The following is a 72,089-nucleotide window of genomic DNA, read 5'->3' on the forward strand; positions in this document are numbered from 1 at the left end:
GTAAAAACTCAATGCTGCAAAAACTCAGCAGGTTAAAAACTGTAAAAACTTAATGCTGGAGAAACTCAGCAGGTCAAACAGCGTAAAACTTAATGCTGGCGAAACACCGCAGGTGAACAGTGTAAAAATCAATGCCGGACAAACTCAGCAGGTAAAACAGTGCAAAGACCCAATGCTGGGGAAACAGCAAGTGCAGTGTAAAATATCAAAGATGAGGAAACTTATCAGGTCAAACAGTTTAAAAACACAATGCTGGGGAAACTCAGCAGGTCAAAGTGTGTAAAAACTCAATTCTGGAGAAACTCAGTCGGTAAAAAAGTGTAAAATCTAAATGTTGTGGAAACAGCAAGTGAACAGTGTAAAAACTCAATGCTGGGGAAACACAGCAGGTCAAAGAGTGTAAAAACTCAAGGCTGGAGAAACTTAGCAGGTCAAACAGTGGAAAATCTCAATGCTGGAGACACTCAGCAGGTCAAAGTGTGTAAAATCTCAAGTCTGGAGAAACTCAGTCGGTAAAAAAGTGTAAAAACTAAATGATGTGGAAACAGCAAGTGAACAGTGTAAAAACTCAATGATGGGGAAACTCTGAAGGACAAACAGTGTAAAAACTCAATGATGGAGAAACTCAGCAGGTCAAAGTGTGTAAATCTCAATGCTGGAGAAACTTAGCAGGTTAAACAGTGCAAAACTAAATGATTGGAAAACCAAGCAGGTGAAACGGTTTAAAAATTAAATGCTGGAGAAACTTAGCAGGTCAAACAGTGCAAAGACCCAATGCTGGGGAAACAGCAAGTGAACAGTGAAAAAATTCAATGCTCGGGCATCAAATTAGGTCAAACGGTGTAAATCTCTGCTGGGGACCTCAACAGGTCAAACATGGTAAAATCTCAATGCTGGAGAAATTCAGCAGGTTCAAACAGTGTAAAATCTCAATTCTGGAGAAACTCAGTCGGTAAAAAAGTGTAAAAACTAAATGATGTGGAAACAGCAAGTGAACAGTGTAAAAACTCAATGATGGGGAAACTCTGAAGGACAAACAGTTTAAAAAGTCAATGCTGGAGAAACTCAGCAGGTCAAAGTGTGTAAATCTCAATGCTGGAGAAACTTAGCAGGTCGACAGTGTAAAAACTCAATGCTGGGGAAACACTGCAGGTCAAACAGTGTAAAAACTCAAGGCTGGAGAAACTTAGTAGGTCATACAGTGTAAAAACTCAATGCTTGGGAAACACAGCAGGTCAAACAGTGTAAAAACTCACTGCTGGAGAAACTTAGCAGGTCAAACAGTGTAAAAACTCAAGGCTGGAGAAACTTAGCAGGTCAAACAGTGTAAATCTCAATTCTGGAGAAACTCAGCAGGTAAAAATGTGTGAAAACTGAATGATGGGGAAACACAGCAGGAGAACAGTGTAAAAACTCAATGATGGGGAAACTTACCAGGTGAAAAAGTGTAAAGACTCAATGCTGCAGAAATTGAACAGGTCAAACATTGTAAAAACTCAATGCCGGAGAAACTCTGAAGGACAAACAGTTTAAAAACTCAATGCTGGAGAAACGTAGCAGGTCAAACAGTGTAAAAACTCAATGCTGGAGAAGCGTAGCAGGTCAAACAGTGTAAAAACTCAATGCTGGAGAAATTGAACAGGTAAAAAATTGTGAAAACTCAAGTCTGGGGAAATTCAGCAGGTCAAAGTGTGTAAAAACTCAATGCTGGAGAAACTTAGCAGGTCAACAGTGTAAAAACTCAATGCCGGACAAACTCAGCAGGTAAAACAGTGGAAAGACCCAATGCTGGGGAAACAGCAAGTGCATAGTGTAAAATCTCAAAGATAAGGAAACATATCACGTCAAACTGTTGAAAAACTCAATGCTGGAGAAACTCAGCAGGTCAAAGTGTGTAAAAACTCAATTCTGGAGAAACTCAGTAGGTAAAAAAGTGTGAAAACTGAATGATGGGGAAACACAGCAGGTGAACAGTTTAAAAACTCAATGCTGGAGAAACTCAGCAGGTCAAAGTGTGTAAAATCTCAATTCTGGAGAAACTCAGTCGGTAAAAATGTGTAAAAACTAAATAATGTGGAAACAGCAAGTGAACAGTGTAAAAACTCAATGATGGGGAAACTCTGAAGGACAAACAGTTTAAAAACTCAAGGCTGGAGAAACTTAGTAGGTCATACAGTGTAAAAACTCAATGCTTGGGAAACACAGCAGGTCAAACAGTGTAAAAACTCACTGCTGGAGAAACTTAGCAGGTGAAACAGTGTAAAAACTCAAGGCTGGAGAAACTTAGCAGGTCAAACAGTGGAAAATCTCAATGCTGGAGAAACTCAGCAGGTCAAAGTGTGTAAAAACTCAATTCTGGAGAAACTTAGAAGGTCAAACAATATAGAAACTCAATGCTGGGGAAACAGCAAGTGAACAGTGTAAAAATTCAATGGTGTGGAATCACAGCAGGTCAAACGGTGTAAAAACTTTGCTCGAAACCTCAGCAGGTCAAACATGGTAAAAACTCAATGCTGGAGAAACTCAGCAGGTAAAAGAGTGCAAAGACCCAATGCTGGTGAAACAGCAAGTGAACAGTGTAAAAATTCAATGCTGGGGCATCAAAGCAGGTAAAACGGTGTAAAAACTCTGCTGGAGACCTCAACAGGAAAAATATGGTAAAAACTCAATGCCGGAGAAACTTAGCAGGTCAAACAGTGGAAAAATCAATGCTGGAGAAACTCAGCAGGTTAAACAATGGAAAATATCAATGCTGGAGAAACTCAGCAGGTCAAAGTGTGTAAAAACTCAATTCTGGAGAAACTCAGTAGGTAAAAAAGTGTGAAAACTGAATGATGGGGAAACACAGCAGGAGAACAGTGTAAAAACTCAATGATGAGGAAACTTACCAGTTGAAAATGTGTAAAAACTCAATTCTAGAGAGATTGAACAGGTCAAACATTTTAAAAACTCAATGCTGGAGAAACTCTGAAGGTCAAACAGTTGAAAAAGTCATTGCTGGAGAAACGTAGCAGGTCAAACAGTGTAAAATCTCAATGTTGAAGAAACTTAGCAGGTCAAACGATGCATAAAATCAGTGCTGGAAAAACTCAGCATGTAAAACAGTGTAAAAACTCAATGCTGGAGTAACTTAGCAGGTCAAACAAGAAAGAAACTCAGTGCTGCAAAAACTCAGCAGGTCAAACAGTATAAAAACTCAATGCTGGGGAAACAGCTAGTGAACAGTGTAAAAATTCAATGCTAGTGTATCACAGCAGGTCAAACGGTGTAAAAACTTTGCTGGGGACCTCAGCTGCTCAAACATGTTAAAAATCCAATGCGGGAGAAACTCAGAAGGTCAAACAGTGTAAAAACTCAATGCTGGAGAAACTCAGAAGGTCAAACAATATATAAACTCAGTGCTGCAAAAACACCGCAGGTCAAACGGTTTAAAAACTGAAAGCTGGAGAAACTTAGCAGGTCAAACAGCGTCAAACTTAATGCTGGGGAAACACCACAGGTGAACAGTGTAAAAATCAATACCGGACAAACTCAGCAGGTAAAACAGTGCAAAGACCCAATGCTGGGAAACAGCAAGTGCACAGTGTAAAATCTCAAAGATGAGGAAACTTATCAGGTCAAATAGTTTAAAAACACAATGCTGGAGAAACTCAGCAGGTCAAAGTGTGTAAAACCTCAATGCTGGAGAAACTTAGCAGGTCAAAGAGTGTAAAAACTCAATGCTGGAGAAACGTAGCAGGTCAAACAGTGTAAAAACTCAATGCTGGAGAAACGTAGCAGGTCAAACAGTGTAAAAACTCAAGGCTGGACAAACTCAGCAGGTTAAAAATTGTAAAGACTTAATGCTGGAGAAACTCAGCAGGTCAAACAGCGTAAAACTTAATGCTGGAGAAACACCACAGGTGAACAGTGTAAAAATCAATGCCGGACAAACTCAGCAGGTAAAACAGTGCAAAGACCCAATGCTGGGGAAACAGCAAGTGCACAGTGTAAAATCTCAAAGATAAGGAAACTTATCAGGTCAAACAGTTTAAAAACTCAATGCTGGAGAAACTCAGCGGGTCAAAGTGTGTAAAAACTCAATTCTGGAGAAACTCAGACGGTAAAAAAGTGTAAAGAAACTAAATGATGTGGAAACAGCAAGTGAAAAGTGTAAAAATTCAATGCTGTGGACCTCAGCAGGTCAAACAGTGTAAAAACTCAATGCTGGAGAAACTCAGCAGGTCAAAGAGTGTAAAAACTCAATGCTGGGGAAACACAGCAGGTCAAAGAGTGTAAAAACTCAAGGCTGGAGAAACTTAGCAGGTCAAACAGTGGAAAATCTCAATGCTGGAGACACTCAGCAGGTCAAAGTGTGTAAAATCTCAATTCTGGAGAAACTCAGTCGGTAAAAAAGTGTAAAAACTAAATGATGTGGAAACAGCAAGTGAACAGTGTAAAAACTCAATGATGGGGATACTCTGAAGGACAAACAGTGTAAAAACTCAATGATGGAGAAACTCAGCAGGTCAAAGTGTGTAAATCTCAATGCTGGAGAAACTTAGCAGGTTAAACAGTGCAAAACTAAATGATTGGAAAACCAAGCAGGTGAAACGGTTTAAAAATTAAATGCTGGAGAAACTTAGCAGGTCAAACAGTGCAAAGACCCAATGCTGGGGAAACAGCAAGTGAACAGTGAAAAAATTCAATGCTGGCGCATCAAATTAGGTCAAACGGTGTAAATCTCTGCTGGGGACCTCAACAGGTCAAACATGGTAAAATCTCAATGCTGGAGAAATTCAGAAGGTTCAAACAGTGTAAAATCTCAATAATGGAGAAACTCAGTCGGTAAAAAAGTGTAAAAACTAAATGATGTGGAAACAGCAAGTGAACAGTGTAAAAACTCAATGATGGGGAAACTCTGAAGGACAAACAGTGTAAAAACTCAATGATGGAGAAACTCAGCAGGTCAAAGTGTGTAAATCTCAATGCTGGAGAAACTTAGCAGGTCAAACAGTAGAAAATCTCAATGCTGGAGAAACTCAGCAGGTCAAAGTGTGTAAAATCTCAATTCTGGAGAAACTCAGTCGGTAAAAAAGTGTAAAAACTAAATGATGTGGAAACACCAAGTGAACAGTGTAAAAACTCAATGATGGGGAAACTCTGAAGGACAAACAGTTTAAAAAGTCAATGCTGGAGACACTCAGCAGGTCAAAGTGTGTAAAATTTCAATTCTGGAGAAACTCAGTCGGTAAAAATGTGTAAAAACTAAATGATGTGGAAACAGCAAGTGAACAGTGTAAAAACTCAATGATGGGGAAACTCTGAAGGACAAACAGTTTAAAAAGTCAATGCTGGAGAAACTCAGCAGGTCAAAGTGTGTAAATCTCAATGCTGGAGAAACTTAGCAGGTCGACAGTGTAAAAACTCAATGCTGGGGAAACACTGCAGGTCAAACAGTGTAAAAACTCAAGGCTGGAGAAACTTAGTAGGTCATACAGTGTAAAAACTCAATGCTTGGGAAACACAGCAGGTCAAACAGTGTAAAAACTCACTGCTGGAGAAACTTAGCAGGTCAAACAGTGTAAAAACTCAAGGCTGGAGAAACTTAGCAGGTCAAACAGTGTAAAAACTCAATTCTGGAGAAACTCAGCAGGTAAAAATGTGTGAAAACTGAATGATGGGGAAACACAGCAGGAGAACAGTGTAAAAACTCAATGATGGGGAAACTTACCAGGTGAAAAAGTGTAAAGACTCAATGCTGCAGAAATTGAACAGGTCAAACATTGTAAAAACTCAATGCTGGAGAAACTCGGAAGGACAAACAGTTTAAAAAGTCAATGCTGGAGAAACTCAGCAGGTCAAAGTGTATAAATCTCAATGCTGGAGAAACTTAGCAGGTCAAACGAGGCATAAACTCAGTGCTGCAAAAACTCAGCAGGTTAAAAAGTGTAAAAACTCAATGCTGGAGTAACTTAGCAGGTCAAACAATCTAGAAACTCAATGCTGGGGAAACAGCAAGTGAACAGTGTAAAAATTCAATGGTGTGGAATCACAGCAGGTCAAACGGTGTAAAAACTTTGCTCGGAACCTCAGCAGGTCAAACATGGTAAAAACTCAATGCTGGAGAAACTCAGCAGGTAAAAGAGTGCAAAGACCCAATGCTGGTGAAACAGCAAGTGAACAGAGTAAAATCTCAAAGATGAGGAAACTCATCAGGTCAAACAGATTAAAAACTCAGTGCTGGAGAAACTTAGCAGGTCAAAGTGTGTAAAAATTCAATTCTGGAGAAACTCAGTAGGTAAAAAATGTGTAAAAACTGAATGATGGGCAAGCACAGAAGGTCAAACAGTGTAAAAACTCAATGATGGAGAAATTGAACAGGTAAAAAAATTGTGAAAACTCAAGTCTGGGGAAATTCAGCACGTCAAAGTGTGTAAAAACTCAATGCTGGAGAAACTTAGCAGGTCAAAGAGTGTAAAAACTCAATGCTGGAGAAACTTAGCAGGTCAAACAGCGTAAAACTTAATGCTGGAGAAACTCAGCAGGTCAAAGTGTGTAAAAACTCAATTCTGGAGAAACTTAGAAGGTCAAACAATATAGAAACTCAATGCTGGGGAAACAGCAAGTGAACAGTGTAAAAATTCAATGGTGTGGAATCACAGCAGGTCAAACGGTGTAAAAGCTTTGCTCGGAACCTCAGCAGGTCAAACATGGTAAAAACTCAATGCTGGAGAAACTCAGCAGGTAAAAGAGTGCAAAGACCCAATGCTGGTGAAACAGCAAGTGAACAGTGTAAAATCTCAAAGATGAGGAAACTCATCAGGTCAAACAGTTTAAAAACTCAGTGCTGGAGAAACTCAGCAGGTCAAAGTGTGTAAAAATTCAATTCTGGAGAAACTCAGTAGGTAAAAAATGTTTAAAAACTGAATGATGGGCAAGCACAGAAGGTCAAACGGTGTAAAAACTCAATGCTGCAAAAACTCAGCAGGTTAAAAACTGTAAAAACTTAATGCTGGAGAAACTCAGCAGGTCAAAGTGTGTAAAATTTCAATTCTGGAGAAACTCAGTCGGTAAAAATGTGTAAAAACTAAATGATGTGGAAACAGCAAGTGAACAGTGTAAAAACTCAATGATGGGGAAACTCTGAAGGACAAACAGTTTAAAAAGTCAATGCTGGAGAAACTCAGCAGGTCGACAGTGTAAAAACTCAATGCTGGGGAAACACTGCAGGTCAAACAGTGTAAAAACTCAAGGCTGGAGAAACTTAGTAGGTCATACAGTGTAAAAACTCAATGCTGGAGAAACTCGGAAGGACAAACAGTTTAAAAAGTCAATGCTGGAGAAACTCAGCAGGTCAAAGTGTATAAATCTCAATGCTGGAGAAACTTAGCAGGTCAAACGAGGCATAAACTCAGTGCTGCAAAAACTCAGCAGGTTAAAAAGTGTAAAAACTCAATGCTGGAGTAACTTAGCAGGTCAAACAATCTAGAAACTCAATGCTGGGGAAACAGCAAGTGAACAGTGTAAAAATTCAATGGTGTGGAATCACAGCAGGTCAAACGGTGTAAAAACTTTGCTCGGAACCTCAGCAGGTCAAACATGGTAAAAACTCAATGCTGGAGAAACTCAGCAGGTAAAAGAGTGCAAAGACCCAATGCTGGTGAAACAGCAAGTGAACAGAGTAAAATCTCAAAGATGAGGAAACTCATCAGGTCAAACAGATTAAAAACTCAGTGCTGGAGAAACTTAGCAGGTCAAAGTGTGTAAAAATTCAATTCTGGAGAAACTCAGTAGGTAAAAAATGTGTAAAAACTGAATGATGGGCAAGCACAGAAGGTCAAACAGTGTAAAAACTCAATGATGGAGAAATTGAACAGGTAAAAAAATTGTGAAAACTCAAGTCTGGGGAAATTCAGCACGTCAAAGTGTGTAAAAACTCAATGCTGGAGAAACTTAGCAGGTCAAAGAGTGTAAAAACTCAATGCTGGAGAAACTTAGCAGGTCAAACAGCGTAAAACTTAATGCTGGAGAAACTCAGCAGGTCAAAGTGTGTAAAAACTCAATTCTGGAGAAACTTAGAAGGTCAAACAATATAGAAACTCAATGCTGGGGAAACAGCAAGTGAACAGTGTAAAAATTCAATGGTGTGGAATCACAGCAGGTCAAACGGTGTAAAAGCTTTGCTCGGAACCTCAGCAGGTCAAACATGGTAAAAACTCAATGCTGGAGAAACTCAGCAGGTAAAAGAGTGCAAAGACCCAATGCTGGTGAAACAGCAAGTGAACAGTGTAAAATCTCAAAGATGAGGAAACTCATCAGGTCAAACAGTTTAAAAACTCAGTGCTGGAGAAACTCAGCAGGTCAAAGTGTGTAAAAATTCAATTCTGGAGAAACTCAGTAGGTACAAAATGTTTAAAAACTGAATGATGGGCAAGCACAGAAGGTCAAACGGTGTAAAAACTCAATGCTGCAAAAACTCAGCAGGTTAGAAACTGTAAAAACTTAATGCTGGAGAAACTCAGCAGGTCAAAGTGTGTAAAATTTCAATTCTGGAGAAACTCAGTCGGTAAAAATGTGTAAAAACTAAATGATGTGGAAACAGCAAGTGAACAGTTTAAAAACTCAATGCTGGAGAAACTCAGTAGGTAAAAAATGTTTAAAAACTGAATGATGGGCAAGCACAGAAGGTCAAACAGTGTAAAAACTCAATGATGGAGAAATTGAACAGGTAAAAAAATTGTGAAAACTCAAGTCTGGGGAAATTCAGCACGTCAAAGTGTGTAAAAACTCAATGCTGGAGAAACTTAGCAGGTCAAAGAGTGTAAAAACTCAATGCTGGAGAAACTTAGCAGGTCAAACAGCGTAAAACTTAATGCTGGAGAAACTCAGCAGGTCAAAGTGTGTAAAAACTCAATTCTGGAGAAACTTAGAAGGTCAAACAATATAGAAACTCAATGCTGGGGAAACAGCAAGTGAACAGTGTAAAAATTCAATGGTGTGGAATCACAGCAGGTCAAACGGTGTAAAAGCTTTGCTCGGAACCTCAGCAGGTCAAAAATGGTAAAAACTCAATGCTGGAGAAACTCAGCAGGTAAAAGAGTGCAAAGACCCAATGCTGGTGAAACAGCAAGTGAACAGTGTAAAATCTCAAAGATGAGGAAACTCATCAGGTCAAACAGTTTAAAAACTCAGTGCTGGAGAAACTCAGCAGGTCAAAGTGTGTAAAAATTCAATTCTGGAGAAACTCAGTAGGTACAAAATGTTTAAAAACTGAATGATGGGCAAGCACAGAAGGTCAAACGGTGTAAAAACTCAATGCTGCAAAAACTCAGCAGGTAAAAGAGTGCAAAGACCCAATGCTGGTGAAACAGCAAGTGAACAGTGTAAAAATTCAATGCTGGGGCATCAAAGCAGGTAAAACGGTGTAAAAACTCTGCTGGAGACCTCAACAGGAAAAATATGGTAAAAACTCAATGCCGGAGAAACTTAGCAGGTCAAACAGTGGAAAAATCAATGCTGGAGAAACTCAGCAGGTTAAACAATGGAAAATATCAATGCTGGAGAAACTCAGCAGGTCAAAGTGTGTAAAAACTCAATTCTGGAGAAACTCAGTAGGTAAAAAAGTGTGAAAACTGAATGATGGGGAAACACAGCAGGAGAACAGTGTAAAAACTCAATGATGAGGAAACTTACCAGTTGAAAATGTGTAAAAACTCAATTCTAGAGAGATTGAACAGGTCAAACATTTTAAAAACTCAATGCTGGAGAAACTCTGAAGGTCAAACAGTTGAAAAAGTCATTGCTGGAGAAACTTAGCAGGTCAAACAGTGTAAAATCTCAATGTTGAAGAAACTTAGCAGGTCAAACGATGCATAAAATCAGTGCTGGAAAAACTCAGCATGTAAAACAGTGTAAAAACTCAATGCTGGAGTAACTTAGCAGGTCAAACAAGAAAGAAACTCAGTGCTGCAAAAACTCAGCAGGTCAAACAGTATAAAAACTCAATGCTGGGGAAACAGCTAGTGAACAGTGTAAAAATTCAATGCTAGTGTATCACAGCAGGTCAAACGGTGTAAAAACTTTGCTGGGGACCTCAGCTGCTCAAACATGTTAAAAATCCAATGCGGGAGAAACTCAGAAGGTCAAACAGTGTAAAAACTCAATGCTGGAGAAACTCAGAAGGTCAAACAATATATAAACTCAGTGCTGCAAAAACACCGCAGGTCAAACGGTTTAAAAACTGAAAGCTGGAGAAACTTAGCAGGTCAAACAGCGTCAAACTTAATGCTGGGGAAACACCACAGGTGAACAGTGTAAAAATCAATACCGGACAAACTCAGCAGGTAAAACAGTGCAAAGACCCAATGCTGGGGAAACAGCAAGTGCACAGTGTAAAATCTCAAAGATGAGGAAACTTATCAGGTCAAATAGTTTAAAAACACAATGCTGGAGAAACTCAGCAGGTCAAAGAGTGTAAAAACTCAATTCTGGAGAAACTCAGACGGTAAAAAAGTGTAAAGAAACTAAATGATGTGGAAACAGCAAGTGAAAAGTGTAAAAATTCAATGCTGTGGACCTCAGCAGGTCAAACAGTGTAAAAACTCAATGCTGGAGAAACTCAGCAGGTCAAAGAGTGTAAAAACTCAATGCTGGGGAAACACAGCAGGTCAAAGAGTGTAAAAACTCAAGGCTGGAGAAACTTAGCAGGTCAAACAGTGGAAAATCTCAATGCTGGAGACACTCAGCAGGTCAAAGTGTGTAAAATCTCAATTCTGGAGAAACTCAGTCGGTAAAAAAGTGTAAAAACTAAATGATGTGGAAACAGCAAGTGAACAGTGTAAAAACTCAATGATGGGGAAACTCTGAAGGACAAACAGTGTAAAAACTCAATGATGGAGAAACTCAGCAGGTCAAAGTGTGTAAATCTCAATGCTGGAGAAACTTAGCAGGTTAAACAGTGCAAAACTAAATGATTGGAAAACCAAGCAGGTGAAACGGTTTAAAAATTAAATGCTGGAGAAACTTAGCAGGTCAAACAGTGCAAAGACCCAATGTTGGGGAAACAGCAAGTGAACAGTGAAAAAATTCAATGCTGGGGCATCAAATTAGGTCAAACGGTGTAAATCTCTGCTGGGGACCTCAACAGGTCAAACATGGTAAAATCTCAATGCTGGAGAAATTCAGCAGGTTCAAACAGTGTAAAATCTCAATTCTGGAGAAACTCAGTCGGTAAAAAAGTGTAAAAACTAAATGATGTGGAAACAGCAAGTGAACAGTGTAAAAACTCAATGATGGAGAAACTCAGCAGGTCAAAGTGTGTAAATCTCAATGCTGGAGAAACTTAGCAGGTCAAACAGTAGAAAATCTCAATGCTGGAGAAACTCAGCAGGTCAAAGTGTGTAAAATCTCAATTCTGGAGAAACTCAGTAGGTAAAAAAGTGTAAAAACTAAATGATGTGGAAACACCAAGTGAACAGTGTAAAAACTCAATGATGGGGAAACTCTGAAGGACAAACAGTTTAAAAAGTCAATGCTGGAGACACTCAGCAGGTCAAAGTGTGTAAAATTTCAATTCTGGAGAAACTCAGTCGGTAAAAATGTGTAAAAACTAAATGATGTGGAAACAGCAAGTGAACAGTGTAAAAACTCAATGATGGGGAAACTCTGAAGGACAAACAGTTTAAAAAGTCAATGCTGGAGAAACTCAGCAGGTCAAAGTGTGTAAATCTCAATGCTGGAGAAACTTAGCAGGTCGACAGTGTAAAAACTCAATGCTGGGGAAAAACTGCAGGTCAAACAGTGTAAAAACTCAAGGCTGGAGAAACTTAGTAGGTCATACAGTGTAAAAACTCAATGCTTGGGAAACACAGCAGGTCAAACAGTGTAAAAACTCACTGCTGGAGAAACTTAGCAGGTCAAACAGTGTAAAAACTCAAGGCTGGAGAAACTTAGCAGGTCAAACAGTGTAAAAACTCAATTCTGGAGAAACTCAGCAGGTAAAAATGTGTGAAAACTGAATGATGGGGAAACACAGCAGGAGAACAGTGTAAAAACTCAATGATGGGGAAACTTACCAGGTGAAAAAGTGTAAAGACTCAATGCTGCAGAAATTGAACAGGTCAAACATTGTAAAAACTCAATGCTGGAGAAACTCGGAAGGACAAACAGTTTAAAAAGTCAATGCTGGAGAAACTCAGCAGGTCAAAGTGTATAAATCTCAATGCTGGAGAAACTTAGCAGGTCAAACGAGGCATAAACTCAGTGCTGCAAAAACTCAGCAGGTTAAAAAGTGTAAAAACTCAATGCTGGAGTAACTTAGCAGGTCAAACAATCTAGAAACTCAATGCTGGGGAAACAGCAAGTGAACAGTGTAAAAATTCAATGGTGTGGAATCACAGCAGGTCAAACGGTGTAAAAACTTTGCTCGGAACCTCAGCAGGTCAAACATGGTAAAAACACAATGCTGGAGAAACTTAGCAGGTCAAACAGTGCAAAGACCCAATGCTGGGGAAACAGCAAGTGAACAGTGAAAAAATTCAATGCTGGGGCATCAAATTAGGTCAAACGGTGTAAATCTCTGCTGGGGACCTCAACAGGTCAAACATGGTAAAATCTCAATGCTGGAGAAATTCAGCAGGTTCAAACAGTGTAAAATCTCAATTCTGGAGAAACTCAGTCGGTAAAAAAGTGTAAAAACTAAATGATGTGGAAACAGCAAGTGAACAGTGTAAAAACTCAATGATGGGGAAACTCTGAAGGACAAACAGTGTAAAAACTCAATGATGGAGAAACTCAGCAGGTCAAAGTGTGTAAATCTCAATGCTGGAGAAACTTAGCAGGTCAAACAGTAGAAAATCTCAATGCTGGAGAAACTCAGCAGGTCAAAGTGTGTAAAATCTCAATTCTGGAGAAACTCAGTCGGTATAAAAGTGTAAAAACTAAATGATGTGGAAACAGCAAGTGAACAGTGTAAAAACTCAATGATGGGGAAACTCTGAAGGACAAACAGTTTAAAAAGTCAATGCTGGAGACACTCAGCAGGTCAAAGTGTGTAAAATTTCAATTCTGGAGAAACTCAGTCGGTAAAAATGTGTAAAAACTAAATGATGTGGAAACAGCAAGTGAACAGTGTAAAAACTCAATGATGGGGAAACTCTGAAGGACAAACAGTTTAAAAAGTCAATGCTGGAGAAACTCAGCAGGTCAAAGTGTGTAAATCTCAATGCTGGAGAAACTTAGCAGGTCGACAGTGTAAAAACTCAATGCTGGGGAAACACTGCAGGTCAAACAGTGTAAAAACTCAAGGCTGGAGAAACTTAGTAGGTCATACAGTGTAAAAACTCAATGCTTGGGAAACACAGCAGGTCAAACAGTGTAAAAACTCACTGCTGGAGAAACTTAGCAGGTCAAACAGTGTAAAAACTCAAGGCTGGAGAAACTTAGCAGGTCAAACAGTGTAAAAACTCAATTCTGGAGAAACTCAGCAGGTAAAAATGTGTGAAAACTGAATGATGGGGAAACACAGCAGGAGAACAGTGTAAAAACTCAATGATGGGGAAACTTACCAGGTGAAAAAGTGTAAAGACTCAATGCTGCAGAAATTGAACAGGTCAAACATTGTAAAAACTCAATGCTGGAGAAACTCGGAAGGACAAACAGTTTAAAAAGTCAATGCTGGAGAAACTCAGCAGGTCAAAGTGTATAAATCTCAATGCTGGAGAAACTTAGCAGGTCAAACGAGGCATAAACTCAGTGCTGCAAAAACTCAGCAGGTTAAAAAGTGTAAAAACTCAATGCTGGAGTAACTTAGCAGGTCAAACAATCTAGAAACTCAATGCTGGGGAAACAGCAAGTGAACAGTGTAAAAATTCAATGGTGTGGAATCACAGCAGGTCAAACGGTGTAAAAACTTTGCTTGGAACCTCAGCAGGTCAAACATGGTAAAAACTCAATGCTGGAGAAACTCAGCAGGTAAAAGAGTGCAAAGACCCAATGCTGGTGAAACAGCAAGTGAACAGAGTAAAATCTCAAAGATGAGGAAACTCATCAGGTCAAACAGATTAAAAACTCAGTGCTGGAGAAACTTAGCAGGTCAAAGTGTGTAAAAATTCAATTCTGGAGAAACTCAGTAGGTAAAAAATGTGTAAAAACTGAATGATGGGCAAGCACAGAAGGTCAAACAGTGTAAAAACTCAATGATGGAGAAATTGAACAGGTAAAAAAATTGTGAAAACTCAAGTCTGGGGAAATTCAGCACGTCAAAGTGTGTAAAAACTCAATGCTGGAGAAACTTAGCAGGTCAAAGAGTGCAAAGACCCAATGCTGGAGAAACTCAGCAGGTCAAACAGCGTAAAACTTAATGCTGGAGAAACAGCACAGGTGAACAGTGTAAAAATCAATGCCGGACAAACTCAGCAGGTAAAACAGTGGAAAGACCCAATGCTGGGGAAACAGCAAGTGCACAGTGTAAAATCTCAAAGATAAGGAAACTTATCAGGTCAAACAGTTTAAAAACTCAATGCTGGAGAAACTCAGCGGGTCAAAGTGTGTAAAAACTCAATTCTGGAGAAACTCAGTAGGTAAAAAAGTGTAAAGAAACTAAATGATGTGGAAACAGCAAGTGAAAAGTGTAAAAATTCAATTCTGTGGACTTCAGCAGGTAAAAAAGTGTGAAAATAGAGTGATGGGGAAACACAGCAGGTGAACAGTTTAAAAACTCAATGCTGGAGAAACTCAGCAGGTCAAAGTGTGTAAATCTCAATGCTGGAGAAACTCAGTAGGTAAAAAAGTGTGAAAATAGAGTGATGGGGAAACACAGCAGGTGAACAGTTTAAAAACTCAATGCTGGAGAAACTCAGCAGGTCAAAGTGTGTAAAATCTCAATTCTGGAGAAACTCAGTCGGTAAAAAAGTGTAAAAACTCAATGATGGTGAAACTCTGAAGGACAAACAGTGTAAAAACTCAATGATGGAGAAACTCAGCAGGTCAAAGTGTGTAAAATCTCAATTCTGGAGAAACTCAGTCGGTAAAAAAGTGTAAAAACTAAATGATGTGAAAACAGCAAGTGAACAGTGTAAAAACTCAATGATGGGGAAACTCTGAAGGACAAACAGTGTAAAAACTCAATGCTGGAGAAACTTAGCAGGTCAAACAGTGCAAAGACCCAATGCTGGGGAAACAGCAAGTGAACAGTGTAAAAATTCAATGCTGGGGCATCAAATTAGGTCAAACGGTGTAAATCTCTGCTGGGGACCTCAACAGGTCAAACATGGTAAAATCTCAATGCTGGAGAAATTCAGCAGGTTCAAACAGTGTAAAAACTCAAAGCTGGAGAAACTTAGCAGGTCAAACAGTGGAAAAATCAATGCTGGAGAAACTCAGCAGGTTAAACAGTGGAAAATATCAATGCTGGAGAAACTCAGCAGGTCAAAGTGTGTAAAAATTCAATTCTGGAGAAACTCAGTCGGTAAAAATGTGTAAAAACTCAATGCTGCAGTAATTGAACAGGACAAACATTGTAAAAACCCAATGCTGGGGAATCATAGCAGGTCAAACGGTGTAAAAACTTAATGCTGGAGAAACTCAGCAGGTCAAACAGCGTAAAACTTAATGCTGGTGAAACACCGCAGGTGAACAGTGTAAAAATCAATTCCGGACAAACTCAGCAGGTAAAACAGTGCAAAGACCCAATGCTGGGGAAACAGCAAGTGCACAGTGTAAAATCTCAAATATAAGGAAACTTATCAGGTCAAACAGTTTAAAAACTCAATGCCGGAGAAACTCAGCAGGTCAATTTGTGTAAAAACTCAATTCTGGGGAAACTCAGTCGGTAAAAAAGTGTAAAAACTAAATGATGTGGAAACAGCAAGTGAAAAGTGTAAAAATTCAATGCTGTGGACCTCAGCAGGTCAAACAGTGTAAAAACAGGTAAAAAATTCTAAAAACTCAATGTTGGAGAAACTTAGCAGGTCAAACAGTGTAAAAACTCAATGCTGGAGAAACGTAGCAGGTCAAATAGTGTAAAAACTCAATGCTGGAGAAACTTAGCAGGTCAAACAGTGTAAAACCTCAATGCTGGAGAAACTTAGCAGGTCAAACAGTGTAAAAACTCAATGCTGGAGAAACGTAGCAGGTCAAACAGTGTAAAAACTCAATGCTGGAGAAACGTAGCAGGTCAAACAGTGTAAAAACTCAAGGCTGGACAAACTCAGCAGGTAAAACAGTGCAAAGACCCAATGCTGGGGAAACAGCAAGTGCACAGTGTAAAATCTCAAAGATAAGGAAACTTATCAGGTCAAACAGTTTAAAAACTCAATGCTGGAGAAACTCAGCGGGTCAAAGTGTGTAAAAACTCAATTCTAGAGAAACTCAGTAGGTAAAAAAGTGTAAAGAAACTAAATGATGTGGAAACAGCAAGTGAAAAGTGTAAAAATTCAATGCTGTGGACTTCAGCAGGTAAAAAAGTGTGAAAATAGAGTGATGGGGAAACACAGCAGGTGAACAGTTTAAAAACTCAATGCTGGAGAAACTCAGCAGGTCAAAGTGTGTAAATCTCAATGCTGGAGAAACTCTGTAGGTAAAAAAGTGTGAAAATAGAGTGATGGGGAAACACAGCAGGTGAACAGTTTAAAAACTCAATGCTGGAGAAACTCAGCAGGTCAAAGTGTGTAAAATCTCAATTCTGGAGAAACTCAGTCGGTAAAAAAGTGTAAAAACTCAATGATGGTGAAACTCTGAAGGACAAACAGTGTAAAAACTCAATGCTGGAGAAACTTAGCAGGTCAAACAGTGCAAAGACCCAATGCTGGGGAAACAGCAAGTGAACAGTGTAAAAATTCAATGCTGGGGCATCAAATTAGGTCAAACGGTGTAAATCTCTGCTGGGGACCTCAACAGGTCAAACATGGTAAAATCTCAATGCTGGAGAAATTCAGCAGGTTCAAACAGTGTAAAAACTCAAAGCTGGAGAAACTTAGCAGGTCAAACAGTGGAAAAATCAATGCTGGAGAAACTCAGCAGGTTAAACAGTGGAAAATATCAATGCTGGAGAAACTCAGCAGGTCAAAGTGTGTAAAAATTCAATTCTGGAGAAACTCAGTCAGTAAAAATGTGTAAAAACTAAATGATGTGGAAACAGCAAGTGAACAAAGTAAAAACTCAATGATGGGGAAACTCTGAAGGACAAACAGTTTAAAAAGTCAATGCTGGAGAAACTCAGTAGGTCAAAGTGTGTAAATCTCAATGCTGGAGAAACTTAGCAGGTCATACAGTGTAAAAACTCAATGCTTGGGAAACACAGCAGGTCAAACAGTGTAAAAACTCACTGCTGGAGAAACTTAGCAGGTGAAACAGCGTAAAACTTAATGCTGGAGAAACTCAGCAGGTCAAAGTGTGTAAAAACTCAATTCTGGAGAAACTTAGAAGGTCAAACAATATAGAAACTCAATGCTGGGGAAACAGCAAGTGAACAGTGTAAAAATTCAATGGTGTGGAATCACAGCAGGTCAAACGGTGTAAAAGCTTTGCTCGGAACCTCAGCAGGTAAAACATGGTAAAAACTCAATGCTGGAGAAACTCAGCAGGTAAAAGAGTGCAAAGACCCAATGCTGGTGAAACAGCAAGTGAACAGTGTAAAATCTCAAAGATGAGGAAACTCATCAGGTCAAACAGTTTAAAAACTCAGTGCTGGAGAAACTCAGCAGGTCAAAGTGTGTAAAAATTCAATTCTGGAGAAACTCAGTAGGTAAAAAATGTTTAAAAACTGAATGATGGGCAAGCACAGAAGGTCAAACGGTGTAAAAACTCAATGCTGCAAAAACTCAGCAGGTTAAAAACTGAAAAAACTTAATGCTGGAGAAACTCAGCAGGTCAAAGTGTGTAAAATTTCAATTCTGGAGAAACTCAGTCGGTAAAAATGTGTAAAAACTAAATGATGTGGAAACAGCAAGTGAACAGTGTAAAAACTCAATGATGGGGAAACTCTGAAGGACAAACAGTTTAAAAAGTCAATGCTGGAGAAACTCAGCAGGTCAAAGTGTGTAAATCTCAATGCTGGAGAAACTTAGCAGGTCGACAGTGTAAAAACTCAATGCTGGGGAAACACTGCAGGTCAAACAGTGTAAAAACTCAAGGCTGGAGAAACTTAGTAGGTCATACAGTGTAAAAACTCAATGCTTGGGAAACACAGCAGGTCAAACAGTGTAAAAACTCACTGCTGGAGAAACTTAGCAGGTCAAACAGTGTAAAAACTCAAGGCTGGAGAAACTTAGCAGGTCAAACAGTGTAAAAACTCAATTCTGGAGAAACTCAGCAGGTAAAAATGTGTGAAAACTGAATGATGGGGAAACACAGCAGGAGAATAGTGTAAAAACTCAATGATGGGGAAACTTACCAGGTGAAAAAGTGTAAAGACTCAATGCTGCAGAAATTGAACAGGTCAAACATTGTAAAAACTCAATGCTGGAGAAACTCGGAAGGACAAACAGTTTAAAAAGTCAATGCTGGAGAAACTCAGCAGGTCAAAGTGTATAAATCTCAATGCTGGAGAAACTTAGCAGGTCAAACAATCTAGAAACTCAATGCTGGGGAAAGAGCAAGTGAACAGTGTAAAAATTCAATGGTGTGGAATCACAGCAGGTCAAACGGTGTAAAAACTTTGCTCGGAACCTCAGCAGGTCAAACATGGTAAAAACTCAATGCTGGAGAAACTCAGCAGGTAAAAGAGTGCAAAGACCCAATGCTGGTGAAACAGCAAGTGAACAGAGTAAAATCTCAAAGATGAGGAAACTCATCAGGTCAAACAGATTAAAAACTCAGTGCTGGAGAAACTTAGCAGGTCAAAGTGTGTAAAAATTCAATTCTGGAGAAACTCAGTAGGTAATAAATGTGTAAAAACTGAATGATGGGCAAGCACAGAAGGTCAAACAGTGTAAAAACTCAATGATGGAGAAATTGAACAGGTAAAGAAATTGTGAAAACTCAAGTCTGGGGAAATTCAGCACGTCAAAGTGTGTAAAAACTCAATGCTGGAGAAACTTAGCAGGTCAAAGAGTGTAAAAACTCAATGCTGGAGAAACTTAGCAGGTCAAACAGCGTAAAACTTAATGCTGGAGAAACTCAGCAGGTCAAAGTGTGTAAAAACTCAATTCTGGAGGAACTTAGAAGGTCAAACAATATAGAAACTCAATGCTGGGGAAACAGCAAGTGAACAGTGTAAAAATTCAATGGTGTGGAATCACAGCAGGTCAAACGGTGTAAAAGCTTTGCTCGGAACCTCAGCAGGTCAAACATGGTAAAAACTCAATGCTGGAGAAACTCAGCAGGTAAAAGAGTGCAAAGACCCAATGCTGGTGAAACAGCAAGTGAACAGTGTAAAATCTCAAAGATGAGGAAACTCATCAGGTCAAACAGTTTAAAAACTCAGTGCTGGAGAAACTCAGCAGGTCAAAGTGTGTAAAAATTCAATTCTGGAGAAACTCAGTAGGTAAAAAATGTTTAAAAACTGAATGATGGGCAAGCACAGAAGGTCAAACGGTGTAAAAACTCAATGCTGCAAAAACTCAGCAGGTTAAAAACTGTAAAAACTTAATGCTGGAGAAACTCAGCAGGTCAAACAGCGTAAAACTTAATGCTGGCGAAACACCGCAGGTGAACAGTATAAAAATCAATGCCGGACAAACTCAGCAGGTAAAACAGTGCAAAGACCCAATGCTGGGGAAACAGCAAGTGCAGTGTAAAATATCAAAGATGAGGAAACTTATCAGGTCAAACAGTTTAAAAACACAATGCTGGGGAAACTCAGCAGGTCAAAGTGTGTAAAAACTCAATTCTGGAGAAACTCAGTCGGTAAAAAAGTGTAAAATCTAAATGATGTGGAAACAGCAAGTGAACAGTGTAAAAACTCAATGATGGGGAAACTCTGAAGGACAAACAGTGTAAAAACTCAATGATGGAGAAACTCAGCAGGTCAAAGTGTGTAAATCTCAATGCTGGAGAAACTTAGCAGGTTAAACAGTGCAAAACTAAATGATTGGAAAACCAAGCAGGTGAAACGGTTTAAAAATTAAATGCTGGAGAAACTTAGCAGGTCAAACAGTGCAAAGACCCAATGCTGGGGAAACAGCAAGTGAACAGTGAAAAAATTCAATGCTGGGGCATCAAATTAGGTCAAACGGTGTAAATCTCTGCTGGGGACCTCAACAGGTCAAACATGGTAAAATCTCAATGCTGGAGAAATTCAGCAGGTTCAAACAGTGTAAAATCTCAATTCTGGAGAAACTCAGTCGGTAAAAAAGTGTAAAAACTAAATGATGTGGAAACAGCAAGTGAACAGTGTAAAAACTCAATGATGGGGAAACTCTGAAGGACAAACAGTTTAAAAAGTCAATGCTGGAGAAACTCAGCAGGTCAAAGTGTGTAAATCTCAATGCTGGAGAAACTTAGCAGGTCGACAGTGTAAAAACTCAATGCTGGGGAAACACTGCAGGTCAAACAGTGTAAAAACTCAAGGCTGGAGAAACTTAGTAGGTCGACAGTGTAAAAATTCAATGCTGGGGAAACACTGCAGGTCAAACAGTGTAAAAACTCAAGGCTGGAGAAACTTAGTAGGTCATACAGTGTAAAAACTCAATGCTTGGGAAACACAGCAGGTCAAACAGTGTAAAAACTCACTGCTGGAGAAACTTAGCAGGTCAAACAGTGTAAAAACTCAAGGCTGGAGAAACTTTGCAGTTCAAACAGTGTAAAAACTCAATTCTGGAGAAACTCAGCAGGTAAAAATGTGTGAAAACTGAATGATGGGGAAACACAGCAGGAGAACAGTGTAAAAACTCAATGATGGGGAAACTTACCAGGTGAAAAAGTGTAAAGACTCAATGCTGCAGAAATTGAACAGGTCAAACATTGTAAAAACTCAATGCTGGAGAAACTCTGAAGGACAAACAGTTTAAAAAGTCAATGCTGGAGAAACTCAGCAGGTCAAAGTGTGTAAATCTCAATGCTGGAGAAACTTAGCAGGTCAAACGAGGCATAAACTCAGTGCTGCAAAAACTCAGCAGGTTAAAAAGTGTAAAAACTCAATGCTGGAGTAACTTAGCAGGTCAAACAATCTAGAAACTCAATGCTGGGGAAACAGCAAGTGAACAGTGTAAAAATTCAATGGTGTGGAATCACAGCAGGTCAAATGGTGTAAAAACTTTGCTCGGAACCTCAGCAGGTCAAACATGGTAAAAACTCAATGCTGGAGAAACTCAGCAGGTAAAAGAGTGCAAAGACCCAATGCTGGTGAAACAGCAAGTGAACAGTGTAAAATCTCAAAGATGAGGAAACTCATCAGGTCAAACATTTTAAAGACACAGTGCTGGAGAAACTCAGCAGGTCAAAGTGTGTAAAAATTCAATTCTGGAGAAACTCAGTAGGTAAAAAATGTTTAAAAACTGAATGATGGGCAAGCACAGAAGGTCAAACAGGGTAAAAACTCGATTTTGTAGAAAGTGAACAAGTGAAATGGTGTAAAACCTCAATGCTGGGGAAACTTAGCAGGTCAAACAGTGTAAAAACTCAATGATGGAGAAACTCAGCAGGTCAAAGAGTGTAAAAACACAATGCTGGAGAAACTTAGCAGGTCAAACAGCGTAAAAACTCACTGCTGGAGAAACTTAGCAGGTCAAACAGTGGGAAATCTCAATGCTGGAGAAACTCAGCAGGTCAAAGTGTGTAAAAACTCAATTCTGGAGAAACTCAGCAGGTAAAAATGTGTGAAAACTGAATGATGGGGAAACACAGCAGGAGAACAGTGTAAAAACTCAATGATGGGGAAACTTACCAGGTGAAAAAGTGTAAAGACTCAATGCTGCAGAAATTGAACAGGTCAAACATTGTAAAAACTCAATGCTGGAGAAACTCTGAAGGACAAACAGTTTAAAAAGTCAATGCTGGAGAAACTCAGCAGGTCAAAGTGTGTAAATCTCAATGCTGGAGAAACTTAGCAGGTCAAAGAGTGTAAAAACTCAATGCTGGAGAAACTTAGCAGGTCAAACAGCGTAAAACTTAATGCTGGAGAAACTCAGCAGGTCAAAGTGTGTAAAAACTCAATTCTGGAGAAACTTAGAAGGTCAAACAATATAGAAACTCAATGCTGGGGAAACAGCAAGTGAACAGTGTAAAAATTCAATGGTGTGGAATCACAGCAGGTCAAACGGTGTAAAAACTTTGCTCGGAACCTCAGCAGGTCAAACATGGTAAAAACTCAATGCTGGAGAAACTCAGCAGGTAAAAGAGTGCAAAGACCCAATGCTGGTGAAACAGCAAGTGAACAGTGTAAAATCTCAAAGATGAGGAAACTCATCAGGTCAAACATTTTAAAGACACAGTGCTGGAGAAACTCAGCAGGTCAAAGTGTGTAAAAATTCAATTCTGGAGAAACTCAGTAGGTAAAAAATGTTTAAAAACTGAATGATGGGCAAGCACAGAAGGTCAAACGGTGTAAAAACTCAATGCTGCAAAAACTCAGCAGGTTAAAAACTGTAAAAACTTAATGCTGGAGAAACTCAGCAGGTCAAACAGCGTAAAACTTAAAGCTGGCGAAACACCGCAGGTGAACAGTGTAAAAATCAATGCCGGACAAACTCAGCAGGTAAAACAGTGCAAAGACCCAATGCTGGGGAAACAGCAAGTGCAGTGTAAAGTATCAAAGATGAGGAAACTTATCAGGTCAAACAGTTTAAAAACACAATGCTGGAGAAACTCAGCAGGTCAAAGTGTGTAAAAACTCAATTCTGGAGAAACTCAGTCGGTAAAAGAGTGTAAAATCTAAATGATGTGGAAACAGCAAGTGAACAGTGTAAAAACTCAATGCTGGAGAAACACAGCAGGTCAAACAGTTTAAAAACTCAATGCTGGAGAAACTTAGCAGGTCAAACAGTGTAAAAACTCCAGTCTGGAGAAACTTAGCAGGTCATATAGTGTAAAATCTCATTGCTGGGGAAACAAAGCATGTCAAACAGTGTAAAAACTCACTGCTGGAGAAACTTAGAAGGTCAAACAGTGTAAAAACTCAAGGCTGGAGAAACTTAGCAGGTCAAACAGTGGAAAATCTCAATGCTGGAGAAACTCAGCAGGTCAAAGTGTGTAAATCTCAATGCTGGAGAAACTTAGCAGGTCAAACAATCTAGAAACTCAATGCTGGGGAAACAGCAAGTGAACAGTGTAAAAATTCAATGGTGTGGAATCACAGCAGGTCAAACGGTGTAAAAACTTTGCTCGGAACCTCAGCAGGTCAAACATGGTAAAAACTCAATGCTGGAGAAACGTAGCAGGTCAAACAGTGTAAATCTCAATGCTGGAGAAACTCAGTAGGTAAAAAAGTGTGAAAATAGAGTGATGGGGAAACACAGCAGGTGAACAGTTTAAAAACTCAATGCTGGAGAAACTCAGCAGGTCAAAGTGTGTAAAATCTCAATTCTGGAGAAACTCAGTCGGTAAAAAAGTGTAAAAACTCAATGATGGTGAAACTCTGAAGGACAAACAGTGTAAAAACTCAATGATGGAGAAACTCAGCAGGTCAAAGTGCGTAAAATCTCAATTCTGGAGAAACTCAGTCGGTAAAAAAGTGTAAAAACTAAATGATGTGAAAACAGCAAGTGAACAGTGTAAAAACTCAATGATGGGGAAACTCTGAAGGACAAACAGTGTAAAAACTCAATGCTGGAGAAACTTAGCAGGTCAAACAGTGCAAAGACCCAATGCTGGGGAAACAGCAAGTGAACAGTGTAAAAATTCAATGCTGGGGCATCAAATTCGGTCAAACATGGTAAAATCTCAATGCTGGAGAAATTCAGCAGGTTCAAACAGTGTAAAAACTCAAAGCTGGAGAAACTTAGCAGGTCAAACAGTGGAAAAATCAATGCTGGAGAAACTCAGCAGGTTAAACAGTGGAAAATATCAATGCTGGAGAAACTCAGCAGGTCAAAGTGTGTAAAAACTCAATTCTGGAGAAACTCAGTAGGTAAAATAGTGTGAAAATAGAGTGATGGGGAAACACAGCAGGTGAACAGTTCAAAAACTCAATGCTGGAGAAACTCAGCAGGTCAAAGTGTGTAAAATCTCAATTCTGGAGAAACTCAGTCGGTAAAAAAGTGTAAAAACTAAATGATGTGAAAACAGCAAGTGAACAGTGTAAAAACTCAATGATGGGGAAACTCTGAAGGACAAACAGTGTAAAAACTCAATGCTGGAGAAACTTAGCAGGTCAAACAGTGCAAAGACCCAATGCTGGGAAACAGCAAGTGAACAGTGTAAAAATTCAATGCTGGGGCATCAAATTCGGTCAAACATGGTAAAATCTCAATGCTGGAGAAATTCAGCAGGTTCAAACAGTGTAAAAACTCAAAGCTGGAGAAACTTAGCAGGTCAAACAGTGGAAAAATCAATGCTGGAGAAACTCAGCAGGTTAAACAGTGGAAAATATCAATGCTGGAGAAACTCAGCAGGTCAAAGTGTGTAAAAGCTCAATTCTGGAGAAACTCAGTAGGTAAAATAGTGTGAAAATAGAGTGATGGGGAAACACAGCAGGTGAACAGTTCAAAAACTCAATGCTGGAGAAACTCAGCAGGTCAAAGTGTGTAAAATCTCAATTCTGGAGAAACTCAGTCGGTAAAAATTGTAAAAACTAAATGATGTGGAAACAGCAAGTGAACAGTGTAAAAACTCAATGATGGGGAAACTCTGAAGGACAAACAGTTTAAAAAGTCAATGCTGGAGAAACTCAGCAGGTCAAACAGTGGAAAATCTCAATGCTGGAGAAACTCAGCAGGTCAAAGTGTGTAAAATTTCAATTCTGGAGAAACTCAGTCGGTAAAAATGTGTAAAAACTAAATGATGTGGAAACAGCAAGTGAACAAAGTAAAAACTCAATGATGGGGAAACTCTGAAGGACAAACAGTTTAAAAAGTCAATGCTGGAGAAACTCAGTAGGTCAAAGTGTGTAAATCTCAATGCTGGAGAAACTTAGCAGGTCATACAGTGTAAAAACTCAATGCTTGGGAAACACAGCAGGTCAAACAGTGTAAAAACTCACTGCTGGAGAAACTTAGCAGGTCAAACAGTGTAAAAACTCAAGGCTGGAGAAACTTAGCAGGTCAAACAGTGGGAAATCTCAATGCTGGAGAAACTCAGCAGGTCAAAGTGTGTAAAAACTCAATTCTGGAGAAACTCAGCAGGTAAAAATGTGTGAAAACTGAATGATGGGGAAACACAGCAGGAGAACAGTGTAAAAACTCAATGATGGGGAAACTTACCAGGTGAAAAAGTGTAAAGACTCAATGCTGCAGAAATTGAACAGGTCAAACATTGTAAAAACTCAATGCTGGAGAAACTCTGAAGGACAAACAGTTTAAAAAGTCAATGCTGGAGAAACTCAGCAGGTCAAAGTGTGTAAATCTCAATGCTGGAGAAACTTAGCAGGTCAAACGAGGCATAAACTCAGTGTTGCAAAAACTCAGCAGGTTAAAAAGTGTAAAAACTCAATGCTGGAGTAACTTAGCAGGTCAAACAATCTAGAAACTCAATGCTGGGGAAACAGCAAGTGAACAGTGTAAAAATTCAATGGTGTGGAATCACAGCAGGTCAAACGGTGTAAAAACTTTGCTCGGAACCTCAGCAGGTCAAACATGGTAAAAACACAATGCTGGAGAAACTCAGCAGGTAAAAGAGTGCAAAGACCCAATGCTGGTGAAACAGCAAGTGAACAGTGTAAAATCTCAAAGATGAGGAAACTCATCAGGTCAAACAGTTTAAAAACTCAGTGCTGGAGAAACTCAGCAGGTCAAAGTGTGTAAAAATTCAATTCTGTAGAAACTCAGTAGGTAAAAAATGTGTAAAAACTGAATGATGGGCAAGCACAGAAGGTCAAACAGGGTAAAAACTCGATTTTGTAGAAAGTGAACAAGTGAAATGGTGTAAAACCTCAATGCTGGGGAAAGTCAGAAGGTCAAACAGTGTAAAAACAGGTAAAAAATTCTAAATAATCAAAGCTGGAGAAACTTAGCAGGTCAAACAGTGTAAAATCTCAATGCTGGAGAAACTTAGCAGGTCAAACAGTGTAAAAATTCAATGCTGTGGACCTCAACAGGTCAAACATTGTAAAATCTTAATGCTGGAGAAATTCAGCAGGTTCAAACAGTGTAAAAATTCAATTCTGGAGAAACTTAGCAGGTCAAAGTGTGTAAAAACTCAATTCTGAAGAAACTCAGTAGGTAAAAAAGTGTGAAAACAAAATGATGGGGGAACACAGCAGGAGAACAGTGTAAAAACTCAATGATGGGGTAACTTACCAGGTGAAAAAGTGTAAAACTCAAAGCTGGAGAAACACAGCAGGTCAAACAGTGTTAAAACAGGTAAAAAATTCTAAATAATCAATGCTGGAGAAACTTAGCAGGTCAAACAGTGTTAAAAAAGGTAAAAAATTCTAAATAATCAAAGCTGGAGAAACTTAGCAGGTCAAACAGTGTAAAATCTCAATTCTGGAGAAAATCAGTCGGTAAAAAAGTGTAAAAACTAAATGATGTGGAAACAGCAAGTGAACAGTGTAAAAACTCAATGATGGGGAAACTCTGAAGGACAAACAGTTTAAAAACTCAATGCTGGAGAAACTCAGTCGGTAAAAAAGTGTAAAAACTAAATGATGTGGAAACAGTAGTGAACAGTGTAAAAACTCAATGATGGGGAAACTCATCAGGTCAAACAGATTAAAAACTCAGTGCTGGAGAAACTCAGCAGGACAAAGTGTGTAAAAATTCAATTCTGGAGAAACTCAGTAGGTAAAAATGTGTAAAAACTGAATGATGGGCAAGCACAGAAGGTCAAACAGGGTAAAAACTCGATTCTGTAGAAAGTGAACAAGTGAAATGGTGTAAAACCTCAATGCTGGGGAAACTCAGAAGGTCAAACATGGTAAAATCTCAATGCTGGAGAAATTCAGCAGGTTCAAACAGTGTAAAAACTCAAGGCTGGAGAAACTTAGCAGGTCAAACAGTGGGAAATCTCAATTCTGGAGAAACTCAGTCGGTAAAAATGTGTAAAAACTAAATGATGTGGAAACAGCAAGTGAACAAAGTAAAAACTCAATGATGGGGAAACTCTGAAGGACAAACAGTTTAAAAAGTCAATGCTGGAGAAACTCAGTAGGTCAAAGTGTGTAAATCTCAATGCTGGAGAAGCTTAGCAGGTCATACAGTGTAAAAACTCAATGCTTGGGAAACACAGCAGGTCAAACAGTGTAAAAACTCACTGCTGGAGAAACTTAGCAGGTCAAACAGTGGGAAATCTCAATGCTGGAGAAACTCAGCAGGTCAAAGTGTGTAAAAACTCAATTCTGGAGAAACTCAGCAGGTAAAAATGTGTGAAAACTGAATGATGGGGAAACACAGCAGGAGAACAGTGTAAAAACTCAATGATGGGGAAACTTACCAGGTGAAAAAGTGTAAAGACTCAATGCTGCAGAAATTGAACAGGTCAAACATTGTAAAAACTCAATGCTGGAGAAACTCTGAAGGACAAACAGTTTAAAAAGTCAATGCTGGAGAAACTCAGCAGGTCAAAGTGTGTAAATCTCAATGCTGGAGAAACTTAGCAGGTCAAACGAGGCATAAACTCAGTGCTGCAAAAACTCAGCAGGTTAAAAAGTGTAAAAACTCAATGCTGGAGTAACTTAGCAGGTCAAACAATCTAGAAACTCAATGCTGGGGAAACAGCAAGTGAACAGTGTAAAAATTCAATGGTGTGGAATCACAGCAGGTCAAACGGTGTAAAAACTTTGCTCGGAACCTCAGCAGGTCAAACATGGTAAAAACTCAATGCTGGAGAAACTCAGCTGGTAAAAGAGTGCAAAGACCCAATGCTGGTGAAACAGCAAGTGAACAGTGTAAAATCTCAAAGATGAGGAAACTCATCAGGTCAAACAGATTAAAAACTCAGTGCTGGAATAACTCAGCAGGTCAAAGTGTGTAAAAATTCAATTCTGGAAAAACTCATTAGGTAAAAAATGTGTAAAAACTGAATGATGGGCAAGCACAGAAGGTCAAACAGGGTAAAAACTCGATTTTGTAGAAAGTGAACAAGTGAAATGGTGTAAAACCTCAATGCTGGGGAAACTTAGCAGGTCAAACAGTGTAAAAACTCAATGATGGAGAAATTGAACAGGTAAAAAATTGTGAAAACTCAAGTCTGGGGAAATTCAGCAGGTCAAAGTGTGTAAAAACTCAATGCTGGAGAAACTTAGCAGGTCAAAGAGTGTAAAAACTCAATGCTGGAGAAACGTAGCAGGTCAAACAGTGTAAAAACTCAATGCTGGAGAAACTTAGCAGGTCAAATGATGCATGAAATCAATGCCGGACAAACTCAGCAGGTAAAACAGTGGAAAGACCCAATGCTGGGGAAACAGCAAGTGCATAGTGTAAAATCTCAAAGATAAGGAAACTTATCAGGTCAAACTGTTGAAAAACTCAATGCTGGAGAAACTCAGCAGGTCAAAGAGAGTAAAAACTCAATGCTGGAGAAACGTAGCAGGTCAAACAGTGTAAAAACTCAATGCTGGAGAAACACAGCAGGTCAAATGATGCATGAAATCAATGCCGGACAAACTCAGCAGGTAAAATAGTGGAAAGATCCAATGCTGGGGAAACAGCAAGTGCATAGTGTAAAATCTCAAAGATAAGGAAACTTATCAGGTCAAACTGTTGAAAAACTCAATGCTGGAGAAACTCAGCAGGTCAAAGTGTGTAAAAACTCAATTCTGGAGAAACTCAGTAGGTAAAAATGTGTGAAAACTGAATGATGGGGAAACACAGCAGGTGAACAGTTTAAAAACTCAATGCTGGAGAAACTCAGCAGGTCAAAGTGTGTAAAATCTCAATTCTGGAGAAACTCAGTCGGTAAAAATGTGTAAAAACTAAATGATGTGGAAACAGCAAGTGAACAGTGTAAAAACTCAATGATGGGGAAACTCTGAAGGACAAACAGTTTAAAAACTCAAGGCTGGAGAAACTTAGTAGGTCATACAGTGTAAAAACTCAATGCTTGGGAAACACAGCAGGTCAAACAGTGTAAAAACTCACTGCTGGAGAAACTTAGCAGGTGAAACAGTGTAAAAACTCAAGGCTGGAGAAACTTAGCAGGTCAAACAGTGGAAAATCTCAATGCTGGAGAAACTCAGCAGGTCAAAGTGTGTAAAAACTCAATTCTGGAGAAACTTAGAAGGTCAAACAATATAGAAACTCAATGCTGGGGAAACAGCAAGTGAACAGTGTAAAAATTCAATGGTGTGGAATCACAGCAGGTCAAACGGTGTAAAAACTTTGCTCGAAACCTCAGCAGGTCAAACATGGTAAAAACTCAATGCTGGAGAAACTCAGCAGGTAAAAGAGTGCAAAGACCCAATGCTGGTGAAACAGCAAGTGAACAGTGTAAAAATTCAATGCTGGGGCATCAAAGCAGGTAAAACGGTGTAAAAACTCTGCTGGAGACCTCAACAGGAAAAATATGGTAAAAACTCAATGCCGGAGAAACTTAGCAGGTCAAACAGTGGAAAAATCAATGCTGGAGAAACTAAGCAGGTTAAACAATGGAAAATATCAATGCTGGAGAAACTCAGCAGGTCAAAGTGTGTAAAAACTCAATTCTGGAGAAACTCAGTAGGTAAAAAAGTGTGAAAACTGAATGATGGGGAAACACAGCAGGAGAACAGTGTAAAAACTCAATGATGAGGAAACTTACCAGTTGAAAATGTGTAAAAACTCAATTCTAGAGAGATTGAACAGGTCAAACATTTTAAAAACTCAATGCTGGAGAAACTCTGAAGGTCAAACAGTTGAAAAAGTCATTGCTGGAGAAACTCATCAGGTGAAACAGTGTAAAATCTCAATGTTGAAGAAACTTAGCAGGTCAAACGATGCATAAAATCAGTGCTGGAAAAACTCAGCATGTAAAACAGTGTAAAAACTCAATGCTGGAGTAACTTAGCAGGTCAAACAAGAAAGAAACTCAGTGCTGCAAAAACTCAGCAGGTCAAACAGTATAAAAACTCAATGCTGGGGAAACAGCTAGTGAACAGTGTAAAAATTCAATGCTAGTGTATCACAGCAGGTCTAACGGTTTAAAAACTTTGCTGGGGACCTCAGCTGCTCAAACATGTTAAAAATCCAATGCTAGAGAAACTCAGCCGTTCAAACAGTGTAAAAACTCAATGCTGGAGAAACTCAGCCGCTCAAACAGTGTAAAAACTCAATGCTGGAGAAACTCAGCCGCTCAAACAGTATAAAAACTCAATGCTGGGGAAACAGCTAGTGAACAGTGTAAAAATTCAATGCTAGTGTATCACAGCAGGTCAAACGGTGTAAAAACTCAATGCTAGAGAAACTCAGCCGCTCAAACAGTGTAAAAACCCAATGCTGGAGAAACTCAGCAGGTCAAACAATATATAAACTCAGTGCTGCAACAATTCAGCAGGTCAAACGGTGTAAAAACTCAATGCTGCAAAAACTCAGCAGGTTAAAATCTGTAAAAACTTAATGCTGGAAAAACTCAGCAGGTCAAACAGCGTAAAACTTAATGCTGGGGAAACACCGCAGGTGAACAGTGTAAAAATCAATGCCGGACAAACTCAGCAGGTAAAACAGTGCAAAGACCCAATGCTGGGGAAACAGCAAGTGCAGTGTAAAATATCAAAGATGAGGAAACTTATCAGGTCAAACAGTTTAAAAACACAATGCTGGAGAAACGTAGCAGGTCAAACAGTGTAAAAACTCAATGCTGGAGAAACGTAGCAGGTCAAACAGTGTAAAAACTCAATGCTGGAGAAACGTAGCAGGTCAAACAGTGTAAAAACTCAATGCTGGAGAAACTTAGCAGGTCAAACAGTGTAAAAACTCAATGCTGGAGAAATGTAGCAGGTCAAACAGTGTAAAAACTCAATGCTGGGGAAACACAGCAAGTCAAACAGTGTGAAAACTCAAGGCTGGAGAAACTCAGCAGGTCAAAGTGTGTAAAAACTCAATTCTGGAGAAACTCAGTAGGTAACAAAGTGTGAAAACAGAATGATGGGGTAACACAGCGGGAGAACCGTGTAAAAACTCAATGATGAGGAAATTTACCAGGTGAAAAAGTGTAAAAACTCAATGCTGGAGAAACACAGCAGGTCAAATAGTGTAAAAACTCAATGCTGGAGAAACACAGCAGGTCAAACAGTGTAAAAACTCAATGCTGGAAAATCTAAGCAGGTCAAACAATGTATCAACTCAGTGCTGCAAAAACTCAGTAGGTCAAACAGTGCCAAACGAAATGCTTGGAAAACCAAGCAGGTGAAACGGTGTAAAAATTCAATGCTGGGGAATCACAGAAGGTCAAATGGTGTAAAAACCCTGCTGGGGACCTCAGCAGGTCAAACATGGTAAAAACTCAATGTTGGAGAAACTTAGTAGGTCATACAGTGTAAAAACTCAATGCTTGGGAAACACAGCAGGTCAAACAGTGTAAAAACTCACTGCTGGAGAAACTTAGCAGGTCAAACAGTGTAAAAACTCAAGGCTGGAGAAACTTAGCAGTTCAAACAGTGTAAAAACTCAATTCTGGAGAAGCTCAGCAGGTAAAAATGTGTGAAAACTGAATGATGGGGAAACACAGCAGGAGAACAGTGTAAAAACTCAATGATGAGGAAACTTACCAGTTGAAAATGTGTAAAAACTCAATTCTAGAGAGATTGAACAGGTCAAACATTTTAAAAACTCAATGCTGGAGAAACTCTGAAGGTCAAACAGTTGAAAAAGTCATTGCTGGAGAAACTCATCAGGTGAAACAGTGTAAAATCTCAATGTTGAAGAAACTTAGCAGGTCAAACGATGCATAAAATCAGTGCTGGAAAAACTCAGCATGTAAAACAGTGTAAAAACTCAATGCTGGAGTAACTTAGCAGGTCAAACAAGAAAGAAACTCAGTGCTGCAAAAACTCAGCAGGTCAAACAGTATAAAAACTCAATGCTGGGGAAACAGCTAGTGAACAGTGTAAAAATTCAATGCTAGTGTATCACAGCAGGTCTAACGGTTTAAAAACTTTGCTGGGGACCTCAGCTGCTCAAACATGTTAAAAATCCAATGCTAGAGAAACTCAGCCGTTCAAACAGTGTAAAAACTCAATGCTGGAGAAACTCAGCCGCTCAAACAGTGTAAAAACTCAATGCTGGAGAAACTCAGCCGCTCAAACAGTATAAAAACTCAATGCTGGGGAAACAGCTAGTGAACAGTGTAAAAATTCAATGCTAGTGTATCACAGCAGGTCAAACGGTGTAAAAACTCAATGCTAGAGAAACTCAGCCGCTCAAACAGTGTAAAAACCCAATGCTGGAGAAACTCAGCAGGTCAAACAATATATAAACTCAGTGCTGCAACAATTCAGCAGGTCAAACGGTGTAAAAACTCAATGCTGCAAAAACTCAGCAGGTTAAAATCTGTAAAAACTTAATGCTGGAAAAACTCAGCAGGTCAAACAGCGTAAAACTTAATGCTGGGGAAACACCGCAGGTGAACAGTGTAAAAATCAATGCCGGACAAACTCAGCAGGTAAAACAGTGCAAAGACCCAATGCTGGGGAAACAGCAAGTGCAGTGTAAAATATCAAAGATGAGGAAACTTATCAGGTCAAACAGTTTAAAAACACAATGCTGGAGAAACGTAGCAGGTCAAACAGTGTAAAAACTCAATGCTGGAGAAACGTAGCAGGTCAAACAGTGTAAAAACTCAATGCTGGAGAAACGTAGCAGGTCAAACAGTGTAAAAACTCAATGCTGGAGAAACTTAGCAGGTCAAACAGTGTAAAAACTCAATGCTGGAGAAATGTAGCAGGTCAAACAGTGTAAAAACTCAATGCTGGGGAAACACAGCAAGTCAAACAGTGTGAAAACTCAAGGCTGGAGAAACTCAGCAGGTCAAAGTGTGTAAAAACTCAATTCTGGAGAAACTCAGTAGGTAACAAAGTGTGAAAACAGAATGATGGGGTAACACAGCGGGAGAACCGTGTAAAAACTCAATGATGAGGAAATTTACCAGGTGAAAAAGTGTAAAAACTCAATGCTGGAGAAACACAGCAGGTCAAATAGTGTAAAAACTCAATGCTGGAGAAACACAGCAGGTCAAACAGTGTAAAAACTCAATGCTGGAAAATCTAAGCAGGTCAAACAATGTATCAACTCAGTGCTGCAAAAACTCAGTAGGTCAAACAGTGCCAAACGAAATGCTTGGAAAACCAAGCAGGTGAAACGGTGTAAAAATTCAATGCTGGGGAATCACAGAAGGTCAAATGGTGTAAAAACCCTGCTGGGGACCTCAGCAGGTCAAACATGGTAAAAACTCAATGTTGGAGAAACTTAGTAGGTCATACAGTGTAAAAACTCAATGCTTGGGAAACACAGCAGGTCAAACAGTGTAAAAACTCACTGCTGGAGAAACTTAGCAGGTCAAACAGTGTAAAAACTCAAGGCTGGAGAAACTTAGCAGTTCAAACAGTGTAAAAACTCAATTCTGGAGAAACTCAGCAGGTAAAAATGTGTGAAAACTGAATGATGGGGAAACACAGCAGGAGAACAGTGTAAAAACTCAATGATGGGGAAACTTACCAGGTGAAAAAGTGTAAAGACTCAATGCTGCAGAAATTGAACAGGACAAACATTGTAAAAACTCAATGCTGGAGAAACTCTGAAGGACAAACAGTTTAAAAAGTCAATGCTGGAGAAACTCAGCAGGTCAAAGTGTGTAAATCTCAATGCTGGAGAAACTTAGCAGGTCAAACGAGGCATAAACTCAGTGCTGCAAAAACTCAGCAGGTTAAAAAGTGTAAAAACTCAATGCTGGAGTAACTTAGCAGGTCAAACAATCTAGAAACTCAATGCTGGGGAAACAGCAAGTGAACAGTGTAAAAATTCAATGGTGTGGAATCACAGCAGGTCAAATGGTGTAAAAACTTTGCTCGGAACCTCAGCAGGTCAAACATGGTAAAAACTCAATGCTGGAGAAACTCAGCAGGTAAAAGAGTGCAAAGACCCAATGCTGGTGAAACAGCAAGTGAACAGTGTAAAATCTCAAAGATGAGGAAACTCATCAGGTCAAACAGATTAAAAACTCAGTGCTGGAGAAACTCAGCAGGTCAAAGTGTGTAAAAATTCAATTCTGGAGAAACTCATTAGGTAAAAAATGTGTAAAAACTGAATGATGGGCAAGCACAGAAGGTCAAACAGTGTAAAAACTCAATGCTGGAGAAACTTAGCAGGTCAAAGAGTGTAAAAACTCAATGCTGGAGAAACTTAGCAGGTCAAACAGCGTAAAACTTAATGCTGGAGAAACTCAGCAGGTCAAAGTGTGTAAAAACTCAATTCTGGAGAAACTTAGAAGGTCAAACAATATAGAAACTCAATGCTGGGGAAACAGCAAGTGAACAGTGTAAAAATTCAATGGTGTGGAATCACAGCAGGTCAAACGGTGTAAAAGCTTTGCTCGGAACCTCAGCAGGTCAAACATGGTAAAAACTGAATGCTGGAGAAACTCAGCAGGTAAAAGAGTGCAAAGACCCAATGCTGGTGAAACAGCAAGTGAACAGTGTAAAATCTCAAAGATGAGGAAACTCATCAGGTCAAACAGTTTAAAAACTCAGTGCTGGAGAAACTCAGCAGGTCAAAGTGTGTAAAAATTCAATTCTGGAGAAACTCAGTAGGTAAAAAATGTTTAAAAACTGAATGATGGGCAAGCACAGAAGGTCAAACGGTGTAAAAACTCAATGCTGCAAAAACTCAGCAGGTTAAAAACTGTAAAAACTTAATGCTGGAGAAACTCAGCAGGTCAAACAGCGTAAAACTTAAAGCTGGCGAAACACCGCAGGTGAACAGTGTAAAAATCAATGCCGGACAAACTCAGCAGGTAAAACAGTGCAAAGACCCAATGCTGGGGAAACAGCAAGTGCAGTGTAAAGTATCAAAGATGAGGAAACTTATCAGGTCAAACAGTTTAAAAACACAATGCTGGAGAAACTCAGCAGGTCAAAGTGTGTAAAAACTCAATTCTGGAGAAACTCAGTCGGTAAAAGAGTGTAAAATCTAAATGATGTGGAAACAGCAAGTGAACAGTGTAAAAACTCAATGCTGGAGAAACACAGCAGGTCAAACAGTTTAAAAACTCAATGCTGGAGAAACTTAGCAGGTCAAACAGTGTAAAAACTCCAGTCTGGAGAAACTTAGCAGGTCATATAGTGTAAAATCTCATTGCTGGGGAAACAAAGCATGTCAAACAGTGTAAAAACTCACTGCTGGAGAAACTTAGAAGGTCAAACAGTGTAAAAACTCAAGGCTGGAGAAACTTAGCAGGTCAAACAGTGGAAAATCTCAATGCTGGAGAAACTCAGCAGGTCAAAGTGTGTAAATCTCAATGCTGGAGAAACTTAGCAGGTCAAACAATCTAGAAACTCAATGCTGGGGAAACAGCAAGTGAACAGTGTAAAAATTCAATGGTGTGGAATCACAGCAGGTCAAACGGTGTAAAAACTTTGCTCGGAACCTCAGCAGGTCAAACATGGTAAAAACACAATGCTGGAGAAACTCAGCAGGTAAAAGAGTGCAAAGACCCAATGCTGGTGAAACAGCAAGTGAACAGTGTAAAATCTCAAAGATGAGGAAACTCATCAGGTCAAACAGATTAAAAACTCAGTGCTGGAGAAACTCAGCAGGTCAAAGTGTGTAAAAACTCAATGCTGGAGAAACGTAGCAGGTCAAACAGTGTAAATCTCAATGCTGGAGAAACTCAGTAGGTAAAAAAGTGTGAAAATAGAGTGATGGGGAAACACAGCAGGTGAACAGTTTAAAAACTCAATGGTGGAGAAACTCAGCAGGTCAAAGTGTGTAAAATCTCAATTCTGGAGAAACTCAGTCGGTAAAAAAGTGTAAAAACTCAATGATGGTGAAACTCTGAAGGACAAACAGTGTAAAAACTCAATGATGGAGAAACTCAGCAGGTCAAAGTGTGTAAAATCTCAATTCTGGAGAAACTCAGTCGGTAAAAAAGTGTAAAAACTAAATGATGTGAAAACAGCAAGTGAACAGTGTAAAAACTCAATGATGGGGAAACTCTGAAGGACAAACAGTGTAAAAACTCAATGCTGGAGAAACTTAGCAGGTCAAACAGTGCAAAGACCCAATGCTGGGGAAACAGCAAGTGAACAGTGTAAAAATTCAATGCTGGGGTATTAAATTCGGTCAAACATGGTAAAATCTCAATGCTGGAGAAATTCAGCAGGTTCAAACAGTGTAAAAACTCAAAGCTGGAGAAACTTAGCAGGTCAAACAGTGGAAAAATCAATGCTGGAGAAACTCAGCAGGTTAAACAGTGGAAAATATCAATGCTGGAGAAACTCAGCAGGTCAAAGTGTGTAAAAACTCAATTCTGGAGAAACTCAGTAGGTAAAATAGTGTGAAAATAGAGTGATGGGGAAACACAGCAGGTGAACAGTTCAAAAACTCAAGGCTGGAGAAACTCAGCAGGTCAAAGTGTGTAAAAACTCAATTCTGGAGAAACTCAGTAGGTAACAAAGTGTGAAAACAGAATGATGGGGTAACACAGCGGGAGAACCGTGTAAAAACTCAATGATGAGGAAATTTACCAGGTGAAAAAGTGTAAAAACTCAATGCTGGAGAAACACAGCAGGTCAAATAGTGTAAAAACTCAATGCTGGAGAAACACAGCAGGTCAAACAGTGTAAAAACTCAATGCTGGAAAATCTAAGCAGGTCAAACAATGTATCAACTCAGTGCTGCAAAAACTCAGTAGGTCAAACAGTGCCAAACGAAATGCTTGGAAAACCAAGCAGGTGAAACGGTGTAAAAATTCAATGCTGGGGAATCACAGAAGGTCAAATGGTGTAAAAACCCTGCTGGGGACCTCAGCAGGTCAAACATGGTAAAAACTCAATGTTGGAGAAACTTAGTAGGTCATACAGTGTAAAAACTCAATGCTTGGGAAACACAGCAGGTCAAACAGTGTAAAAACTCACTGCTGGAGAAACTTAGCAGGTCAAACAGTGTAAAAACTCAAGGCTGGAGAAACTTAGCAGTTCAAACAGTGTAAAAACTCAATTCTGGAGAAACTCAGCAGGTAAAAATGTGTGAAAACTGAATGATGGGGAAACACAGCAGGAGAACAGTGTAAAAACTCAATGATGGGGAAACTTACCAGGTGAAAAAGTGTAAAGACTCAATGCTGCAGAAATTGAACAGGTCAAACATTGTAAAAACTCAATGCTGGAGAAACTCTGAAGGACAAACAGTTTAAAAAGTCAATGCTGGAGAAACTCAGCAGGTCAAAGTGTGTAAATCTCAATGCTGGAGAAACTTAGCAGGTCAAACGAGGCATAAACTCAGTGCTGCAAAAACTCAGCAGGTTAAAAAGTGTAAAAACTCAATGCTGGAGTAACTTAGCAGGTCAAACAATCTAGAAACTCAATGCTGGGGAAACAGCAAGTGAACAGTGTAAAAATTCAATGGTGTGGAATCACAGCAGGTCAAATGGTGTAAAAACTTTGCTCGGAACCTCAGCAGGTCAAACATGGTAAAAACTCAATGCTGGAGAAACTCAGCAGGTAAAAGAGTGCAAAGACCCAATGCTGGTGAAACAGCAAGTGAACAGTGTAAAATCTCAAAGATGAGGAAACTCATCAGGTCAAACAGATTAAAAACTCAGTGCTGGAGAAACTCAGCAGGTCAAAGTGTGTAAAAATTCAATTCTGGAGAAACTCATTAGGTAAAAAATGTGTAAAAACTGAATGATGGGCAAGCACAGAAGGTCAAACGGTGTAAAAACTCAATGCTGCAAAAACTCAGCAGGTTAAAAACTGTAAAAACTTAATGCTGGAGAAACTCAGCAGGTCAAACAGTGTAAAACTTAAAGCTGGCGAAACACCGCAGGTGAACAGTGTAAAAATCAATGCCGGACAAACTCAGCAGGTAAAACAGTGCAAAGACCCAATGCTGGGGAAACAGCAAGTGCAGTGTAAAGTATCAAAGATGAGGAAACTTATCAGGTCAAACAGTTTAAAAACACAATGCTGGAGAAACTCAGCAGGTCAAAGTGTGTAAAAACTCAATTCTGGAGAAACTCAGTCGGTAAAAGAGTGTAAAATCTAAATGATGTGGAAACAGCAAGTGAACAGTGTAAAAATTCAATGCTGGGGCATCAAATTCGGTCAAACATGGTAAAATCTCAATGCTGGAGAAATTCAGCAGGTTCAAACAGTGTAAAAACTCAAAGCTGGAGAAACTTAGCAGGTCAAACAGTGGAAAAATCAATGCTGGAGAAACTCAGCAGGTTAAACAGTGGAAAATATCAATGCTGGAGAAACTCAGCAGGTCAAAGTGTGTAAAAGCTCAATTCTGGAGAAACTCAGCAGGTCAAAGTGTGTAAAATCTCAATTCTGGAGAAACTCAGTCGGTAAAAATTGTAAAAACTAAATGATGTGGAAACAGCAAGTGAACAGTGTAAAAACTCAATGATGGGGAAACTCTGAAGGACAAACAGTTTAAAAAGTCAATGCTGGAGAAACTCAGCAGGTCAAACAGTGGAAAATCTCAATGCTGGAGAAACTCAGCAGGTCAAAGTGTGTAAAATTTCAATTCTGGAGAAACTCAGTCGGTAAAAATGTGTAAAAACTAAATGATGTGGAAACAGCAAGTGAACAAAGTAAAAACTCAATGATGGGGAAACTCTGAAGGACAAACAGTTTAAAAAGTCAATGCTGGAGAAACTCAGTAGGTCAAAGTGTGTAAATCTCAATGCTGGAGAAACTTAGCAGGTCATACAGTGTAAAAACTCAATGCTTGGGAAACACAGCAGGTCAAACAGCATAAAAACTCACTGCTGGAGAAACTTAGCAGGTCAAACAGTGTAAAAACTCAAGGCTGGAGAAACTTAGCAGGTCAAACAGTGGGAAATCTCAATGCTGGAGAAACTCAGCAGGTCAAAGTGTGTAAAAACTCAATTCTGGAGAAACTCAGCAGGTAAAAATGTGTGAAAACTGAATGATGGGGAAACACAGCAGGAGAACAGTGTAAAAACTCAATGATGGGGAAACTTACCAGGTGAAAAAGTGTAAAGACTCAATGCTGCAGAAATTGAACAGGTCAAACATTGTAAAAACTCAATGCTGGAGAAACTCTGAAGGACAAACAGTTTAAAAAGTCAATGCTGGAGAAACTCAGCAGGTCAAAGTGTGTAAATCTCAATGCTGGAGAAACTTAGCAGGTCAAACGAGGCATAAACTCAGTGTTGCAAAAACTCAGCAGGTTAAAAAGTGTAAAAACTCAATGCTGGAGTAACTTAGCAGGTCAAACAATCTAGAAACTCAATGCTGGGGAAACAGCAAGTGAACAGTGTAAAAATTCAATGGTGTGGAATCACAGCAGGTCAAACGGTGTAAAAACTTTGCTCGGAACCTCAGCAGGTCAAACATGGTAAAAACACAATGCTGGAGAAACTCAGCAGGTAAAAGAGTGCAAAGACCCAATGCTGGTGAAACAGCAAGTGAACAGTGTAAAATCTCAAAGATGAGGAAACTCATCAGGTCAAACAGTTTAAAAACTCAGTGCTGGAGAAACTCAGCAGGTCAAAGTGTGTAAAAATTCAATTCTGGAGAAACTCAGTAGGTAAAAAATGTGTAAAAACTGAATGATGGGCAAGCACAGAAGGTCAAACAGGGTAAAAACTCGATTTTGTAGAAAGTGAACAAGTGAAATGGTGTAAAACCTCAATGCTGGGGAAAGTCAGAAGGTCAAACAGTGTAAAAACAGGTAAAAAATTCTAAATAATCAAAGCTGGAGAAACTTAGCAGGTCAAACAGTGTAAAATCTCAATGCTGGAGAAACTTAGCAGGTCAAACAGTGTAAAAATTCAATGCTGTGGACCTCAACAGGTCAAACATTGTAAAATCTTAATGCTGGAGAAATTCAGCAGGTTCAAACAGTGTAAAAATTCAATGCTGGAGAAACTTAGCAGGTCAAAGTGTGTAAAAACTCAATTCTGAAGAAACTCAGTAGGTAAAAAAGTGTGAAAACAAAATGATGGGGGAACACAGCAGGAGAACAGTGTAAAAACTCAATGATGGGGAAACTTACCAGGTGAAAAAGTGTAAAACTCAATGCTGGAGAAACACAGCAGGTCAAACAGTGTTAAAACAGGTAAAAAATTCTAAATAATCAATGCTGGAGAAACTTAGCAGGTCAAACAGTGTTAAAACAGGTAAAAAATTCTAAATAATCAAAGCTGGAGAAACTTAGCAGGTCAAACAGTGTAAAATCTCAATTCTGGAGAAACTCAGTCGGTAAAAAAGTGTAAAAACTAAATGATGTGGAAACAGCAAGTGAACAGTGTAAAAACTCAATGATGGGGAAACTCTGAAGGACAAACAGTTTAAAAACTCAATGCTGGAGAAACTCAGTCGGTAAAAAAGTGTAAAAACTAAATGATGTGGAAACAGTAGTGAACAGTGTAAAAACTCAATGATGGGGAAACTCATCAGGTCAAACAGATTAAAAACTCAGTGCTGGAGAAACTCAGCAGGACAAAGTGTGTAAAAACTCAATTCTGAAGAAACTCAGTAGGTAAAAAAGTGTGAAAACAAAATGATGGGGGAACACAGCAGGAGAACAGTGTAAAAACTCAATGATGGGGAAACTTACCAGGTGAAAAAGTGTAAAACTCAATGCTGGAGAAACACAGCAGGTCAAACAGTGTTAAAACAGGTAAAAAATTCTAAATAATCAATGCTGGAGAAACTTAGCAGGTCAAACAGTGTTAAAACAGGTAAAAAATTCTAAATAATCAAAGCTGGAGAAACTTAGCAGGTCAAACAGTGTAAAATCTCAATTCTGGAGAAACTCAGTCGGTAAAAAAGTGTAAAAACTCAATGATGGGGAAACTCTGAAGGACAAACAGTTTAAAAACTCAATGCTGGAGAAACTCAGTCGGTAAAAAAGTGTAAAAACTAAATGATGTGGAAACAGTAGTGAACAGTGTAAAAACTCAATGATGGGGAAACTCATCAGGTCAAACAGATTAAAAACTCAGTGCTGGAGAAACTCAGCAGGACAAAGTGTGTAAAAATTCAATTCTGGAGAAACTCAGTAGGTAAAAAATGTGTAAAAACTGAATGATGGGCAAGCACAGAAGGTCAAACAGGGTAAAAACTCGATTCTGTAGAAAGTGAACAAGTGAAATGGTGTAAAACCTCAATGCTGGGGAAATTCAGCAGGTTCAAACAGTGTAAAAACTCAAGGCTGGAGAAACTTAGCAGGTCAAACAGTGGGAAATCTCAATTCTGGAGAAACTCAGTCGGTAAAAATGTGTAAAAACTAAATGATGTGGAAACAGCAAGTGAACAAAGTAAAAACTCAATGATGGGGAAACTCTGAAGGACAAACAGTTTAAAAAGTCAATGCTGGAGAAACTCAGTAGGTCAAAGTGTGTAAATCTCAATGCTGGAGAAGCTTAGCAGGTCATACAGTGTAAAAACTCAATGCTTGGGAAACACAGCAGGTCAAACAGTGTAAAAACTCACTGCTGGAGAAACTTAGCAGGTCAAACAGTGGGAAATCTCAATGCTGGAGAAACTCAGCAGGTCAAAGTGTGTAAAAACTCAATTCTGGAGAAACTCAGCAGGTAAAAATGTGTGAAAACTGAATGATGGGGAAACACAGCAGGAGAACAGTGTAAAAACTCAATGATGGGGAAACTTACCAGGTGAAAAAGTGTAAAGACTCAATGCTGCAGAAATTGAACAGGTCAAACATTGTAAAAACTCAATGCTGGAGAAACTCTGAAGGACAAACAGTTTAAAAAGTCAATGCTGGAGAAACTCAGCAGGTCAAACGAGGCATAAACTCAGTGCTGCAAAAACTCAGCAGGTTAAAAAGTGTAAAAACTCAATGCTGGAGTAACTTAGCAGGTCAAACAATCTAGAAACTCAATGCTGGGGAAACAGCAAGTGAACAGTGTAAAATCTCAAAGATGAGGAAACTCATCAGGTCAAACAGTTTAAAAACTCAGTGCTGGAGAAACTCAGCAGGTCAAAGTGTGTAAAAATTCAATTCTGGAGAAACTCAGTAGGTAAAAAATGTGTAAAAACTGAATGATGGGCAAGCACAGAAGGTCAAACAGGGTAAAAACTCGATTTTGTAGAAAGTGAACAAGTGAAATGGTGTAAAACCTCAATGCTGGGGAAAGTCAGAAGGTCAAACAGTGTAAAAACAGGTAAAAAATTCTAAATAATCAAAGCTGGAGAAACTTAGCAGGTCAAACAGTGTAAAATCTCAATGCTGGAGAAACTTAGCAGGTCAAACAGTGTAAAAATTCAATGCTGTGGACCTCAACAGGTCAAACATTGTAAAATCTTAATGCTGGAGAAATTCAGCAGGTTCAAACAGTGTAAAAATTCAATGCTGGAGAAACTTAGCAGGTCAAAGTGTGTAAAAACTCAATTCTGAAGAAACTCAGTAGGTAAAAAAGTGTGAAAACAAAATGATGGGGGAACACAGCAGGAGAACAGTGTAAAAACTCAATGATGGGGAAACTTACCAGGTGAAAAAGTGTAAAACTCAATGCTGGAGAAACACAGCAGGTCAAACAGTGTTAAAACAGGTAAAAAATTCTAAATAATCAATGCTGGAGAAACTTAGCAGGTCAAACAGTGTTAAAACAGGTAAAAAATTCTAAATAATCAAAGCTGGAGAAACTTAGCAGGTCAAACAGTGTAAAATCTCAATTCTGGAGAAACTCAGTCGGTAAAAAAGTGTAAAAACTCAATGATGGGGAAACTCTGAAGGACAAACAGTTTAAAAACTCAATGCTGGAGAAACTCAGTCGGTAAAAAAGTGTAAAAACTAAATGATGTGGAAACAGTAGTGAACAGTGTAAAAACTCAATGATGGGGAAACTCATCAGGTCAAACAGATTAAAAACTCAGTGCTGGAGAAACTCAGCAGGACAAAGTGTGTAAAAATTCAATTCTGGAGAAACTCAGTAGGTAAAAAATGTGTAAAAACTGAATGATGGGCAAGCACAGAAGGTCAAACAGGGTAAAAACTCGATTTTGTAGAAAGTGAACAAGTGAAATGGTGTAAAACCTCAATGCTGGGGAAAGTCAGAAGGTCAAACAGTGTAAAAACAGGTAAAAAATTCTAAATAATCAAAGCTGGAGAAACTTAGCAGGTCAAACAGTGTAAAATCTCAATGCTGGAGAAACTTAGCAGGTCAAACAGTGTAAAAATTCAATGCTGTGGACCTCAACAGGTCAAACATTGTAAAATCTTAATGCTGGAGAAATTCAGCAGGTTCAAACAGTGTAAAAATTCAATGCTGGAGAAACTTAGCAGGTCAAAGTGTGTAAAAACTCAATTCTGAAGAAACTCAGTAGGTAAAAAAGTGTGAAAACAAAATGATGGGGGAACACAGCAGGAGAACAGTGTAAAAACTCAATGATGGGGAAACTTACCAGGTGAAAAAGTGTAAAACTCAATGCTGGAGAAACACAGCAGGTCAAACAGTGTTAAAACAGGTAAAAAATTCTAAATAATCAATGCTGGAGAAACTTAGCAGGTCAAACAGTGTTAAAACAGGTAAAAAATTCTAAATAATCAAAGCTGGAGAAACTTAGCAGGTCAAACAGTGTAAAATCTCAATTCTGGAGAAACTCAGTCGGTAAAAAAGTGTAAAAACTCAATGATGGGGAAACTCTGAAGGACAAACAGTTTAAAAACTCAATGCTGGAGAAACTCAGTCGGTAAAAAAGTGTAAAAACTAAATGATGTGGAAACAGTAGTGAACAGTGTAAAAACTCAATGATGGGGAAACTCATCAGGTCAAACAGATTAAAAACTCAGTGCTGGAGAAACTCAGCAGGACAAAGTGTGTAAAAATTCAATTCTGGAGAAACTCAGTAGGTAAAAAATGTGTAAAAACTGAATGATGGGCAAGCACAGAAGGTCAAACAGGGTAAAAACTCGATTCTGTAGAAAGTGAACAAGTGAAATGGTGTAAAACCTCAATGCTGGGGAAATTCAGCAGGTTCAAACAGTGTAAAAACTCAAGGCTGGAGAAACTTAGCAGGTCAAACAGTGGGAAATCTCAATTCTGGAGAAACTCAGTCGGTAAAAATGTGTAAAAACTAAATGATGTGGAAACAGCAAGTGAACAAAGTAAAAACTCAATGATGGGGAAACTCTGAAGGACAAACAGTTTAAAAAGTCAATGCTGGAGAAACTCAGTAGGTCAAAGTGTGTAAATCTCAATGCTGGAGAAGCTTAGCAGGTCATACAGTGTAAAAACTCAATGCTTGGGAAACACAGCAGGTCAAACAGTGTAAAAACTCACTGCTGGAGAAACTTAGCAGGTCAAACAGTGGGAAATCTCAATGCTGGAGAAACTCAGCAGGTCAAAGTGTGTAAAAACTCAATTCTGGAGAAACTCAGCAGGTAAAAATGTGTGAAAACTGAATGATGGGGAAACACAGCAGGAGAACAGTGTAAAAACTCAATGATGGGGAAACTTACCAGGTGAAAAAGTGTAAAGACTCAATGCTGCAGAAATTGAACAGGTCAAACATTGTAAAAACTCAATGCTGGAGAAACTCTGAAGGACAAACAGTTTAAAAAGTCAATGCTGGAGAAACTCAGCAGGTCAAAGTGTGTAAATCTCAATGCTGGAGAAACTTAGCAGGTCAAACGAGGCATAAACTCAGTGCTGCAAAAACTCAGCAGGTTAAAAAGTGTAAAAACTCAATGCTGGAGTAACTTAGCAGGTCAAACAATCTAGAAACTCAATGCTGGGGAAACAGCAAGTGAACAGTGTAAAAATTCAATGGTGTGGAATCACAGCAGGTCAAACGGTGTAAAAACTTTGCTCGGAACCTCAGCAGGTCAAACATGGTAAAAACTCAATGCTGGAGAAACTCAGCTGGTAAAAGAGTGCAAAGACCCAATGCTGGTGAAACAGCAAGTGAACAGTGTAAAATCTCAAAGATGAGGAAACTCATCAGGTCAAACAGATTAAAAACTCAGTGCTGGAAAAACTCAGCAGGTCAAAGTGTGTAAAAATTCAATTCTGGAAAAACTCATTAGGTAAAAAATGTGTAAAAACTGAATGATGGGCAAGCACAGAAGGTCAAACAGGGTAAAAACTCGATTTTGTAGAAAGTGAACAAGTGAAATGGTGTAAAACCTCAATGCTGGGGAAACTTAGCAGGTCAAACAGTGTAAAAACTCAATGATGGAGAAATTGAACAGGTAAAAAATTGTGAAAACTCAAGTCTGGGGAAATTCAGCAGGTCAAAGTGTGTAAAAACTCAATGCTGGAGAAACTTAGCAGGTCAAAGAGTGTAAAAACTCAATGCTGGAGAAACGTAGCAGGTCAAACAGTGTAAAAACTCAATGCTGGAGAAACTTAGCAGGTCAAATGATGCATGAAATCAATGCCGGACAAACTCAGCAGGTAAAACAGTGGAAAGACCCAATGCTGGGGAAACAGCAAGTGCATAGTGTAAAATCTCAAAGATAAGGAAACTTATCAGGTCAAACTGTTGAAAAACTCAATGCTGGAGAAACTCAGCAGGTCAAAGAGAGTAAAAACTCAATGCTGGAGAAACGTAGCAGGTCAAACAGTGTAAAAACTCAATGCTGGAGAAACACAGCAGGTCAAATGATGCATGAAATCAATGCCGGACAAACTCAGCAGGTAAAATAGTGGAAAGATCCAATGCTGGGGAAACAGCAAGTGCATAGTGTAAAATCTCAAAGATAAGGAAACTTATCAGGTCAAACTGTTGAAAAACTCAATGCTGGAGAAACTCAGCAGGTCAAAGTGTGTAAAAACTCAATTCTGGAGAAACTCAGTAGGTAAAAATGTGTGAAAACTGAATGATGGGGAAACACAGCAGGTGAACAGTTTAAAAACTCAATGCTGGAGAAACTCAGCAGGTCAAAGTGTGTAAAATCTCAATTCTGGAGAAACTCAGTCGGTAAAAATGTGTAAAAACTAAATGATGTGGAAACAGCAAGTGAACAGTGTAAAAACTCAATGATGGGGAAACTCTGAAGGACAAACAGTTTAAAAACTCAAGGCTGGAGAAACTTAGTAGGTCATACAGTGTAAAAACTCAATGCTTGGGAAACACAGCAGGTCAAACAGTGTAAAAACTCACTGCTGGAGAAACTTAGCAGGTGAAACAGTGTAAAAACTCAAGGCTGGAGAAACTTAGCAGGTCAAACAGTGGAAAATCTCAATGCTGGAGAAACTCAGCAGGTCAAAGTGTGTAAAAACTCAATTCTGGAGAAACTTAGAAGGTCAAACAATATAGAAACTCAATGCTGGGGAAACAGCAAGTGAACAGTGTAAAAATTCAATGGTGTGGAATCACAGCAGGTCAAACGGTGTAAAAACTTTGCTCGAAACCTCAGCAGGTCAAACATGGTAAAAACTCAATGCTGGAGAAACTCAGCAGGTAAAAGAGTGCAAAGACCCAATGCTGGTGAAACAGCAAGTGAACAGTGTAAAAATTCAATGCTGGGGCATCAAAGCAGGTAAAACGGTGTAAAAACTCTGCTGGAGACCTCAACAGGAAAAATATGGTAAAAACTCAATGCCGGAGAAACTTAGCAGGTCAAACAGTGGAAAAATCAATGCTGGAGAAACTAAGCAGGTTAAACAATGGAAAATATCAATGCTGGAGAAACTCAGCAGGTCAAAGTGTGTAAAAACTCAATTCTGGAGAAACTCAGTAGGTAAAAAAGTGTGAAAACTGAATGATGGGGAAACACAGCAGGAGAACAGTGTAAAAACTCAATGATGAGGAAACTTACCAGTTGAAAATGTGTAAAAACTCAATTCTAGAGAGATTGAACAGGTCAAACATTTTAAAAACTCAATGCTGGAGAAACTCTGAAGGTCAAACAGTTGAAAAAGTCATTGCTGGAGAAACTCATCAGGTGAAACAGTGTAAAATCTCAATGTTGAAGAAACTTAGCAGGTCAAACGATGCATAAAATCAGTGCTGGAAAAACTCAGCATGTAAAACAGTGTAAAAACTCAATGCTGGAGTAACTTAGCAGGTCAAACAAGAAAGAAACTCAGTGCTGCAAAAACTCAGCAGGTCAAACAGTATAAAAACTCAATGCTGGGGAAACAGCTAGTGAACAGTGTAAAAATTCAATGCTAGTGTATCACAGCAGGTCTAACGGTTTAAAAACTTTGCTGGGGACCTCAGCTGCTCAAACATGTTAAAAATCCAATGCTAGAGAAACTCAGCCGTTCAAACAGTGTAAAAACTCAATGCTGGAGAAACTCAGCCGCTCAAACAGTGTAAAAACTCAATGCTGGAGAAACTCAGCCGCTCAAACAGTATAAAAACTCAATGCTGGGGAAACAGCTAGTGAACAGTGTAAAAATTCAATGCTAGTGTATCACAGCAGGTCAAACGGTGTAAAAACTCAATGCTAGAGAAACTCAGCCGCTCAAACAGTGTAAAAACCCAATGCTGGAGAAACTCAGCAGGTCAAACAATATATAAACTCAGTGCTGCAACAATTCAGCAGGTCAAACGGTGTAAAAACTCAATGCTGCAAAAACTCAGCAGGTTAAAATCTGTAAAAACTTAATGCTGGAAAAACTCAGCAGGTCAAACAGCGTAAAACTTAATGCTGGGGAAACACCGCAGGTGAACAGTGTAAAAATCAATGCCGGACAAACTCAGCAGGTAAAACAGTGCAAAGACCCAATGCTGGGGAAACAGCAAGTGCAGTGTAAAATATCAAAGATGAGGAAACTTATCAGGTCAAACAGTTTAAAAACACAATGCTGGAGAAACGTAGCAGGTCAAACAGTGTAAAAACTCAATGCTGGAGAAACGTAGCAGGTCAAACAGTGTAAAAACTCAATGCTGGAGAAACGTAGCAGGTCAAACAGTGTAAAAACTCAATGCTGGAGAAACTTAGCAGGTCAAACAGTGTAAAAACTCAATGCTGGAGAAATGTAGCAGGTCAAACAGTGTAAAAACTCAATGCTGGGGAAACACAGCAAGTCAAACAGTGTGAAAACTCAAGGCTGGAGAAACTCAGCAGGTCAAAGTGTGTAAAAACTCAATTCTGGAGAAACTCAGTAGGTAACAAAGTGTGAAAACAGAATGATGGGGTAACACAGCGGGAGAACCGTGTAAAAACTCAATGATGAGGAAATTTACCAGGTGAAAAAGTGTAAAAACTCAATGCTGGAGAAACACAGCAGGTCAAATAGTGTAAAAACTCAATGCTGGAGAAACACAGCAGGTCAAACAGTGTAAAAACTCAATGCTGGAAAATCTAAGCAGGTCAAACAATGTATCAACTCAGTGCTGCAAAAACTCAGTAGGTCAAACAGTGCCAAACGAAATGCTTGGAAAACCAAGCAGGTGAAACGGTGTAAAAATTCAATGCTGGGGAATCACAGAAGGTCAAATGGTGTAAAAACCCTGCTGGGGACCTCAGCAGGTCAAACATGGTAAAAACTCAATGTTGGAGAAACTTAGTAGGTCATACAGTGTAAAAACTCAATGCTTGGGAAACACAGCAGGTCAAACAGTGTAAAAATTCACTGCTGGAGAAACTTAGCAGGTCAAACAGTGTAAAAACTCAAGGCTGGAGAAACTTAGCAGTTCAAACAGTGTAAAAACTCAATTCTGGAGAAACTCAGCAGGTAAAAATGTGTGAAAACTGAATGATGGGGAAACACAGCAGGAGAACAGTGTAAAAACTCAATGATGGGGAAACTTACCAGGTGAAAAAGTGTAAAGACTCAATGCTGCAGAAATTGAACAGGTCAAACATTGTAAAAACTCAATGCTGGAGAAACTCTGAAGGACAAACAGTTTAAAAAGTCAATGCTGGAGAAACTCAGCAGGTCAAAGTGTGTAAATCTCAATGCTGGAGAAACTTAGCAGGTCAAACGAGGCATAAACTCAGTGCTGCAAAAACTCAGCAGGTTAAAAAGTGTAAAAACTCAATGCTGGAGTAACTTAGCAGGTCAAACAATCTAGAAACTCAATGCTGGGGAAACAGCAAGTGAACAGTGTAAAAATTCAATGGTGTGGAATCACAGCAGGTCAAATGGTGTAAAAACTTTGCTCGGAACCTCAGCAGGTCAAACATGGTAAAAACTCAATGCTGGAGAAACTCAGCAGGTAAAAGAGTGCAAAGACCCAATGCTGGTGAAACAGCAAGTGAACAGTGTAAAATCTCAAAGATGAGGAAACTCATCAGGTCAAACAGATTAAAAACTCAGTGCTGGAGAAACTCAGCAGGTCAAAGTGTGTAAAAATTCAATTCTGGAGAAACTCATTAGGTAAAAAATGTGTAAAAACTGAATGATGGGCAAGCACAGAAGGTCAAACGGTGTAAAAACTCAATGCTGCAAAAACTCAGCAGGTTAAAAACTGTAAAAACTTAATGCTGGAGAAACTCAGCAGGTCAAACAGCGTAAAACTTAAAGCTGGCGAAACACCGCAGGTGAACAGTGTAAAAATCAATGCCGGACAAACTCAGCAGGTAAAACAGTGCAAAGACCCAATGCTGGGGAAACAGCAAGTGCAGTGTAAAGTATCAAAGATGAGGAAACTTATCAGGTCAAACAGTTTAAAAACACAATGCTGGAGAAACTCAGCAGGTCAAAGTGTGTAAAAACTCAATTCTGGAGAAACTCAGTCGGTAAAAGAGTGTAAAATCTAAATGATGTGGAAACAGCAAGTGAACAGTGTAAAAATTCAATGCTGGGGCATCAAATTCGGTCAAACATGGTAAAATCTCAATGCTGGAGAAATTCAGCAGGTTCAAACAGTGTAAAAACTCAAAGCTGGAGAAACTTAGCAGGTCAAACAGTGGAAAAATCAATGCTGGAGAAACTCAGCAGGTTAAACAGTGGAAAATATCAATGCTGGAGAAACTCAGCAGGTCAAAGTGTGTAAAATCTCAATGCTGGAGAAACTCAGCAGGTCAAAGTGTGTAAAATTTCAATTCTGGAGAAACTCAGTCGGTAAAAATGTGTAAAAACTAAATGATGTGGAAACAGCAAGTGAACAAAGTAAAAACTCAATGATGGGGAAACTCTGAAGGACAAACAGTTTAAAAAGTCAATGCTGGAGAAACTCAGTAGGTCAAAGTGTGTAAATCTCAATGCTGGAGAAACTTAGCAGGTCATACAGTGTAAAAACTCAATGCTTGGGAAACACAGCAGGTCAAACAGCGTAAAAACTCACTGCTGGAGAAACTTAGCAGGTCAAACAGTGTAAAAACTCAAGGCTGGAGAAACTTAGCAGGTCAAACAGTGGGAAATCTCAATGCTGGAGAAACTCAGCAGGTCAAAGTGTGTAAAAACTCAATTCTGGAGAAACTCAGCAGGTAAAAATGTGTGAAAACTGAATGATGGGGAAACACAGCAGGAGAACAGTGTAAAAACTCAATGATGGGGAAACTTACCAGGTGAAAAAGTGTAAAGACTCAATGCTGCAGAAATTGAACAGGTCAAACATTGTAAAAACTCAATGCTGGAGAAACTCTGAAGGACAAACAGTTTAAAAAGTCAATGCTGGAGAAACTCAGCAGGTCAAAGTGTGTAAATCTCAATGCTGGAGAAACTTAGCAGGTCAAACGAGGCATAAACTCAGTGTTGCAAAAACTCAGCAGGTTAAAAAGTGTAAAAACTCAATGCTGGAGTAACTTAGCAGGTCAAACAATCTAGAAACTCAATGCTGGGGAAACAGCAAGTGAACAGTGTAAAAATTCAATGGTGTGGAATCACAGCAGGTCAAACGGTGTAAAAACTTTGCTCGGAACCTCAGCAGGTCAAACATGGTAAAAACACAATGCTGGAGAAACTCAGCAGGTAAAAGAGTGCAAAGACCCAATGCTGGTGAAACAGCAAGTGAACAGTGTAAAATCTCAAAGATGAGGAAACTCATCAGGTCAAACAGTTTAAAAACTCAGTGCTGGAGAAACTCAGCAGGTCAAAGTGTGTAAAAATTCAATTCTGGAGAAACTCAGTAGGTAAAAAATGTGTAAAAACTGAATGATGGGCAAGCACAGAAGGTCAAACAGGGTAAAAACTCGATTTTGTAGAAAGTGAACAAGTGAAATGGTGTAAAACCTCAATGCTGGGGAAAGTCAGAAGGTCAAACAGTGTAAAAACAGGTAAAAAATTCTAAATAATCAAAGCTGGAGAAACTTAGCAGGTCAAACAGTGTAAAATCTCAATGCTGGAGAAACTTAGCAGGTAAAACAGTGCAAAGACCCAATGCTGGGGAAACAGCAAGTGCAGTGTAAAGTATCAAAGATGAGGAAACTTATCAGGTCAAACAGTTTAAAAACACAATGCTGGAGAAACTCAGCAGGTCAAAGTGTGTAAAAACTCAATTCTGGAGAAACTCAGTCGGTAAAAGAGTGTAAAATCTAAATGATGTGGAAACAGCAAGTGAACAGTGTAAAAATTCAATGCTGGGGCATCAAATTCGGTCAAACATGGTAAAATCTCAATGCTGGAGAAATTCAGCAGGTTCAAACAGTGTAAAAACTCAAAGCTGGAGAAACTTAGCAGGTCAAACAGTGGAAAAATCAATGCTGGAGAAACTCAGCAGGTTAAACAGTGGAAAATATCAATGCTGGAGAAACTCAGCAGGTCAAAGTGTGTAAAATCTCAATGCTGGAGAAACTCAGCAGGTCAAAGTGTGTAAAATTTCAATTCTGGAGAAACTCAGTCGGTAAAAATGTGTAAAAACTAAATGATGTGGAAACAGCAAGTGAACAAAGTAAAAACTCAATGATGGGGAAACTCTGAAGGACAAACAGTTTAAAAAGTCAATGCTGGAGAAACTCAGTAGGTCAAAGTGTGTAAATCTCAATGCTGGAGAAACTTAGCAGGTCATACAGTGTAAAAACTCAATGCTTGGGAAACACAGCAGGTCAAACAGCGTAAAAACTCACTGCTGGAGAAACTTAGCAGGTCAAACAGTGTAAAAACTCAAGGCTGGAGAAACTTAGCAGGTCAAACAGTGGGAAATCTCAATGCTGGAGAAACTCAGCAGGTCAAAGTGTGTAAAAACTCAATTCTGGAGAAACTCAGCAGGTAAAAATGTGTGAAAACTGAATGATGGGGAAACACAGCAGGAGAACAGTGTAAAAACTCAATGATGGGGAAACTTACCAGGTGAAAAAGTGTAAAGACTCAATGCTGCAGAAATTGAACAGGTCAAACATTGTAAAAACTCAATGCTGGAGAAACTCTGAAGGACAAACAGTTTAAAAAGTCAATGCTGGAGAAACTCAGCAGGTCAAAGTGTGTAAATCTCAATGCTGGAGAAACTTAGCAGGTCAAACGAGGCATAAACTCAGTGTTGCAAAAACTCAGCAGGTTAAAAAGTGTAAAAACTCAATGCTGGAGTAACTTAGCAGGTCAAACAATCTAGAAACTCAATGCTGGGGAAACAGCAAGTGAACAGTGTAAAAATTCAATGGTGTGGAATCACAGCAGGTCAAACGGTGTAAAAACTTTGCTCGGAACCTCAGCAGGTCAAACATGGTAAAAACACAATGCTGGAGAAACTCAGCAGGTAAAAGAGTGCAAAGACCCAATGCTGGTGAAACAGCAAGTGAACAGTGTAAAATCTCAAAGATGAGGAAACTCATCAGGTCAAACAGTTTAAAAACTCAGTGCTGGAGAAACTCAGCAGGTCAAAGTGTGTAAAAATTCAATTCTGGAGAAACTCAGTAGGTAAAAAATGTGTAAAAACTGAATGATGGGCAAGCACAGAAGGTCAAACAGGGTAAAAACTCGATTTTGTAGAAAGTGAACAAGTGAAATGGTGTAAAACCTCAATGCTGGGGAAAGTCAGAAGGTCAAACAGTGTAAAAACAGGTAAAAAATTCTAAATAATCAAAGCTGGAGAAACTTAGCAGGTCAAACAGTGTAAAATCTCAATGCTGGAGAAACTTAGCAGGTCAAACAGTGTAAAAATTCAATGCTGTGGACCTCAACAGGTCAAACATTGTAAAATCTTAATGCTGGAGAAATTCAGCAGGTTCAAACAGTGTAAAAATTCAATGCTGGAGAAACTTAGCAGGTCAAAGTGTGTAAAAACTCAATTCTGAAGAAACTCAGTAGGTAAAAAAGTGTGAAAACAAAATGATGGGGGAACACAGCAGGAGAACAGTGTAAAAACTCAATGATGGGGAAACTTACCAGGTGAAAAAGTGTAAAACTCAATGCTGGAGAAACACAGCAGGTCAAACAGTGTTAAAACAGGTAAAAAATTCTAAATAATCAATGCTGGAGAAACTTAGCAGGTCAAACAGTGTTAAAACAGGTAAAAAATTCTAAATAATCAAAGCTGGAGAAACTTAGCAGGTCAAACAGTGTAAAATCTCAATTCTGGAGAAACTCAGTCGGTAAAAAAGTGTAAAAACTCAATGATGGGGAAACTCTGAAGGACAAACAGTTTAAAAACTCAATGCTGGAGAAACTCAGTCGGTAAAAAAGTGTAAAAACTAAATGATGTGGAAACAGTAGTGAACAGTGTAAAAACTCAATGATGGGGAAACTCATCAGGTCAAACAGATTAAAAACTCAGTGCTGGAGAAACTCAGCAGGACAAAGTGTGTAAAAATTCAATTCTGGAGAAACTCAGTAGGTAAAAAATGTGTAAAAACTGAATGATGGGCAAGCACAGAAGGTCAAACAGGGTAAAAACTCGATTCTGTAGAAAGTGAACAAGTGAAATGGTGTAAAACCTCAATGCTGGGGAAATTCAGCAGGTTCAAACAGTGTAAAAACTCAAGGCTGGAGAAACTTAGCAGGTCAAACAGTGGGAAATCTCAATTCTGGAGAAACTCAGTCGGTAAAAATGTGTAAAAACTAAATGATGTGGAAACAGCAAGTGAACAAAGTAAAAACTCAATGATGGGGAAACTCTGAAGGACAAACAGTTTAAAAAGTCAATGCTGGAGAAACTCAGTAGGTCAAAGTGTGTAAATCTCAATGCTGGAGAAGCTTAGCAGGTCATACAGTGTAAAAACTCAATGCTTGGGAAACACAGCAGGTCAAACAGTGTAAAAACTCACTGCTGGAGAAACTTAGCAGGTCAAACAGTGGGAAATCTCAATGCTGGAGAAACTCAGCAGGTCAAAGTGTGTAAAAACTCAATTCTGGAGAAACTCAGCAGGTAAAAATGTGTGAAAACTGAATGATGGGGAAACACAGCAGGAGAACAGTGTAAAAACTCAATGATGGGGAAACTTACCAGGTGAAAAAGTGTAAAGACTCAATGCTGCAGAAATTGAACAGGTCAAACATTGTAAAAACTCAATGCTGGAGAAACTCTGAAGGACAAACAGTTTAAAAAGTCAATGCTGGAGAAACTCAGCAGGTCAAAGTGTGTAAATCTCAATGCTGGAGAAACATAGCAGGTCAAACGAGGCATAAACTCAGTGCTGCAAAAACTCAGCAGGTTAAAAAGTGTAAAAACTCAATGCTGGAGTAACTTAGCAGGTCAAACAATCTAGAAACTCAATGCTGGGGAAACAGCAAGTGAACAGTGTAAAAATTCAATGGTGTGGAATCACAGCAGGTCAAACGGTGTAAAAACTTTGCTCGGAACCTCAGCAGGTCAAACATGGTAAAAACTCAATGCTGGAGAAACTCAGCTGGTAAAAGAGTGCAAAGACCCAATGCTGGTGAAACAGCAAGTGAACAGTGTAAAATCTCAAAGATGAGGAAACTCATCAGGTCAAACAGATTAAAAACTCAGTGCTGGAAAAACTCAGCAGGTCAAAGTGTGTAAAAATTCAATTCTGGAAAAACTCATTAGGTAAAAAATGTGTAAAAACTGAATGATGGGCAAGCACAGAAGGTCAAACAGGGTAAAAACTCGATTTTGTAGAAAGTGAACAAGTGAAATGGTGTAAAACCTCAATGCTGGGGAAACTTAGCAGGTCAAACAGTGTAAAAACTCAATGATGGAGAAATTGAACAGGTAAAAAATTGTGAAAACTCAATGCTGGAGAAACTCTGAAGGACAAACAGTTTAAAAAGTCAATGCTGGAGAAACTCAGCAGGTCAAAGTGTGTAAATCTCAATGCTGGAGAAACTTAGCAGGTCAAACGAGGCATAAACTCAGTGCTGCAAAAACTCAGCAGGTTAAAAAGTGTAAAAACTCAATGCTGGAGTAACTTAGCAGGTCAAACAATCTAGAAACTCAATGCTGGGGAAACAGCAAGTGAACAGTGTAAAAATTCAATGGTGTGGAATCACAGCAGGTCAAATGGTGTAAAAACTTTGCTCGGAACCTCAGCAGGTCAAACATGGTAAAAACTCAATGCTGGAGAAACTCAGCAGGTAAAAGAGTGCAAAGACCCAATGCTGGTGAAACAGCAAGTGAACAGTGTAAAATCTCAAAGATGAGGAAACTCATCAGGTCAAACAGATTAAAAACTCAGTGCTGGAGAAACTCAGCAGGTCAAAGTGTGTAAAAATTCAATTCTGGAGAAACTCATTAGGTAAAAAATGTGTAAAAACTGAATGATGGGCAAGCACAGAAGGTCAAACGGTGTAAAAACTCAATGCTGCAAAAACTCAGCAGGTTAAAAACTGTAAAAACTTAATGCTGGAGAAACTCAGCAGGTCAAACAGCGTAAAACTTAAAGCTGGCGAAACACCGCAGGTGAACAGTGTAAAAATCAATGCCGGACAAACTCAGCAGGTAAAACAGTGCAAAGACCCAATGCTGGGGAAACAGCAAGTGCAGTGTAAAGTATCAAAGATGAGGAAACTTATCAGGTCAAACAGTTTAAAAACACAATGCTGGAGAAACTCAGCAGGTCAAAGTGTGTAAAAACTCAATTCTGGAGAAACTCAGTCGGTAAAAGAGTGTAAAATCTAAATGATGTGGAAACAGCAAGTGAACAGTGTAAAAATTCAATGCTGGGGCATCAAATTCGGTCAAACATGGTAAAATCTCAATGCTGGAGAAATTCAGCAGGTTCAAACAGTGTAAAAACTCAAAGCTGGAGAAACTTAGCAGGTCAAACAGTGGAAAAATCAATGCTGGAGAAACTCAGCAGGTTAAACAGTGGAAAATATCAATGCTGGAGAAACTCAGCAGGTCAAAGTGTGTAAAATCTCAATGCTGGAGAAACTCAGCAGGTCAAAGTGTGTAAAATTTCAATTCTGGAGAAACTCAGTCGGTAAAAATGTGTAAAAACTAAATGATGTGGAAACAGCAAGTGAACAAAGTAAAAACTCAATGATGGGGAAACTCTGAAGGACAAACAGTTTAAAAAGTCAATGCTGGAGAAACTCAGTAGGTCAAAGTGTGTAAATCTCAATGCTGGAGAAACTTAGCAGGTCATACAGTGTAAAAACTCAATGCTTGGGAAACACAGCAGGTCAAACAGCGTAAAAACTCACTGCTGGAGAAACTTAGCAGGTCAAACAGTGTAAAAACTCAAGGCTGGAGAAACTTAGCAGGTCAAACAGTGGGAAATCTCAATGCTGGAGAAACTCAGCAGGTCAAAGTGTGTAAAAACTCAATTCTGGAGAAACTCAGCAGGTAAAAATGTGTGAAAACTGAATGATGGGGAAACACAGCAGGAGAACAGTGTAAAAACTCAATGATGGGGAAACTTACCAGGTGAAAAAGTGTAAAGACTCAATGCTGCAGAAATTGAACAGGTCAAACATTGTAAAAACTCAATGCTGGAGAAACTCTGAAGGACAAACAGTTTAAAAAGTCAATGCTGGAGAAACTCAGCAGGTCAAAGTGTGTAAATCTCAATGCTGGAGAAACTTAGCAGGTCAAACGAGGCATAAACTCAGTGTTGCAAAAACTCAGCAGGTTAAAAAGTGTAAAAACTCAATGCTGGAGTAACTTAGCAGGTCAAACAATCTAGAAACTCAATGCTGGGGAAACAGCAAGTGAACAGTGTAAAAATTCAATGGTGTGGAATCACAGCAGGTCAAACGGTGTAAAAACTTTGCTCGGAACCTCAGCAGGTCAAACATGGTAAAAACACAATGCTGGAGAAACTCAGCAGGTAAAAGAGTGCAAAGACCCAATGCTGGTGAAACAGCAAGTGAACAGTGTAAAATCTCAAAGATGAGGAAACTCATCAGGTCAAACAGTTTAAAAACTCAGTGCTGGAGAAACTCAGCAGGTCAAAGTGTGTAAAAATTCAATTCTGGAGAAACTCAGTAGGTAAAAAATGTGTAAAAACTGAATGATGGGCAAGCACAGAAGGTCAAACAGGGTAAAAACTCGATTTTGTAGAAAGTGAACAAGTGAAATGGTGTAAAACCTCAATGCTGGGGAAAGTCAGAAGGTCAAACAGTGTAAAAACAGGTAAAAAATTCTAAATAATCAAAGCTGGAGAAACTTAGCAGGTCAAACAGTGTAAAATCTCAATGCTGGAGAAACTTAGCAGGTCAAACAGTGTAAAAATTCAATGCTGTGGACCTCAACAGGTCAAACATTGTAAAATCTTAATGCTGGAGAAATTCAGCAGGTTCAAACAGTGTAAAAATTCAATGCTGGAGAAACTTAGCAGGTCAAAGTGTGTAAAAACTCAATTCTGAAGAAACTCAGTAGGTAAAAAAGTGTGAAAACAAAATGATGGGGGAACACAGCAGGAGAACAGTGTAAAAACTCAATGATGGGGAAACTTACCAGGTGAAAAAGTGTAAAACTCAATGCTGGAGAAACACAGCAGGTCAAACAGTGTTAAAACAGGTAAAAAATTCTAAATAATCAATGCTGGAGAAACTTAGCAGGTCAAACAGTGTTAAAACAGGTAAAAAATTCTAAATAATCAAAGCTGGAGAAACTTAGCAGGTCAAACAGTGTAAAATCTCAATTCTGGAGAAACTCAGTCGGTAAAAAAGTGTAAAAACTCAATGATGGGGAAACTCTGAAGGACAAACAGTTTAAAAACTCAATGCTGGAGAAACTCAGTCGGTAAAAAAGTGTAAAAACTAAATGATGTGGAAACAGTAGTGAACAGTGTAAAAACTCAATGATGGGGAAACTCATCAGGTCAAACAGATTAAAAACTCAGTGCTGGAGAAACTCAGCAGGACAAAGTGTGTAAAAATTCAATTCTGGAGAAACTCAGTAGGTAAAAAATGTGTAAAAACTGAATGATGGGCAAGCACAGAAGGTCAAACAGGGTAAAAACTCGATTCTGTAGAAAGTGAACAAGTGAAATGGTGTAAAACCTCAATGCTGGGGAAATTCAGCAGGTTCAAACAGTGTAAAAACTCAAGGCTGGAGAAACTCAGCAGGTCAAACAGTGGGAAATCTCAATTCTGGAGAAACTCAGTCGGTAAAAATGTGTAAAAACTAAATGATGTGGAAACAGCAAGTGAACAAAGTAAAAACTCAATGATGGGGAAACTCTGAAGGACAAACAGTTTAAAAAGTCAATGCTGGAGAAACTCAGTAGGTCAAAGTGTGTAAATCTCAATGCTGGAGAAGCTTAGCAGGTCATACAGTGTAAAAACTCAATGCTTGGGAAACACAGCAGGTCAAACAGTGTAAAAACTCACTGCTGGAGAAACTTAGCAGGTCAAACAGTGGGAAATCTCAATGCTGGAGAAACTCAGCAGGTCAAAGTGTGTAAAAACTCAATTCTGGAGAAACTCAGCAGGTAAAAATGTGTGAAAACTGAATGATGGGGAAACACAGCAGGAGAACAGTGTAAAAACTCAATGATGGGGAAACTTACCAGGTGAAAAAGTGTAAAGACTCAATGCTGCAGAAATTGAACAGGTCAAACATTGTAAAAACTCAATGCTGGAGAAACTCTGAAGGACAAACAGTTTAAAAAGTCAATGCTGGAGAAACTCAGCAGGTCAAAGTGTGTAAATCTCAATGCTGGAGAAACTTAGCAGGTCAAACGAGGCATAAACTCAGTGCTGCAAAAACTCAGCAGGTTAAAAAGTGTAAAAACTCAATGCTGGAGTAACTTAGCAGGTCAAACAATCTAGAAACTCAATGCTGGGGAAACAGCAAGTGAACAGTGTAAAAATTCAATGGTGTGGAATCACAGCAGGTCAAACGGTGTAAAAACTTTGCTCGGAACCTCAGCAGGTCAAACATGGTAAAAACTCAATGCTGGAGAAACTCAGCTGGTAAAAGAGTGCAAAGACCCAATGCTGGTGAAACAGCAAGTGAACAGTGTAAAATCTCAAAGATGAGGAAACTCATCAGGTCAAACAGATTAAAAACTCAGTGCTGGAAAAACTCAGCAGGTCAAAGTGTGTAAAAATTCAATTCTGGAAAAACTCATTAGGTAAAAAATGTGTAAAAACTGAATGATGGGCAAGCACAGAAGGTCAAACAGGGTAAAAACTCGATTTTGTAGAAAGTGAACAAGTGAAATGGTGTAAAACCTCAATGCTGGGGAAACTTAGCAGGTCAAACAGTGTAAAAACTCAATGATGGAGAAATTGAACAGGTAAAAAATTGTGAAAACTCAAGTCTGGGGAAATTCAGCAGGTCAAAGTGTGTAAAAACTCAATGCTGGAGAAACTTAGCAGGTCAAAGAGTGTAAAAACTCAATGCTGGAGAAACGTAGCAGGTCAAACAGTGTAAAAACTCAATGCTGGAGAAACTTAGCAGGTCAAATGATGCATGAAATCAATGCCGGACAAACTCAGCAGGTAAAACAGTGGAAAGACCCAATGCTGGGGAAACAGCAAGTGCATAGTGTAAAATCTCAAAGATAAGGAAACTTATCAGGTCAAACTGTTGAAAAACTCAATGCTGGAGAAACTCAGCAGGTCAAAGAGAGTAAAAACTCAATGCTGGAGAAACGTAGCAGGTCAAACAGTGTAAAAACTCAATGCTGGAGAAACACAGCAGGTCAAATGATGCATGAAATCAATGCCGGACAAACTCAGCAGGTAAAATAGTGGAAAGATCCAATGCTGGGGAAACAGCAAGTGCATAGTGTAAAATCTCAAAGATAAGGAAACTTATCAGGTCAAACTGTTGAAAAACTCAATGCTGGAGAAACTCAGCAGGTCAAAGTGTGTAAAAACTCAATTCTGGAGAAACTCAGTAGGTAAAAATGTGTGAAAACTGAATGATGGGGAAACACAGCAGGTGAACAGTTTAAAAACTCAATGCTGGAGAAACTCAGCAGGTCAAAGTGTGTAAAATCTCAATTCTGGAGAAACTCAGTCGGTAAAAATGTGTAAAAACTAAATGATGTGGAAACAGCAAGTGAACAGTGTAAAAACTCAATGATGGGGAAACTCTGAAGGACAAACAGTTTAAAAACTCAAGGCTGGAGAAACTTAGTAGGTCATACAGTGTAAAAACTCAATGCTTGGGAAACACAGCAGGTCAAACAGTGTAAAAACTCACTGCTGGAGAAACTTAGCAGGTGAAACAGTGTAAAAACTCAAGGCTGGAGAAACTTAGCAGGTCAAACAGTGGAAAATCTCAATGCTGGAGAAACTCAGCAGGTCAAAGTGTGTAAAAACTCAATTCTGGAGAAACTTAGAAGGTCAAACAATATAGAAACTCAATGCTGGGGAAACAGCAAGTGAACAGTGTAAAAATTCAATGGTGTGGAATCACAGCAGGTCAAACGGTGTAAAAACTTTGCTCGAAACCTCAGCAGGTCAAACATGGTAAAAACTCAATGCTGGAGAAACTCAGCAGGTAAAAGAGTGCAAAGACCCAATGCTGGTGAAACAGCAAGTGAACAGTGTAAAAATTCAATGCTGGGGCATCAAAGCAGGTAAAACGGTGTAAAAACTCTGCTGGAGACCTCAACAGGAAAAATATGGTAAAAACTCAATGCCGGAGAAACTTAGCAGGTCAAACAGTGGAAAAATCAATGCTGGAGAAACTAAGCAGGTTAAACAATGGAAAATATCAATGCTGGAGAAACTCAGCAGGTCAAAGTGTGTAAAAACTCAATTCTGGAGAAACTCAGTAGGTAAAAAAGTGTGAAAACTGAATGATGGGGAAACACAGCAGGAGAACAGTGTAAAAACTCAATGATGAGGAAACTTACCAGTTGAAAATGTGTAAAAACTCAATTCTAGAGAGATTGAACAGGTCAAACATTTTAAAAACTCAATGCTGGAGAAACTCTGAAGGTCAAACAGTTGAAAAAGTCATTGCTGGAGAAACTCATCAGGTGAAACAGTGTAAAATCTCAATGTTGAAGAAACTTAGCAGGTCAAACGATGCATAAAATCAGTGCTGGAAAAACTCAGCATGTAAAACAGTGTAAAAACTCAATGCTGGAGTAACTTAGCAGGTCAAACAAGAAAGAAACTCAGTGCTGCAAAAACTCAGCAGGTCAAACAGTATAAAAACTCAATGCTGGGGAAACAGCTAGTGAACAGTGTAAAAATTCAATGCTAGTGTATCACAGCAGGTCTAACGGTTTAAAAACTTTGCTGGGGACCTCAGCTGCTCAAACATGTTAAAAATCCAATGCTAGAGAAACTCAGCCGTTCAAACAGTGTAAAAACTCAATGCTGGAGAAACTCAGCCGCTCAAACAGTGTAAAAACTCAATGCTGGAGAAACTCAGCCGCTCAAACAGTATAAAAACTCAATGCTGGGGAAACAGCTAGTGAACAGTGTAAAAATTCAATGCTAGTGTATCACAGCAGGTCAAACGGTGTAAAAACTCAATGCTAGAGAAACTCAGCCGCTCAAACAGTGTAAAAACCCAATGCTGGAGAAACTCAGCAGGTCAAACAATATATAAACTCAGTGCTGCAACAATTCAGCAGGTCAAACGGTGTAAAAACTCAATGCTGCAAAAACTCAGCAGGTTAAAATCTGTAAAAACTTAATGCTGGAAAAACTCAGCAGGTCAAACAGCGTAAAACTTAATGCTGGGGAAACACCGCAGGTGAACAGTGTAAAAATCAATGCCGGACAAACTCAGCAGGTAAAACAGTGCAAAGACCCAATGCTGGGGAAACAGCAAGTGCAGTGTAAAATATCAAAGATGAGGAAACTTATCAGGTCAAACAGTTTAAAAACACAATGCTGGAGAAACGTAGCAGGTCAAACAGTGTAAAAACTCAATGCTGGAGAAACGTAGCAGGTCAAACAGTGTAAAAACTCAATGCTGGAGAAACTTAGCAGGTCAAACAGTGTAAAAACTCAATGCTGGAGAAATGTAGCAGGTCAAACAGTGTAAAAACTCAATGCTGGGGAAACACAGCAAGTCAAACAGTGTGAAAACTCAAGGCTGGAGAAACTCAGCAGGTCAAAGTGTGTAAAAACTCAATTCTGGAGAAACTCAGTAGGTAACAAAGTGTGAAAACAGAATGATGGGGTAACACAGCGGGAGAACCGTGTAAAAACTCAATGATGAGGAAATTTACCAGGTGAAAAAGTGTAAAAACTCAATGCTGGAGAAACACAGCAGGTCAAATAGTGTAAAAACTCAATGCTGGAGAAACACAGCAGGTCAAACAGTGTAAAAACTCAATGCTGGAAAATCTAAGCAGGTCAAACAATGTATCAACTCAGTGCTGCAAAAACTCAGTAGGTCAAACAGTGCCAAACGAAATGCTTGGAAAACCAAGCAGGTGAAACGGTGTAAAAATTCAATGCTGGGGAATCACAGAAGGTCAAATGGTGTAAAAACCCTGCTGGGGACCTCAGCAGGTCAAACATGGTAAAAACTCAATGTTGGAGAAACTTAGTAGGTCATACAGTGTAAAAACTCAATGCTTGGGAAACACAGCAGGTCAAACAGTGTAAAAACTCACTGCTGGAGAAACTTAGCAGGTCAAACAGTGTAAAAACTCAAGGCTGGAGAAACTTAGCAGTTCAAACAGTGTAAAAACTCAATTCTGGAGAAACTCAGCAGGTAAAAATGTGTGAAAACTGAATGATGGGGAAACACAGCAGGAGAACAGTGTAAAAACTCAATGATGGGGAAACTTACCAGGTGAAAAAGTGTAAAGACTCAATGCTGCAGAAATTGAACAGGTCAAACATTGTAAAAACTCAATGCTGGAGAAACTCTGAAGGACAAACAGTTTAAAAAGTCAATGCTGGAGAAACTCAGCAGGTCAAAGTGTGTAAATCTCAATGCTGGAGAAACTTAGCAGGTCAAACGAGGCATAAACTCAGTGCTGCAAAAACTCAGCAGGTTAAAAAGTGTAAAAACTCAATGCTGGAGTAACTTAGCAGGTCAAACAATCTAGAAACTCAATGCTGGGGAAACAGCAAGTGAACAGTGTAAAAATTCAATGGTGTGGAATCACAGCAGGTCAAATGGTGTAAAAACTTTGCTCGGAACCTCAGCAGGTCAAACATGGTAAAAACTCAATGCTGGAGAAACTCAGCAGGTAAAAGAGTGCAAAGACCCAATGCTGGTGAAACAGCAAGTGAACAGTGTAAAATCTCAAAGATGAGGAAACTCATCAGGTCAAACAGATTAAAAACTCAGTGCTGGAGAAACTCAGCAGGTCAAAGTGTGTAAAAATTCAATTCTGGAGAAACTCATTAGGTAAAAAATGTGTAAAAACTGAATGATGGGCAAGCACAGAAGGTCAAACAGTGTAAAAACTCAATGCTGCAAAAACTCAGCAGGTTAAAAACTGTAAAAACTTAATGCTGGAGAAACTCAGCAGGTCAAACAGCGTAAAACTTAAAGCTGGCGAAACACCGCAGGTGAACAGTGTAAAAATCAATGCCGGACATACTCAGCAGGTAAAACAGTGCAAAGACCCAATGCTGGGGAAACAGCAAGTGCAGTGTAAAGTATCAAAGATGAGGAAACTTATCAGGTCAAACAGTTTAAAAACACAATGCTGGAGAAACTCAGCAGGTCAAAGTGTGTAAAAACTCAATTCTGGAGAAACTCAGTCGGTAAAAGAGTGTAAAATCTAAATGATGTGGAAACAGCAAGTGAACAGTGTAAAAATTCAATGCTGGGGCATCAAATTCGGTCAAACATGGTAAAATCTCAATGCTGGAGAAATTCAGCAGGTTCAAACAGTGTAAAAACTCAAAGCTGGAGAAACTTAGCAGGTCAAACAGTGGAAAAATCAATGCTGGAGAAACTCAGCAGGTTAAACAGTGGAAAATATCAATGCTGGAGAAACTCAGCAGGTCAAAGTGTGTAAAAGCTCAATTCTGGAGAAACTCAGCAGGTCAAAGTGTGTAAAATCTCAATTCTGGAGAAACTCAGTCGGTAAAAATTGTAAAAACTAAATGATGTGGAAACAGCAAGTGAACAGTGTAAAAACTCAATGATGGGGAAACTCTGAAGGACAAACAGTTTAAAAAGTCAATGCTGGAGAAACTCAGCAGGTCAAACAGTGGAAAATCTCAATGCTGGAGAAACTCAGCAGGTCAAAGTGTGTAAAATTTCAATTCTGGAGAAACTCAGTCGGTAAAAATGTGTAAAAACTAAATGATGTGGAAACAGCAAGTGAACAAAGTAAAAACTCAATGATGGGGAAACTCTGAAGGACAAACAGTTTAAAAAGTCAATGCTGGAGAAACTCAGTAGGTCAAAGTGTGTAAATCTCAATGCTGGAGAAACTTAGCAGGTCATACAGTGTAAAAACTCAATGCTTGGGAAACACAGCAGGTCAAACAGTGTAAAAACTCACTGCTGGAGAAACTTAGTAGGTCAAACAGTGTAAAAACTCAAGGCTGGAGAAACTTAGCAGGTCAAACAGTGGGAAATCTCAATGCTGGAGAAACTCAGCAGGTCAAAGTGTGTAAAAACTCAATTCTGGAGAAACTGAGCAGGTCAAACGAGGCATAAACTCAGTGTTGCAAAAACTCAGCACGTTAAAAAGTGTAAAAACTCAATGCTGGAGTAACTTAGCAGGTCAAACAATCTAGAAACTCAATGCTGGGGAAACAGCAAGTGAACAGTGTAAAAATTCAATGGTGTGGAATCACAGCAGGTCAAACGGTGTAAAAACTTTGCTCGGAACCTCAGCAGGTCAAACATGGTAAAAACACAATGCTGGAGAAACTCAGCAGGTAAAAGAGTGCAAAGACCCAATGCTGGTGAAACAGCAAGTGAACAGTGTAAAATCTCAAAGATGAGGAAACTCATCAGGTCAAACAGTTTAAAAACTCAGTGCTGGAGAAACTCAGCAGGTCAAAGTGTGTAAAAATTCAATTCTGGAGAAACTCAGTAGGTAAAAAATGTGTAAAAACTGAATGATGGGCAAGCACAGAAGGTCAAACAGGGTAAAAACTCGATTTTGTAGAAAGTGAACAAGTGAAATGGTGTAAAACCTAAATGCTGGGGAAAGTCAGAAGGTCAAACAGTGTAAAAACAGGTAAAAACTTCTAAATAATCAAAGCTGGAGAAACTTAGCAGGTCAAACAGTGTAAAATCTCAATGCTGGAGAAACTTAGCAGGTCAAACAGTGTAAAAATTCAATGCTGTGGACCTCAACAGGTCAAACATTGTAAAATCTTAATGCTGGAGAAATTCAGCAGGTTCAAACAGTGTAAAAATTCAATGCTGGAGAAACTTAGCAGGTCAAAGTGTGTAAAAACTCAATTCTGAAGAAACTCAGTAGGTAAAAAAGTGTGAAAACAAAATGATGGGGGAACACAGCAGGAGAACAGTGTAAAAACTCAATGATGGGGAAACTTACCAGGTGAAAAAGTGTAAAACTCAATGCTGGAGAAACACAGCAGGACAAACAGTGTTAAAACAGGTAAAAAATTCTAAATAATCAATGCTGGAGAAACTTAGCAGGTCAAACAGTGTTAAAACAGGTAAAAAATTCTAAATAATCAAAGCTGGAGAAACTTAGCAGGTCAAACAGTGTAAAATCTCAATTCTGGAGAAACTCAGTCGGTAAAAAAGTGTAAAAACTAAATGATGTGGAAACAGCAAGTGAACAGTGTAAAAACTCAATGATGGGGAAACTCTGAAGGACAAACAGTTTAAAAACTCAATGCTGGAGAAACTCAGTCGGTAAAAAAGTGTAAAAACTAAATGATGTGGAAACAGTAGTGAACAGTGTAAAAACTCAATGATGGGGAAACTCATCAGGTCAAACAGATTAAAAACTCAGTGCTGGAGAAACTCAGCAGGACAAAGTGTGTAAAAATTCAATTCTGGAGAAACTCAGTAGGTAAAAAATGTGTAAAAACTGAATGATGGGCAAGCACAGAAGGTCAAACAGAGTAAAAACTCGATTCTGTAGAAAGTGAACAAGTGAAATGGTGTAAAACCTCAATGCTGGGGAAACTCAGCAGGTTCAAACAGTGTAAAAACTCAAGGCTGGAGAAACTTAGCAGGTCAAACAGTGGGAAATCTCAATTCTGGAGAAACTCAGTCGGTAAAAATGTGTAAAAACTAAATGATGTGGAAACAGCAAGTGAACAAAGTAAAAACTCAATGATGGGGAAACTCTGAAGGACAAACAGTTTAAAAAGTCAATGCTGGAGAAACTCAGTAGGTCAAAGTGTGTAAATCTCAATGCTGGAGAAACTTAGCAGGTCATACAGTGTAAAAACTCAATGCTTGGGAAACACAGCAGGTCAAACAGTGTAAAAACTCACTGCTGGAGAAACTTAGCAGGTCAAACAGTGGGAAATCTCAATGCTGGAGAAACTCAGCAGGTCAAAGTGTGTAAAAACTCAATTCTGGAGAAACTCAGCAGGTAAAAATGTGTGAAAACTGAATGATGGGGAAACACAGCAGGAGAACAGTGTAAAAACTCAATGATGGGGAAACTTACCAGGTGAAAAAGTGTAAAGACTCAATGCTGCAGAAATTGAACAGGTCAAACATTGTAAAAACTCAATGCTGGAGAAACTCTGAAGGACAAACAGTTTAAAAAGTCAATGCTGGAGAAACTCAGCAGGTCAAAGTGTGTAAATCTCAATGCTGGAGAAACTTAGCAGGTCAAACGAGGCATAAACTCAGTGCTGCAAAAACTCAGCAGGTTAAAAAGTGTAAAAACTCAATGCTGGAGTAACTTAGCAGGTCAAACAATCTAGAAACTCAATGCTGGGGAAACAGCAAGTGAACAGTGTAAAAATTCAATGGTGTGGAATCACAGCAGGTCAAACGGTGTAAAAACTTTGCTCGGAACCTCAGCAGGTCAAACATGGTAAAAACTCAATGCTGGAGAAACTCAGCTGGTAAAAGAGTGCAAAGACCCAATGCTGGTGAAACAGCAAGTGAACAGTGTAAAATCTCAAAGATGAGGAAACTCATCAGGTCAAACAGATTAAAAACTCAGTGCTGGAAAAACTCAGCAGGTCAAAGTGTGTAAAAATTCAATTCTGGAAAAACTCATTAGGTAAAAAATGTGTAAAAACTGAATGATGGGCAAGCACAGAAGGTCAAACAGGGTAAAAACTCGATTTTGTAGAAAGTGAACAAGTGAAATGGTGTAAAACCTCAATGCTGGGGAAACTTAGCAGGTCAAACAGTGTAAAAACTCAATGATGGAGAAATTGAACAGGTAAAAAATTGTGAAAACTCAAGTCTGGGGAAATTCAGCAGGTCAAAGTGTGTAAAAACTCAATGCTGGAGAAACGTAGCAGGTCAAAGAGTGTAAAAACTCAATGCTGGAGAAACGTAGCAGGTCAAACAGTGTAAAAACTCAATGCTGGAGAAACTTAGCAGGTCAAATGATGCATGAAATCAATGCCGGACAAACTCAGCAGGTAAAACAGTGGAAAGACCCTATGCTGGGGAAACAGCAAGTGCATAGTGTAAAATCTCAAAGATAAGGAAACTTATCAGGTCAAACTGTTGAAAAACTCAATGCTGGAGAAACTCAGCAGGTCAAAGTGTGTAAAAACTCAATTCTGGAGAAACTCAGCAGGTAAAAATGTGTGAAAACTGAATGATGGGGAAACACAGCAGGAGAACAGTGTAAAAACTCAATGATGAGGAAACTTACCAGTTGAAAATGTGTAAAAACTCAATTCTAGAGAGATTGAACAGGTCAAACATTTTAAAAACTCAATGCTGGAGAAACTCTGAAGGTCAAACAGTTGAAAAAGTCATTGCTGGAGAAACTCATCAGGTGAAACAGTGTAAAATCTCAATGTTGAAGAAACTTAGCAGGTCAAACGATGCATAAAATCAGTGCTGGAAAAACTCAGCATGTAAAACAGTGTAAAAACTCAATGCTGGAGTAACTTAGCAGGTCAAACAAGAAAGAAACTCAGTGCTGCAAAAACTCAGCAGGTCAAACAGTATAAAAACTCAATGCTGGGGAAACAGCTAGTGAACAGTGTAAAAATTCAATGCTAGTGTATCACAGCAGGTCTAACGGTTTAAAAACTTTGCTGGGGACCTCAGCTGCTCAAACATGTTAAAAATCCAATGCTAGAGAAACTCAGCCGTTCAAACAGTGTAAAAACTCAATGCTGGAGAAACTTAGCCGCTCAAACAGTGTAAAAACTCAATGCTGGAGAAACTCAGCCGCTCAAACAGTATAAAAACTCAATGCTGGGGAAACAGCTAGTGAACAGTGTAAAAATTCAATGCTAGTGTATCACAGCAGGTCAAACGGTGTAAAAACTCAATGCTAGAGAAACTCAGCCGCTCAAACAGTGTAAAAACCCAATGCTGGAGAAACTCAGCAGGTCAAACAATATATAAACTCAGTGCTGCAACAATTCAGCAGGTCAAACGGTGTAAAAACTCAATGCTGCAAAAACTCAGCAGGTTAAAATCTGTAAAAACTTAATGCTGGAAAAACTCAGCAGGTCAAACAGCGTAAAACTTAATGCTGGGGAAACACCGCAGGTGAACAGTGTAAAAATCAATGCCGGACAAACTCAGCAGGTAAAACAGTGCAAAGACCCAATGCTGGGGAAACAGCAAGTGCAGTGTAAAATATCAAAGATGAGGAAACTTATCAGGTCAAACAGTTTAAAAACACAATGCTGGAGAAACGTAGCAGGTCAAACAGTGTAAAAACTCAATGCTGGAGAAACGTAGCAGGTCAAACAGTGTAAAAACTCAATGCTGGAGAAACGTAGCAGGTCAAACAGTGTAAAAACTCAATGCTGGAGAAACTTAGCAGGTCAAACAGTGTAAAAACTCAATGCTGGAGAAATGTAGCAGGTCAAACAGTGTAAAAACTCAATGCTGGGGAAACACAGCAAGTCAAACAGTGTGAAAACTCAAGGCTGGAGAAACTCAGCAGGTCAAAGTGTGTAAAAACTCAATTCTGGAGAAACTCAGTAGGTAACAAAGTGTGAAAACAGAATGATGGGGTAACACAGCGGGAGAACCGTGTAAAAACTCAATGATGAGGAAATTTACCAGGTGAAAAAGTGTAAAAACTCAATGCTGGAGAAACACAGCAGGTCAAATAGTGTAAAAACTCAATGCTGGAGAAACACAGCAGGTCAAACAGTGTAAAAACTCAATGCTGGAAAATCTAAGCAGGTCAAACAATGTATCAACTCAGTGCTGCAAAAACTCAGTAGGTCAAACAGTGCCAAACGAAATGCTTGGAAAACCAAGCAGGTGAAACGGTGTAAAAATTCAATGCTGGGGAATCACAGAAGGTCAAATGGTGTAAAAACCCTGCTGGGGACCTCAGCAGGTCAAACATGGTAAAAACTCAATGTTGGAGAAACTTAGTAGGTCATACAGTGTAAAAACTCAAAGCTTGGGAAACACAGCAGGTCAAACAGTGTAAAAACTCACTGCTGGAGAAACTTAGCAGGTCAAACAGTGTAAAAACTCAAGGCTGGAGAAACTTAGCAGTTCAAACAGTGTAAAAACTCAATTCTGGAGAAACTCAGCAGGTAAAAATGTGTGAAAACTGAATGATGGGGAAACACAGCAGGAGAACAGTGTAAAAACTCAATGATGGGGAAACTTACCAGGTGAAAAAGTGTAAAGACTCAATGCTGCAGAAATTGAACAGGTCAAACATTGTAAAAACTCAATGCTGGAGAAACTCTGAAGGACAAACAGTTTAAAAAGTCAATGCTGGAGAAACTCAGCAGGTCAAAGTGTGTAAATCTCAATGCTGGAGAAACTTAGCAGGTCAAACGAGGCATAAACTCAGTGCTGCAAAAACTCAGCAGGTTAAAAAGTGTAAAAACTCAATGCTGGAGTAACTTAGCAGGTCAAACAATCTAGAAACTCAATGCTGGGGAAACAGCAAGTGAACAGTGTAAAAATTCAATGGTGTGGAATCACAGCAGGTCAAATGGTGTAAAAACTTTGCTCGGAACCTCAGCAGGTCAAACATGGTAAAAACTCAATGCTGGAGAAACTCAGCAGGTAAAAGAGTGCAAAGACCCAATGCTGGTGAAACAGCAAGTGAACAGTGTAAAATCTCAAAGATGAGGAAACTCATCAGGTCAAACAGATTAAAAACTCAGTGCTGGAGAAACTCAGCAGGTCAAAGTGTGTAAAAATTCAATTCTGGAGAAACTCATTAGGTAAAAAATGTGTAAAAACTGAATGATGGGCAAGCACAGAAGGTCAAACAGTGGAAAAACTCAATGCTGGAGAAACTTAGCAGGTCAAAGAGTGTAAAAACTCAATGCTGGAGAAACTTAGCAGGTCAAACAGCGTAAAACTTAATGCTGGAGAAACTCAGCAGGTCAAAGTGTGTAAAAACTCAATTCTGGAGAAACTTAGAAGGTCAAACAATATAGAAACTCAATGCTGGGGAAACAGCAAGTGAACAGTGTAAAAATTCAATGGTGTGGAATCACAGCAGGTCAAACGGTGTAAAAGCTTTGCTCGGAACCTCAGCAGGTCAAACATGGTAAAAACTCAATGCTGGAGAAACTCAGCAGGTAAAAGAGTGCAAAGACCCAATGCTGGTGAAACAGCAAGTGAACAGTGTAAAATCTCAAAGATGAGGAAACTCATCAGGTCAAACAGTTTAAAAACTCAGTGCTGGAGAAACTCAGCAGGTCAAAGTGTGTAAAAATTCAATTCTGGAGAAACTCAGTAGGTAAAAAATGTTTAAAAACTGAATGATGGGCAAGCACAGAAGGTCAAACGGTGTAAAAACTCAATGCTGCAAAAACTCAGCAGGTTAAAAACTGTAAAAACTTAATGCTGGAGAAACTCAGCAGGTCAAACAGCGTAAAACTTAAAGCTGGCGAAACACCGCAGGTGAACAGTGTAAAAATCAATGCCGGACAAACTCAGCAGGTAAAACAGTGCAAAGACCCAATGCTGGGGAAACAGCAAGTGCAGTGTAAAGTATCAAAGATGAGGAAACTTATCAGGTCAAACAGTTTAAAAACACAATGCTGGAGAAACTCAGCACGTCAAAGTGTGTAAAAACTCAATTCTGGAGAAACTCAGTCGGTAAAAGAGTGTAAAATCTAAATGATGTGGAAACAGCAAGTGAACAGTGTAAAAACTCAATGCTGGAGAAACACAGCAGGTCAAACAGTTTAAAAACTCAATGCTGGAGAAACTTAGCAGGTCAAACAGTGTAAAAACTCCAGTCTGGAGAAACTTAGCAGGTCATATAGTGTAAAATCTCATTGCTGGGGAAACAAAGCATGTCAAACAGTGTAAAAACTCACTGCTGGAGAAACTTAGAAGGTCAAACAGTGTAAAAACTCAAGGCTGGAGAAACTTAGCAGGTCAAACAGTGGAAAATCTCAATGCTGGAGAAACTCAGCAGGTCAAAGTGTGTAAATCTCAATGCTGGAGAAACTTAGCAGGTCAAACAATCTAGAAACTCAATGCTGGGGAAACAGCAAGTGAACAGTGTAAAAATTCAATGGTGTGGAATCACAGCAGGTCAAACGGTGTAAAAACTTTGCTCGGAACCTCAGCAGGTCAAACATGGTAAAAACACAATGCTGGAGAAACTCAGCAGGTAAAAGAGTGCAAAGACCCAATGCTGGTGAAACAGCAAGTGAACAGTGTAAAATCTCAAAGATGAGGAAACTCATCAGGTCAAACAGATTAAAAACTCAGTGCTGGAGAAACTCAGCAGGTCAAAGTGTGTAAAAACTCAATGCTGGAGAAACGTAGCAGGTCA

Source organism: Narcine bancroftii, chromosome 6 (genome assembly GCF_036971445.1).
Source record: "Narcine bancroftii isolate sNarBan1 chromosome 6, sNarBan1.hap1, whole genome shotgun sequence".
Lineage (NCBI taxonomy): Eukaryota > Metazoa > Chordata > Chondrichthyes > Torpediniformes > Narcinidae > Narcine > Narcine bancroftii.